The sequence below is a fragment of the Phallusia mammillata genome, chromosome 1 (genome assembly GCF_965637545.1).
Source record: "Phallusia mammillata chromosome 1, kaPhaMamm4.hap1.1, whole genome shotgun sequence".
NCBI classification, from domain to species: domain Eukaryota; kingdom Metazoa; phylum Chordata; class Ascidiacea; order Phlebobranchia; family Ascidiidae; genus Phallusia; species Phallusia mammillata.
In genome coordinates this window covers 21,610,084-21,680,938 of record NC_137252.1, presented here as the reverse complement: position 1 = coordinate 21,680,938, position 70,855 = coordinate 21,610,084, and the positions used below count along the sequence as shown (strand labels likewise).

General features: G+C 37.5%; 7 protein-coding genes, 1 non-coding gene and 1 pseudogene across 9 annotated transcripts in view; 4 read left to right on the top strand and 5 right to left on the bottom strand.

The window, feature by feature from the left end:
* Window positions 1–8,777, bottom strand: part of LOC145227003 (uncharacterized) — a 13,298-nt gene extending 4,521 nt beyond the window's left edge. Inside the window, exons 1-7 of one of the 2 annotated variants that reach the window (XM_080092330.1) lie at window positions 8,536–8,777; window positions 7,883–7,964; window positions 7,707–7,816; window positions 7,016–7,209; window positions 5,105–5,291; window positions 2,531–2,890; window positions 286–330 (exon numbers count right to left, since the gene is read on the bottom strand). In XM_080092330.1, coding sequence (XP_079948456.1) covers window positions 286–330; window positions 2,531–2,890; window positions 5,105–5,291; window positions 7,016–7,209; window positions 7,707–7,816; window positions 7,883–7,964; window positions 8,536–8,633 — 1,076 coding nt within the window. In that variant the 5' untranslated portion in view covers window positions 8,634–8,777. The remainder of the gene's footprint in view (window positions 1–285; window positions 331–2,530; window positions 2,891–5,104; window positions 5,292–7,015; window positions 7,210–7,706; window positions 7,817–7,882; window positions 7,965–8,535) is intronic. The other variant, XM_080092331.1, reaches the window with a different exon arrangement.
* Trnav-aac (transfer RNA valine (anticodon AAC)) lies at window positions 5,324–5,396 on the bottom strand. The gene has a single exon. It is a non-coding gene; the product is annotated as a tRNA-Val (tRNA).
* Window positions 8,778–12,771: 3,994 nt separating the features above from the next.
* LOC145209268 (uncharacterized) lies at window positions 12,772–13,718 on the top strand. The gene is made up of 2 exons (XM_080079536.1): window positions 12,772–13,020; window positions 13,211–13,718. The coding sequence occupies exons 1-2, from the start codon at window positions 12,810–12,812 to the stop codon at window positions 13,333–13,335; spliced, it is 336 nt and encodes a 111-aa protein (XP_079935662.1). The 5' UTR covers window positions 12,772–12,809; the 3' UTR covers window positions 13,336–13,718.
* Window positions 13,719–17,361: 3,643 nt separating this feature from the next.
* Window positions 17,362–21,004, top strand: LOC145229281 (growth/differentiation factor 8-like). The gene is made up of 3 exons (XM_080094593.1): window positions 17,362–17,997; window positions 18,747–19,120; window positions 19,284–21,004. The coding sequence occupies exons 1-3, from the start codon at window positions 17,376–17,378 to the stop codon at window positions 19,668–19,670; spliced, it is 1,383 nt and encodes a 460-aa protein (XP_079950719.1). The 5' UTR covers window positions 17,362–17,375; the 3' UTR covers window positions 19,671–21,004.
* A 6,430-nt stretch (window positions 21,005–27,434) lies between these two features.
* On the top strand, window positions 27,435–52,966 carry LOC145215766 (autophagy-related protein 9A-like). Its single transcript, XM_080084450.1, has 19 exons — window positions 27,435–27,624; window positions 27,921–28,029; window positions 28,176–28,334; window positions 28,511–28,652; window positions 30,461–30,576; window positions 30,771–30,948; window positions 31,366–31,577; window positions 32,159–32,269; window positions 32,427–32,577; window positions 33,163–33,297; window positions 34,457–34,636; window positions 40,256–40,399; window positions 42,176–42,274; window positions 46,992–47,103; window positions 49,289–49,411; window positions 51,116–51,240; window positions 51,496–51,897; window positions 51,966–52,034; window positions 52,147–52,966. The coding sequence occupies exons 1-19, from the start codon at window positions 27,519–27,521 to the stop codon at window positions 52,150–52,152; spliced, it is 2,679 nt and encodes an 892-aa protein (XP_079940576.1). The 5' UTR covers window positions 27,435–27,518; the 3' UTR covers window positions 52,153–52,966.
* Window positions 52,967–56,805: 3,839 nt separating this feature from the next.
* LOC145208935 (protein shisa-like-1a) lies at window positions 56,806–58,459 on the bottom strand. The gene is made up of 3 exons (XM_080079183.1): window positions 58,278–58,459; window positions 57,970–58,159; window positions 56,806–57,548 (listed from the first exon to the last, which is right to left on the bottom strand). The coding sequence occupies exons 1-3, from the start codon at window positions 58,339–58,341 to the stop codon at window positions 57,431–57,433; spliced, it is 372 nt and encodes a 123-aa protein (XP_079935309.1). The 5' UTR covers window positions 58,342–58,459; the 3' UTR covers window positions 56,806–57,430.
* Window positions 58,460–61,709: 3,250 nt separating this feature from the next.
* LOC145209063 (uncharacterized) lies at window positions 61,710–63,254 on the bottom strand. Its single transcript, XM_080079316.1, has 3 exons — window positions 63,202–63,254; window positions 62,414–62,515; window positions 61,710–62,313 (listed from the first exon to the last, which is right to left on the bottom strand). The coding sequence occupies exons 1-3, from the start codon at window positions 63,252–63,254 to the stop codon at window positions 61,710–61,712; spliced, it is 759 nt and encodes a 252-aa protein (XP_079935442.1).
* A 1,585-nt stretch (window positions 63,255–64,839) lies between these two features.
* LOC145209048 (uncharacterized) lies at window positions 64,840–66,126 on the bottom strand (annotated as a pseudogene).
* An 855-nt stretch (window positions 66,127–66,981) lies between these two features.
* Window positions 66,982–67,521, top strand: LOC145209038 (uncharacterized). The gene has a single exon (XM_080079288.1). It carries the CDS (start codon window positions 66,982–66,984, stop codon window positions 67,519–67,521), a length of 540 nt encoding a protein of 179 aa, XP_079935414.1.
* Window positions 67,522–70,855: the final 3,334 nt, after the last annotated feature.

The following is a 70,855-nucleotide window of genomic DNA, read 5'->3' as shown; positions in this document are numbered from 1 at the left end:
GTCTGTACACACAGCTTGTTTCAGCACCGCGACCGTGCAATAAAGAGCGCATATGGGACATTGCTTTCTTATATTGGTATTAGAATCCCAATCGATTTTTTAATAACCCCGCGGTTTTTGCTTTTTATCACTTGTTTTGCTTCTGCAACTTGGCATTATTATTTATGCCACTTACAAAGACTGTTTTTTCTAAAATGAATATCAGGTATTTTAAAAATCTTGCTTTTAGGAATAGATTTAATTTTACAACGACCTTATTATTGATAAAAATGTTTTTATAAATACCTTGGTGTTAAAGTTTGTTCCTTGTCGCAAGGCTGGAGAGTAATCCTGAAATTAATAAAAAGAGAATATCAATTATTCATTTTGGGTCCTCAAAACATAAATGCATGTTGATTCACAGGTAAATTAGGGCCTATCTAGGTTCGCTGATGATATCAATCCTTAACGAAAAGTCACATATATGTATAAAATGTGGTGGAAATAAATTTCTTGTTTTGAGGTAGGCTAATACGTTTGTTGCACTTCCTAATGAGAGTTTAAAAATAAATTGGCCACGCCCAAACGTTTTTTACATGGCTGTTTCCCAGCATGGAAGGAAAATTATCTAAAATTTATTAAAGCTGTAGAATAAAAATCGATCGTAGTTTCTTCTAGGGCCAAACATAGAAATACTGTCAACAGGTTTAGCACGTAGATGAGGGTTTTACGAACGGGTTGAGCTCAGATCGTTATCGACCAGCTACCTAATATTGATTTTGACAATTAATTGTTATCATAATTTATCTTTTAGGCTGAAAGTAGGCTGCATTATAATATATCCGACTTAGCGTCTGCTGAACATATGTGCCCTTGATCGGACAATAATTAGAAAAAGTGGGAAAAATTTAAATAATTTCGTCAAACAATAAAATAAATCTTCGTATGAACATCTCAGTACAAGTGTTTACTTACATATTTTTTAATAGTGATATTAATGGAAGCTTAAGCAAATAAACATGCACGTTGGTAGTAAGAGTTCACTGCTTCGTAAGCAGGGAATTAATTGTACCGCAAACAGAAAACGGCAAAATCAAGAGTACATAATTCACTGATCCGCTTTACTTTTTTGATCAATAAAATCTAGGTTTATGAACAAGCTTTGTGCCCGTGTCATATGCAGTTCAGGCATTTAGAAAGATTAGGCTAGCCTATATTCACCAATTAGTGCCATGAAATACTTTATTTTTTTCACTTTTTTCACATTCACTATCAAGTTTACTAAATTCGGTTGACAACCAGCATTTTTTTCATTTCCAGCGAAGCGGCGTTTTATTTGCACCTCGCCATGGGAATTGGCGATGGATAATTAACTTACACCGCACGTAATTGCGTATTGATGAGATTTAGACCGAATGTAGATTGCAAAGCACGCATTCTCACAAAGCTGACACTATACACTTAATTAAACCGTTCAAAATCGGCTATAGCAAGTTGACCGTATACAGCTCAATCTTAACCTCAGCTTCAGAAGGTATTTGGTATGCATTACATTTATTAAATGCTATAAAAAGCGAATATTTAGGCCATGGTGAATACCATTTTAATTGCTTGGACATAGAACAAAGGCAGTACCGAAGTTTCTGTAGTAACCAGTTGTGGCCGGACTGCAATGATTATCTGGCGTTAGCCTAAAACCCCCCAAAAGATTTTTTCCAAGGGGCTGTAAAACGGACAAAAGCATAACAGAAACCAATTAACTTTTTTAAGGTGCGTATGTTTTCTTCCTTGATGGGATTAAGCATAGCAAGTGCATAATATCTGGACAAAATCAGTTATTTTTCATTTGAAAGCGGCTCATACAACTTCTAAAATCACATGTCATATACAGAATCATGTATCATTTATCCACACAAACGAGGCGACGCATTTGCGGTGTCCGAAATTGTATAGTCGCGTCTACAATGACGTGAACCACAGCCTCGTGATCTCATGTAACCAATGACGTTTGAAAAACCACAGCAGTACATTTCTTGTTTCCGTTTGTTGAAATATCGGCATATGTTGTGTTGTTTGTGGACAAACACAGTCTGCGGAGCACAGTTGTTATGACATAATAAGCGTTAGTTTTAACTGATCTTACGTTTGTTGATTTTGTTTTATTTTCGATCGATTAAACTAACAATGTAGCCATCATGTTTTCAAATTTTTAAAAAAATTCTACACAATCGTAACCGCCACCTCGTATCGCCTACGCGTTGGTTACACTACATTTTGAAAAAATGTGTTTTACTTGATAAACTTGTCCGAGCTAAGTTAGAAAAGCTGCGTTGTAATGTAAAGTTAAATTCACTATAGTGTCAATTATGACTGCATTAAAAAAAAACGCTTTCAAATCGATTAGCAGTAAGTTCCCGATGTGTTAGGCCTAGGTTATCGAACATACGTCACAGCAGAGTTTGTTTTGGAATCTTTATTTTACGGTTGTGATTAAAAACAACTACAGGTTTCTATTCAACACAAAAAAATTATAAAGCCTAATTTATCCGACCTGTCATCCACGAAAACGTTGTCTACAAGCTGATCCAGTGAAGTGGGTGACGTAACAACACCCTGACGTCGAATCAAAGGCTTGCTGACGCCATCTTTGTCAATAGACACAACGTAATCATTTTTCAGCTCCTGTTCCTCCAAGATGACAACATCTACAACTCCTTCGTGTTTCAGAGCCTGATCCTCGGACTTAAAGCGACTTAAAGGCGAAGAAACCTTTCGCGCTGATTTAACTCGAGTACTGTAGCTCCCTCTAGTGACGGAACGCTGACATTTATTGTTTGGTGAAGGGTTGTTATTGTTAGTAGGTTCAGATTCGAAGTCTTTTTCGGCAAGTGATCTTCGCCTGCTCATTGCTCTGTGAAAAAGCGCCACATCTTGTAGGGGTGAACGGATAGTGTTTGTTGGTTTGTAGGAAAATGTCTGCCCAGGTGTGGATTCATCGTTCTTCACTGACATAACTAAATCATCAGTTTTATGTGTTCACAAGACTTGATACACAGGTATCTTTTAATTTGCGTTTGAGGTACAAAACGATTCTGGTAAGATATTTCCCGTTTTGCAAACGATTTTTTCTCCTATGACACTCTTCTTGAGTAGAATAAGTCCGGGTTACATACACGTTAAAGTAAAGCGACCCTTTATTTTTGAACAATCTACGACCCCTAAACATGCATTGTTTAAAAATCCAATAATTTTAAAATGGGCTTATCAAATCATTCGGCCACGAAGGTTTTTTTTAACTTCGCCATGGTTAACAGAATTTAGAACATGCTTTGAAAATGCACGCAGACAGACTTCGGTAACCATAAGACTTAATCTGTCTGCACTATAAACCACGATAAGGTTGGTTATTTTGCTGTCACTCTGTCAAATTGAACTCCAGTACATGTAAAGAAACATGTTGTTAGATGGCGCGCATTGAAAAAAATGCAGACACGGAACGTCACATACACATTATTCGATTTCGTTGCAATGAACGTGACAAAAACACTAAAATTGTATATACTTGTTGCATCTAACAAACACTAGCTAGTAACACGTTGTGACGTTTGTTTTCTGTTTACGCATATGCACAAAGTCATTTAGTTTGTCACTATACATCCACTGCACAAAACGCGCCCATTAAATTATTGTTTACTTCCTCAGTAACAGCATGCACGTATATTTTGTCATTCGTTAAACAACAGCTCCACTGTAAATGCAATATTGTGCGCGTGTGCATCAGAACTTTGAATAGAACGTTGAACGTCCGGGCATCGCTGTATCCGCAAGTACAGGCTTTGGAGGAAGCCAGTACAGGTAGTTTATTAGTTGTCTGATAAACTGCTGTCGTTTGTCAGCTGTCAACAGTCTGCACTCTACATAAACACGCAACATTATGCCTGGGTACAAAGCAAGGCATGGCGCACATAATAGCTTTGTGTGATCGCGGCGATTGCGATCTGACACATGAATGTTTCAACTTCAGGCACTGCACCATATATTAATTCAGTACATACTTACAACATATGCATACCAAGTCAGGTACGACACTACTCGTACCACACAAATAATGCGGCAATGGTTGAAATAACAATAAAAAAACGGATATCATATCTTATTAGCAAACTCCAGCCGCCTTTATTGTACATAGTACCTGGGCCTTAAACTTACAGCCGCCTAAATTTGCTAATGTAGAACTGAGTGCTTGTGTCTGCTACGTTTGCAAAGCGTCGTTTCAAAGTGACTTGGATTGAGTTTGTTTGTTTGTTTGTTGTGTCATTAGATAGCTGATTTCATCAATTATGCAGATAATGATGGGTCGCATAAGCGCTGATGCAAATAGCAGCATAATTTGTCGTTTAAACCCCAAGTTTGAGCTATTATAACAAACTACCTTAGGGAGCTGGTTACAAGCAATTAAAAACATATCTCTCCGCACGTTCCAAACAAAGCTAAGCAAGTTTACTGTACATAACTAATTCATGTAAAGCGGTTTGATAATAATCTTTCTACTGTTCTGCACTGAAACTTCAGTAAAGCAACTGACAAATAATAAATTTGTGATCTCTGCTGTCCAGATAAATTGCAATGTGAATAACGTTGGTCACATCCTTTAAGTGGAGTGTGTAACGCGCTTAAAGTTAACTGCGCTTGGGTAAAAAACTGATTTCGATGGCTTCAATAAAGCGTAACCTACAACTGACTGCGGCTTTATGATTTAGGAAATATAAATACGCGAGGTTGCTTGTGGTTTACAGATACTGTTTGAAATAAACGCCGTGTTTGCTATACTGGTCTTGCTTGACAACAGAATGGCGCATCAAATTCGTTCTGGAGGGCTGGGATGACATTTAGGTGTTTACCTAAGGGTCAAACGGGAAATCAACGGGTTACCGCAAAACACATAAAATAGGAGGATATGGCCTATAATATCTGGCTTTGCGGTATCTAACACCCAAATTGTGTGTTTCGTTTGCGTCTAATTGGTAACAAGGTCAGAGACACGCTAAATTAAACCGCTGGAAATACATTCGACAACCTCGAAAGATAAACTACATGAATTAAATTACTTATATTAGTTGCTTACTTGCACGGATGGTTTTTAGTCCAGGTGTCAAACATTGTTAAAGTAAGGTACAAAGTTGATTCGTCGTGACTTGGTTGTATGGAATTAATCACCTTGCACCAAGACCCAAAATTGTTTTTGCTGTGTTTTAGTCCGCTTCTCTCAATAAACTTGTATTCCTTTGCATGACCATTTTGGTTTTGAATCTCTGTGAATAAAAAAATACCTTTAAAAAAGTTATGTTTCCGCCCGGGCTCGAACCGGGGACCTTTCGCGTGTTAGGCGAACGTGATAACCACTACACTACGGAAACCACGGGGGCACGATCGCTAGAATTACTTGTAGTAGTTTGACGCATACCGTACTTGCTGTGCAACCGTGCACACCTATAATGTGCAACAGCCATCGGCCACCATCTCAAACACAATAAAATGCTATTTGCAACAAACTGCCAGACATATTGCAAACAAAGGTGCATAAGAAACGGACTTGCAATTATTTGCTTTACTAACAACAAAATTGACAGCGACGTAGAATAAAACGTATCATTGTTTTTGTCGAAACCAGGGGTGGGAAACCTGTTTGTTTATAAAGGCCACTAAACGGTTTATAGACACTCGTTTAGGCCGCATAGATCACTTCCCAGGCCAAGGAAAGCGGTGTTCAAACGTTTTGACTTACAGAATGCTCGTTTTGCTATTCCCCCGTAGACCTGTAGGACTTACGGTCCAACTCCAAGGTGAATAAAATTCCTCACTACAACATTCATGACTTATTTAACCTAGAACCTTGCTTGTTTTCAAATATCAATGATCTAAGAGCAGCTTGTGACATCGGAAATCGCTTTGTGTACCACTATGAGACCATTGACTCTTGTTTGTAAACCACTGCCTCATAACTAATCAAATAGTGATGTAGAAAAGTGGCATGGAACCCTCAAGGTGTTTTGTCAAACTTTGCGGAACCCCCATAAAATAATTTTAGCCAATGTAATAGACTACACCAAAGAAAAAACATGCATTTTTACTTAACACACCCCAGGCACACAATAAAAGTTGACTCCAATTAAACGATTCACTGAAACGCATTGCCATGTTATCTGCAACCGTCGTTTCTACATCTATCTCGCAATTTGGCAAGAGTGTATTAAGGCTGTGTTTATTACGTCACAATTGATCAATGGTGCAACCAAGGTTAACTAGATTGTACAGGCGTTGTTATGATTCATATTTGCACAACAAACCGCTGCAAACCCCTGAGTAACCCTTAAATATCACGGAACCCCTGTAAGGTTAGTACGAAACCCTAGGGTTCCGCGGAACCCCGGTTGAAGAGCCCTGATGTAGAATAAAGGTCAAAAATATGTTTCTGTATGTTTTTTAGCGCCTGGTGCAGTCTGTAATATCAACATCCTTAAAATGCATTTTGACATTAAAGGCCGCACTTAGTGGCCTAAAAGGCCGCATGTGGCCTTTAGGCCGCAGGTTCCCCACCCCTGGTCGAAGCGTTTTATTAATAAAATGAATACATTTTATTCTACATTGCTGGGAATTTTGTTCCTACCAAAGCTAATATATATTGCAAACAGTTCAAAGACAGCAGACATTTTAACCATCCCTATTATCAACATCAGTGTTAGTTACAGATGAAATTGTACATAAACCGTATGTTGTCCGTTGTACAGACACGTGAGGACAAACGGATCGTAAGCTTGACGCAGAAAATTACGTCAAAATCTTAAACACTTTAGAAAAAAAAAAACATTTAGGGAAAACATTTTTAAGTAAGATTTAAGCAAGATAAAAGTTATAAAGATCACAAAGCACATATTTCTGCTCTTTTTTAAATCTATATGTCATTGATACAGTATTATAGAATATTTTATTATTGTTTTAACTTTATAATCTACATGAAGAAAGTGGTCAAACTTACCTATAATGCCTTCATCAGATCTTGAAACTAAAATTTTGAGAAATTTTAGCGGTACCAAGCGGTGAAGTTCTAAGGAAACTCCAGTAGCCACAATTTCGCCGCCGCTAACTTCATAAACACGATTCATATGGCACATGAGCAACCAATTTCGTGTCAGCGCAATTGTCTGTATATCTTTGATGGAAAATTCATCTCTAAAATGATTTATAACTGCTACAGGGTGTAGTGTTTCAATAGTGATGTACCCAGTGGTGGGATTCAGCCGGTTCGCACCGGTTCTATAGAACCGTCTCACGAAATTTTATGAGATCAGCGAACCGGTTAGCATTACTGGCTACTGTCAATGGACTTTTTGTAACAGAACCGGCTGAAAAATATGACTTTTGTGATAGAACCGACTGACAAAAAAATCGAATCCCGCCACTGGATGTAATGTATTACTCGTATGTAAGCCGCCCTAGTTACGGATACTATTGTTTCGTAATACAACTTTCTGTTGTTACATTGTATAACCATTTGCCCATATCTTTTAGTAACGTTAATAACTGTACCCTGTACATGCATACAAATTTAGAACTCCAAATTAATTAAAATGTTGGAGTGAAGAAATAATATCGAAAAAAATTATAATGCATAGAACTTTGAAGCGTGCACTTTTTGAATTGAGGTAAAGAGCTTACCTGTTACTTACCTCGTTTCATCGACGTTTATTCTGTTAAGCTTGCCCAAGGGTGTGAAATCGCCTTCAACCAAAACCTTCCACTTTTTGAACAATGAGTGCTGCCCGTGAGCCAATAATGTCTAAATTACAATCTTATGGTATAAATGCGTTCCAATAAAATCTTTTTTGGCAATAAATGGCATTACCTGAACTTTGTTTCTTGCCAGTTGGCTATAACACATGGTTTTGGAGCTCTTGTTTGAACGCACTTGATACTCTTTGCGGTGCCTGCAGGTTTAAGTGCAAAAACACAATTAGCTTCATTAATGCGAACTAAACAGCTTTAGTCCACTTTTTCTAAATACGTTTTTCATGCATTCTATAGGCTAGTGGTACACAAGCTTTGCTATCTGCTGAGCTAAAAATAATTAGCAGCTGGTCGCCAAGATCAATTTGAGATGCAAAATAAATTTAAAGTTTCTGAACGGAAACTTTACTTTCAACCAATTTTAGACCCCGAAAAACTTGTTTTATCAATACTTGGTCGTCAGTAAATGTTAATGCCCAGGGGCGAGGATGCATAGATTTGTAACGAGGTTGCCAGTTGTGCACCACCGATAAGCTGCGATAAACACAATTGATACATGAATAAAAACAAAGGCGCTGCGGAAGTTTATTGTGTCAGCAACCAAAAATGACTCTATCTATCGGTACTAAAATCCAAATTAAATCTAAAAACTCGTTTAAAAGTTATTTTTATTTCGCAAAACTAAAAAAAAAAGTATTTAGTAATTATTGAACCCAACTTTTATCAGTCATTTTTAAATACACTAAAGGACAAGTAAATACATTGGCATACCAAGCGTTGTCATATCCACGATTTGTCCTTCCTTGAATTTCTACTCCACTACAGATTTGACAAAACGAGGAACCAGAAGATAAACAACCATCTCCCATTTTGCCTCGACTTCGTTTTAAAGTTAACGTTTGCCGATTTGTAGTTTAAGCGGTATCCTTCAGAACTTCCACATAAACAACAGCACCGGATACCTATATTTATAAAACCATTTGTTCAGACTCTTCAAGAAAGAAAAGAAACGCGAAATACTACGAAAACAACAAACACCTTTATGTATCTGACTTTGGAATCGGTCAAAATTGTAACAAAAGACTAAACTGAGTTTACCTCACTGTGTCGTCACAAATAAAGCCTATTTGAGAGACAAGCGGAATTATTTGAAAAAAGAACTTGATGGTAATGCTTGAAGCAAATCAGTTGTTCCTTCAGTTTTACCCGTTTTCCGCAGAAAAGATGCCGAAGTGCTTTCCGTGGTGCAAATGTATATCTCGCAAAGGAAAAAAGGTTAGATTAAGAAATATTTTCAAGACAAAAACTGCTGCCGATTAGCCTTTTTCGAGGTTGTTTTCATTTACAAAATAAAACTAGCTGCCATACGTATCTGTCGTGATATGAGACCAAGTTTTATTTAACAAAGGTTTTCAATTTCTTTTCCATGTTGCAAATTTAAAACCAAAATTTATGTTTTAGAAAGGAAAAGGTCTTGTTGATGACGACGGCATGTATAATGAGGGGGCAATTCCTTTGGTAAATAAACTACTTTTAAATTTGATTGGTTTTGTAATTAATTTCCTACTTCGTATTAGATTGGTGGCACATTGGAATCTAATGTGACGTCTCTTTTTGGAACCGTCCGCCGCGGAACACCTGAACCCGGTAAGAAACTCACAACAATAAATAGACTAGTTATTTTTAACCTGTTTGTCGCGGCACATTGGTACGGTGGCCCACAAGTGCAATTCAACAACTTTTTGGCTGACATTATTTTTTTTCAGTGCAAACATTTTTTTTTATGCAAACATTTTTTTTTTCAGTGCAAACATTTTATTTTCAGTGCAAACATTTTTTTTTTCGATGCAAACATTTTATTTGCAATACAAACATTTATTTTTCAGTGCAAACATTTATTTTTCGATGCAAACATTTATTTTTCGGTGCAAACATTTTGTTTTTCGATGCAAACATTTTTTTTGGTGCAAACATTTTTTTTTCAGTGCAAACATTTTTTTTTCAGTGCCAAAAAATTTTTAGGTTCCATTACAGGGTGTGTCAAAATTTTTTAAAATTGTGGAAACGTGATAAACCTGTACATTACACAGGCAATTGGTTGTAATCCCTGGCCACTAAACAATTCAGTACTTTCTATAGTTAATAAAAATTATAATAACAAGTATGTTGTGGATTTAAAGTTAAGATGGATTGTTTTTTTGCACTTATCCACATTTACATTCTGTCTGTAGCCTACTCTCTGCACACCATGCCAAAGACCAAAACGCTGGAGTTGTTTGTCTTAGCTGCACTGTAGGACATGTAAAATGTTGTGTTGTTTTACATTGAAGCTTGCTAATAGGCTTCATTGTCAAGCAATATACATCACACTTCCTATTATTGTTTAGTTTAAAATAAAGGTCCAATACTTCTACCCTTGTGTTAACTTCTTAAAAAAAATCAAATTGTCCGCCACATCGAACTATTTTGCTTTATAATGCCAAAGTGAAGTATTTTGCTATTTTGCTTCATATTGTCAAAATGAAGTAGGTAAACCGACACATATATTTAATTCAAGTCCCGAAAATTCAGATAAATTAAAATCGATTTTTTTTGTGCCCTATTAGAAAGTAGTCCTTTAGGAACCATTGCTGCATATGGCTTTATTGAGCCTTCTTCATCCCGGTTACGCCTGAAACTGTACTCCCGCTTCGCTCTCACAGCCAGCTTAGCCCGCCCCCAATCTGTCCATACTTAGCCCGTGTTAAATTTGTTAAGCCATTAGTTGACCTTGTTTAGCTCGCTAAGTCCAGACTTAACCAGCTTAGACTTAGCCCCTGTTCAATGAACTACGTCAGTGATTCTCAACCGGGGCCCTCTGGGCCACGCGTGTCGGTTCACTAGAAACATTCGCCAAGAGACATTAAGTAATTTTTTCCTTCGTGGCGTAACCCCTTTCTTTCGTAATGCACAAAATTAAGGATATGTTACAAATGTCTTGACTTTGGATTTATTACATATGGATGTTCATTCGTATTTTTAAATTAATCGACAAATTGTCACTCGGTCTTCGTGGCACATTGGGGCCACCAAGCACCATACCTACTTGATTTGATGTGATTTTAAACTTTAAAACAATAAACTTTAACGATTCTGGAACTAAAAAGTTGATTTGCCGTTACCTATTTTTTAGGATTCGACTTTTTACCTAATTTCATGGCCATAGCAATTTGTAAAACGTGAGCACTGTACTTGTTAAGGTACGCATGGCCCATGTCTTAATATTAATGCCGTTTGTCTGTTTTATATAAATTTATTACTACCCCTATAAATCCTGGACTTTAATTTAAGTAAGTTTTTTATCTGCGTTTTTTTTGTGTGCAGGCGTCACTGGGTCCTAAGGGGTTACTTATTGGGGGCACAGGTTCTTAAGGTTACTTGAAGGGGGGCACGATCTATGAAAGGTTGAGAACCACCGCACTAAGCCATCGCTTAGCACACTTGGCCCGGACAAGGTCTGATTACATCCTAAGCTCCGACTGTAGGCTGCACAATGCCTACCATGTCATTTTGCAATTTTTGACACGCCGTGTAAGTCCTAGGTGATGAAGCCACAAATGTTTGCTCAAAAAAAGTTTGCAACAAAAAAAAATGTTTGCACTGAAAAGTAAATGTTTATACTGAAAAATAAATGTTTGCATCGAAAAATAAATGTTTGCATCCAAAAAAAAATGTTTGCACTGAAATAAAAATGTTTGCACTGAAAAATAAATGTTTGCACTGAAAAATAAATGTTTGCACCGAAAAATAAATGTTTGCACTGAAATAAAAATGTTTGCACTGAAAAATAAATGTTTGCACCGAAAAATAAATGTTTGCACTGAAAAATAAATGTCAGCCAAAAAAATGTTGAATTGCACTTGTGGGCCACCGTACATTGGGGTGCCAATCAAATTAGCCTGCGATAATAAACCAAAAACTCAAAATTGCCACGAAGGTTTTTGTAACATAGAACATTTACCGGTATCTTAAAAATGTTTATTAATTGTTGACGGAATGAAATAAAACCATTCTGCTTTTGAGCCAACAAAAACTGAGATACATGTTTGTTCTTCAAATGTGATGGTAGACGGCTAAGGTTTTGAGCCAATATCTAGTTTTTTATTAATTAATAATTATTAATTTGTTCCAGTTCTTACACTCGGCGATTTCTACTGTCTGTCCGATGCCAGCACAGGTAGTACCTGTCCATCTACAACAGATTCAGAGGTGAATTCAGTAAACGTTGGAACGTTAGGTGTCCCGGAATTTCCACAAATTTCAAGGAAAGATGAAATTGATTTCGAAAAAGCGGCTACTTATCTGGTAGCATTAATAATACGAAACGCACTGCTCTTAACCACGACCGAAGTTTATGCGGAGCAGGGTGGTGTCTTTAATTCTGGTGGTAAAGAACTGACAAGCGAAGACTCATCAGGTACGCTGTTCATTTTCCAAGCGCTACCTAGTCTACATGTACCCATTATAATATCTTAGTGTTTTGAACTCTTTGCGCAGTTTAAAGATGTAATTGGCTATAAACATAAACGTCGAACACGGGTATGCTAGGCATAGGCATATCCGGAAAAACACCTCGGGTCGGCCATATACCCGACAATCTTACCAACGTTAGTCATGCATTATATGCTTTTAAAAACATATTCTGAATTTCAAACACAATTAATTTCAATCGCGCCTATTGTTTCACAACCTCTGAAACGTTCGCTCATTATATTCGTGGCTAAGAGCAATCTTGTTTATTGGCGTGTGTAGGCACACAATTTTAAAACATTAGGGGGGGCAAGACAAGTACCACATAGGGCTGAACACAAACTCAATAGATAGAAAAAGTAAAGTCAAGGCCTTCATTCCCCGCCAATTGGCGGATATGTTTGGGCCCTGAAAGAAAAAACGTGAAGGGAAAAATACTAAAGATCTTTTGACGTTTAGTTGATGTGACGTACCAGAAAAACATTGCCCCTATGACTGCAAATTAATTCAGATTCGTTTTAGTTGACAAAGAAACGATGTCCACAATAAGTGAACCAGATATTCCGGATGATGTCGCTGTTACTAACTTCGTGAGCAATTTGTTAAATGACGTCATAGAGAACATACAAAGCAAGTTGTTTGACAAAAAAGCGGTGGGGGAAAATTATATTCAATTGAAAACATCAACATTGCAAAGTGATACGAGCACATATACTGACGTCGACAGCGAAGCCACACAGAACACAAGTAAGTTTTTGTTTGTAGTATGTTTGCACTAAGAATATACATAATAAGTTGATAATTTGTTACCCCACAGGTGATTAAAACGATAACATGCGATTAAAGTCCTCTTTATCAGTTAATGTCTATGTTTGACCAGTGTAAAGTTTTTTCTTCTTCTCAAAACAAAACTTTCTATTTGTCATGTTTGCTGTAGACGATTCTGTAGAAGCGGTTGACATTCTCTCTCTGGAATGGGATGATAACGACATTTCAACTCCAATATTTCGTGCTCTGCACCATCCACCTCCCATTACGCTCGTATATAACCAGGATGGATGACGCGGTTGCACACTCAAGCTGTTTCATATTAGTGTGTAGAATTTTCATTTTTGTGTTGTTATGAGTCATACTTATGTAAATGGTCAGAACACATAAGGCCTTTGCCCGGCTAGTTGCCATAAACAAAGACATATAATACGACAATCAATTTTGTTACATTTTCCCAGGTTTACCTAAAAAGTGGTAATACTGATCTGTGTCAAATAAACAGTTTTCCCATAAAATCAAAAACTGTTTTATCTACTTACGGCCGCTAGGTGTCGTCACGGAACCAATTTTATGTGGAAAATAATTTACATACGTGCGGAATTTTAATTTGTTTGACCTGACCGCTTGTTCACCGCCATATTAGTTCTTTGTTTCGCACGGTTCGGATTTACCAGTTTGACTGTACATATAAAAACTAAACGAAAGTCAATCTGTTGTCTACTTTTTGAAATTTCTTAGTTTCGTTGTAGCGTTGGTTTCGGAGTATTAAAACAATACACAACTATATCGGTTTCAGGAGATGTAATGTTACACCAGACAAGATGCTATTGAAGTATGCAAAACTCAATACAGTCTATTTACAATGAGAACAATAGGGACAGCATTTATTGAATCGATGCCGTAATTTTTTATGGCAGCCAAATTGCAGCTGCGATAATATTTATTTTTTAGACATCACGTAGGTTTTGGTTGCATAATGTTTTATCACTTAGGGAAACTGCTTTTGCAAGGAAAGACGAAAGAGCAATAATGAGTTTTAGCGAGTACCAACACAGGGTAGGACTTGTATGCATATTTTTAAGCTTATAATTGAATGTGAAAGGCTTAAATAGCCTGACTGTTGTTGGCTGAAGTACCGTTGTTGTGCTGTTATTAAAAGTGTATATTTTTGGATCTTTTGTTTGTTTGTTGAATGGACCAATTTTCTTCTTGTAATGTTTAGTTAATGATTGGTGGACATTTGATAATTGTACAATGAAGTGTTTGGTTTGTCTTTCAAGGGCTGTGACGTTGGAAGCAAGCATTGCAGGGGTTTTCTTTTTATTGGCAATGTATTTGCGCAATGCGTTTAAGTACTGAAACGTGACTATAGGATGGATACAGGGTTCAATCTTTATAGTTTACGGGATCAAACTTTGGAATCAACTTTATTGACATTTTAAAGGTTGAAAGTTACTAAATAATTGTAGTTAAAATTTACAAGTTTCCAATGTGGCAAAAATTACTCTTATGCCAAAACTTAACAATTTTCATTAAAGAGCTTATGGTAACTTGCGAAGTCATATCTCAAGATCCCAATACCGCCCCGTAACACAACAAAGTCATTTGCACAAGATTTTAATTAATTTTGAACAGGTATTAAGATGTACATCGTTTTGTTTAATTTGCCATAATGACTCTCAAATTTAAGCAATATTTGCAAAAAAGTATTGCCTTATTAATTTTAAAAGCACAAACCTTGGTCCCTGGTCTCATTTGGCACACGGTGATGTACGAGTAAAGTGCGCCTAGAAATTCCTTGAAACAACTGGATTACGAAACAGCTTTACCTAAACATGGTTAACAACATTTTGCGGTTGTGTGCTCGATTTTGCGGGCACAATTTTTTTGGAGCGCGTGTCTTCGTGTTGGAGTGTTGCACGGCGCGGGCCCAAAACACGCCCGGTATGCACTTACCACACTCAGAAAGATTCGGGCACGTTTAGCGTTTGGGTTTTGACGTGTGGCGCCTTTCAGCGCAAAACAAATAGACCAAGGTGAACATTCGCTCATTCGAAACGTTCTTCACGGATAAACATGGGGGCAAGCTAAAAGTAAACGACTGCGCTTACAAAAAAGAAAACTGTGTGCGATTATTAGTCAGGGATTCAAAGCCCTTTTGAAAGGTTCGCTTGCTTACCTGTGTCAAAGACTTATATACATGTACTTCACAAAGCGTCTTACTGTCGGCGCTCTCCTCAACCTGTGAATATGGGGTCACGAAAACATTTTGCAACATCTCGAAATATTGAGAAATTGTTGTATTTTTGGCACTAAATCAGGTTACATTTTGTCCACAAATTGATAAAACTAGGCTCCTGAATGCATCAATTTACCTATGTTACAAAAAGCAATGCCACATATGACCTAATGCACCTATATCAGGGTGCAGGATGGAGGTTTGCCATGTCGAGCTGTCAGTCAAAACAATGTCGGTGCCGGGTTGGGCTGGCTCTAAATTTAGCTTGAAGTGGCCAAGTCAGCATAGTGAGTCCATGGCCTATTGATAAAAAGGCCGGTCAGGACCACACTGACGCCAACAGTTGTTTAAAATGTTCCGGTAATAATCCCCTCATTAGTCTTACCATAAATGGTGAAATGAAATAAATGCAGAAGTTGGTTTGTGCTTGCAGTTATCTAGTTACTTTGCTTGATTGCTACCATACAAGGCAAACAAAGAAAGTATAGCAAAAGAGTGAGTATTAATCATTCAAATATCGCTGTAAAGCCACACCTTGTGACAACATGCAATCGCAAATGTCAAAAATGGAAGGGTTGGGGCGTCTAAAAATATAAACTGTCCTCTTAAAACATGCTGTTACGCTAACTCATGATTGAATGGTAAAATTCTCAACGTCAGACAAACGCACTTCACGAATTTCTTGTGTCCAATGAAGGGACGAACAAACATGCTGACGTAAAACTTTGCGTTTTGTAAGGCAATGAATATTAGTCCTCAGAAAAAAACATGACTCACAAACTATGCATCTATATTCGTTTCTGCAAACAGCAAAAATTCCCTCGAAAATAGTTTGTCAAAACGATTATACTAAAGCTTTTCTGTAACCAGTTCCACCGATTTGCTGTGGTCATCGTTTCACGGCAGTCGGGTTTTCGTCTATCAGCATGTTACCCTGGATTTCGGTCAGCTGCAAACATGACATTGCTTGATTTTGCTCGCCACGAGTCAGCAGTTTGTGATGATATTTGATTTTGAATGTGTACAGAAAGCGATTGACGCACATTACGTTTCATCTGCAAAACGCGGCAAACACAGATCTTCCAAAGCGCTGACTGATGGTTAGAAAAGCAAATGTCTTAGAAGTAAGGTAAAGAAATTGCCACTTTCGCGAAACATTCAACGGAACAGATTTTTCATAAACGAAGTGCAGGTTAGCGGATTTTTTCAGAGTTTAAGGCTTTAACCCCAAAACTTGGAGTATCCGCTCTTAATGAGAAGATCACTCTCATAATAACTTGTTTAAGGGAGTAGCCCACATTTTTTTCACAAGCCTATCTTGTTTATTTCTTTTTCACCAAACGCACGTGAAAATTAGGTAATACATAGCAATATATATGGTAACTGTAGTCACCGGGGTGTGTATGTCTATTGATGCAAGTTATGAGAAACCGAAGATGGGAGAAGCAATAATCTTTAACATTCGATTATATTTGCTCACGGTTTTGTGTCAACAAACATCGATGTTAACGTCATGGCATTGATTGCTCAGTTCCCATGGTTACGCAATTTCTCGCGTTTAAGTAAGAACAGTGACAGAATGAAGATTAATTGTGCGTTACTGTTTTCCACATCCCGCGAAACAAGGTCGGTCAAATTAAAAGCCACACCTCAACGTGCCGAAACGAGTTGTGTCGCAAGGCCAGCGGCTCCGGCTGGAGCATAAAGGCACACGTCGGGAAAAACCGGGCAGTATAACCGAGCGACGGTCGCCTGCGGATCGTATACTCAGTGTTGATCAGTGTTTCAACCTGTCATGACATGTTTTGCATGGACAAAGTTCAGAATTTATACTTCGAGTTGGCTGCTCAGATTTCATCGCAGAGAGATTTTGTAAATGAGGCAAATGCGCCTGCGAAAAAAGTGACACATTTTCTCTCAAATTTTTGCGGCGCAGTGAAGAGAAAAAATGCGGCCGAAGTTAAGCCACTTTGACGCTTTTCTTAGTAGACTAGATCAAACCGGTCAGTCAACAACCTGACCAACAATGTTAGGTAAACTAGATTTTTCTAAATGCATTTTTTTGTTTTTAGCGTGCACCGAGACGCGGATCATGTTTAAATTATTTACTGTAAAAATGGTTTCGGAAAGATGGTGCCTTATGTTATGTATTTTTGTTTTGTTGCCACTGTGGGTAAACTGCGGACGAACCAGCATGATGACGAATAATATTTCGAAATTTGATCCAGAGGCAGGTAGAGACCTAAAAACCAGTGACGAAGATTTAGAACGCACAATATCTGATGGCCAGGAAAGCATTGCCGCTATCGACCAAAATACAATTGAGTCGCAACGCAGAAAGTTGCGGGATAATGCGACGGCAGAAACCGCGGAGGTAGCGCAAAGTCTTCGTGGCTCAGTAAACACTACAATGACGCTGCACAACGACGTGGTAGTCGAGCGCAGTCTTACTGCAGACGATGAAGCTCTTTGCGGACGGCATAAGGTTTGCACGATGGAGGAATCTACAGCCATTCGTATTGAGAAACTAAAAAGGACGATTTTAAGTAAACTAAACTTGGAAAGGCCCCCGAATGTGACCGTTTTGCCTCGTAATTCGCCACCTGTACTAGAAATGATGCACAAATATGGAATCCAACGGACCCCTCCTGAATCGGAAGTTTACATCGACGAAGAAATTGTCACAAAAGATGTCGTAGCCGTCGCCCGACCACGTAAGTTCAGATGATGTACCTTTTCAGATGATGGTTGCCTAACCTGTCGTAAATATCTCGTGGCCCGTCTCTACCCTACCAGTGATGTAGCCTGGGGCGCATATACACATATATCAGGCTAATTTGCGCTAGCTTGAAGTTAAGCCTTAAACTTAAAAAATATCATAAAAGCTGACGACCTACTTTCAACACCTAAAGTTTAGTTGGACACAAAAAAGCATGTGGTTTCAGATAAAAAGCTTTTGCACTAGAATAATTTAATCGGATTTTTAAAACTATGTGCTAAGCTGCAGTAGCTGTCCAGGATGGAGACAGGTAATCCTTCAACAAATCGATAAACAGTTACTGTAAAAAGGAAAATCGCGACTGACTTAAACATTTTCCTACGCCCTCTGGGCATTTCGCGCATACTTTTGGTTGCTGGAAGGTCCGCGAGTTCACACGTTTCGGCTAATATTCACTCCCGGGTTTCTTCCTATAAATTTTTTCCTGTATTAGCGTGATTTGTTGTTCATCAGTCATCCAGCACTGGCAAAAGTTTGTGATATGGTACATTTCCGACCTTTAGTGGTTTTGATTTTTGAAATGAGCCTACTCCATTGCCAATATTTTACAAGCGTATTTACATTACCTGTAAGCCTGTAAACCAATTATTGTATGATTGTAAGATTATCATTATGAAGCAATTCTCGTTAAGCCTTTCCAATAACGCAATCCCCTCAAAATGACGAATAGTTTTTTGATTGCAGCACCATTTCCGGGCGGCATGCAAGACCGAGGTTGCTACTTCCACATTTCAGAGGACACGGTGGGTTACGACGTCGATTCTGCTTTTCTGTGGATCTTTTTCCGCCAGGTTCGCCTTGGGGTCCCGAGCATCCTGGTCGATATTAGAAAATATCACGCCCCCAGTTTTCCTGGCAGGCCGCCAAGGACATCTTCCTACAAGATTGTTCGACTGCACCCAGAAGGAGTTATTACGCCGGGATGGAAACGTGTCAACGTCACCGACTTGGTCCGTGCCTGGGTACGCCAACCAGAAGTTAACTATGGAATCAAAATCCACGCCATTGGACATCCAGATGCCATTGTGCTCGAAGATGAAAGCAACACAACGTCGCATGTAAGTGACTATGTTGATATTCAAGTTTTTTGGTTTGTGTATATTGCTGTTGGTTACAAACAAAATGCATGAAATACTTACAGCAATCACTGCTGCCGTACAGATTTGTTACATTTTGCTGCCGTTTAAGTGGTGAAATTGACAAACAGTTTTATTTGTCCAGAAACCGTTTATCGACATGAAACTGACGATGCAGCCGCAACATCGAAGTAAACGTCATGCCATTCGACGCTGCAAAGCGAGCGAAACCAACGAACCGCGATGCTGCCTCTACGACTTGGAGGTCAACTTTGAAGCGATCGGATGGGATTGGATCATCTATCCGGTTACGTATAACGCCAGGCTTTGTTCGGGCGAATGCACAATGATGCAGGTCGAAAATTTACGGAGTAAAGTCCTGCACCACACTGACATTGCGCGGGGAAGAGTATCAAGCTGCTGTGTGCCAAAGAAGATGGCATCAATTAGCATGCTCTACCATGACTCTTCATCAAATATCGTTTTTAGTCGCGTGCCGGACATGGAAATAACTAGCTGCGATTGTCTGTAGCGCCTGTGAGTCGCCACACACATGGCATTTTGTACAAGCAGCAGTTGTACACTCCGACCAAGCCAGTCTTCAAATAAAGAACTCTCCACGGCTTTGTCAGTAGAACAGCGCGTTCCAAGGGCACGGGCAACGATGCAGTGCGGTGAACTAAAAGCGCTTTTCCCACGAGGTACACACGCGAATTATGTTCACAATTGAATGCGATAGAAGCTGGCAGCGGCCAGCACTGGTCTATTTCCATTGCACTTCGCGCTGCAAGGTGTTGTTTTCTTCCTTCAAACTTCCAAACGTATTTATTTTTCTAATTTGGAGTATTATGTATATACATACATTACACTTCTACACCAGTCCTGCTTCTATCCAGAACTTTTGGACATTAAGATGGGCAACGTCTTCATAAGCCTTTTATTGTAACGTGGTGCGACATGGTGTTGTGAACAACCGACCTTACGATATGTAAAATACATATTTGTCAATGAGACACTACCTGACACATTTACTTTGTGTCATCTGATTCAAAACGCAAAACATAAAAATTTACAGATAACATTACTACTTGTGACCATTGTTGTTGCATAGACATGCAGCTGTTTTTATTCATATAATTTTTTGTCAACGTTATCACGCAATTGCTTGGCAAAATATGGACATGTGATTCTATACTTCTTCCCCTTGCTCTCTTGCCTTTTCGATTGACTTATTTTCATGGTTCTTTTTTGTTTAATTTACGAAGTGTATTGTGCTTTGTAAAGAAAAATGCTTTGAAAGTATATATCAGGACATAATGCAACATTTGTTTTATTAATTCAGGACACAAAACGGTCAACGTAGCATGCAATTCAAACTCAATGTCAAAACTTTGAAAAAAATGACGTTACGTTGAGGTTCTAAAACGCTGTGATGATCATTGAGTATTGTTGCTTCCACTGTAGCTATGCAACCAGTTTATAGGCATTGGTTGATACTAAAGTAGATGGTGCTCAATGAACATATGACAACAGCATCCAAATTCACAATTTCATTAGTTTTTGTGTGCCAAAGTTTTGTGCCAAATGTGTTTGTGTTTAATAAGTATTCTAACTTATTATATGTTTTTGTATTGCAATACTTTCACCTTTACTGCTTCAAGCTAGTTTTGGATTCTATGATTGTCTTTCTGTACATTAAAAAAAGCTTGTTGCGCGATTGCTTAAGTTCTTGGGCTACGTATGACCTTTCGCTCTGGAAATATTGTGATTTATTGTTTTACTTTTTTTCGTTTTAGCTGTTTTAGGTATTTTTGGTGACTTTTTTTCCAACAAAGTTCATAAATGTGCTTATTTTAAACGTATTAAACCAACCAAGTATTGCCAATAGATTTGTTTGTTAATATTATAACATCAGTGCAAACACCAGCACTTAAAACAGCTTCTGCTGCTGTTCTACGTACCAAGCAAACATAGAGCCCAGCAACTATTTCAGCCTCTAGTGTTGATTTATTGCGATCGTGCACAACAACAGTGTTATATTTCAATTTGGACGATTTAAAACGAAAGTAAAGATAAAACCGACATGTTTTGTGTTCGAAAAATGCTGTTTGGCGTTTTAAAATCGCAATGGTGTTCGACTTCCTAGCGGGAAGTATTAGTTTATGAGGCAGACAACGCACAATTGGTAAAAATGGCGGCGGCGGCGGCTTTTACCAAAACCACACTTATTTGGTTCATTGATACCATGTCTTTCTATGAGGTTTTTCACTGAAATGCAACAGAGGCTGACATTCACAACAAATATGCATTCTTCTCGATGCCGGCACTCAGGCTATTGGGATTTGGCCATAACTACGTCAAATGACTTGCCGGTTTACCGGTGGTTTAAATTTCAGTGAAGAATTCTTTTAATGCAAACTCTTACAACTAGGGCGTTTTTCAACAAATCACGGCACTGGACAGGAAATATAGGTCAAATCGGCGGTCATGAGAAGAGACATTCGATAGGAAAGATAAGAGAAAAGTTGGCCTAACGATAGGAAATTCTACAACCGCTGAACTGTTTACTGACCTGTTACCAGGTGTTGAGGATTTAGCCTAGCATGTTGATATATTCAACGTCACCTGTTTTAAATAGGCCTCAATGTACCTGTTTTTTTGTGTTGCGATGACGTTTCTTGGCATATAGATGACGCAGATTTAGCATTAAAGAGCACATTTTTCACATTACTTCTGCTGATCATTCCCAACAAAAGTTAACTACCAAAGTTGTTCAGCTGGTGACATTTAAAGTTCTGCTTTATTAGGAGTTTTTAGAAACTATAAAATCCCCATACAATGTTGACGAATGAAACAACGTGCTTCGACAAACTTTAGGGCGTATCCCACCCTAAGATACAAAGGTTTAAATAGGCTACTTACAGCCTACTGAGTGAAGAGCAATTTCACACCAGATCTTTTTTAAAGTAAAAAGAAAGTCAAATCAGTGCATCCTGGTTTCAATAAATAAAAGCGCTATCATTCTTTGTTTTAAAATTGTGACCTGCAATTACTAGTACCTTGAAACTACTGTTATCTATAATAGAAAATACATTCTGCATCAATAGCGTATTTTTAGTCAAAGTACTTTTCAAAATTCTGATCGTCAGTGACAAGAACTCCAATGAAAAGTGTTTGACTTGTATTTATGCAACCTGTTTCGGTGTCTTTTGCATTTAAGGTAAACGATTAATTTAACATGATTGTGATACAATTTGTCCCTGTGAATTATCATGTTGTTTTTGGAAGCAAACAAAATGTCATTGACAACTTTTTTAATTTAAAAATACATACTTGTACTAAAAAGAATTTAAGGAGTCTTGAAGTATAACTAGTAATTATACTTCTAAAATAGTAAAAAAATGGCGGACATTGTGTTGCATAAGATTTAAACTTTGCAATCATTCAAATTAGGCTAATATATTTTTGAAAAAATAATGCCATATGCGTTTGAGTCAACCTGTCCTTTTCGATAGTTGTAAAAAAAATTTCACCCAACCTCGTTATTTATTAGTTTAACTATACAATAAACACAACAACGTCTGCAATGATAAGAACAAAGATACAGATTGATTTTGGAAAGCCCACGTTACCTACTTACTCAATCGGCTGTTGAAGTCGTTGTTAAATTAAAAGCAAACCACTAAAATTAGCGTTGACTTGGTTCTAGTCTATCTATTTCTTTTCTTTTCCAGGTGTCGCGTTTAAGTAGCACTATTATAGACCGATTTTTTCATTAACGTTGACTGTCGTATGAACTAACTAAATCGGTCCTCTTCTACCTCTCAGAAAATTATTTTTGTAAATACATTTTACATCGAATAAATAGTTATGGGTAGGAATTATCTCGTTTGCAATTTTTTACCGCATGAAATATTATGTATACTTCATATGACTATTTTTTCCTTTTAATTTACAAGAGAAACAAAGGATTTAAAAATGATAAAAAGTCACATCTTAAATAGCCTCTTTCCAATTTAAAAAGCTATAATACAACCTTTGCCGTGAGTTCAAGTCAATCTGGTTGGTCCGTCGTTCAAGGTCGGGCCTGAACCGCAAATTTCGAATTCCGCCATTTTGGTTTTACTGACAGCTAAGTGGCAGTCAACGGTTCCTTGTCCGGTTTTGTCACGTTTTACTTCAATCAATTTAAGAAAATGAAAGTGTCACTAAAGTACCCTTATGACCCAAAATGCGATTTTTGTGTACGCCAAACATGTGTCCGTTAGTGCAGAAACTAGAAACAGACATTTCCGCTTTACGCAGCAACAGTAAATATCGGCGTAGCTGCTGACCTGTGTTAAGTTGGTTAAAAAATGTTGTCACTTTAAACAAGCCATTGCTGTCTAACACAGGAAAAAAGTTTTATATGAGTTAAGTCGTGTTTCCGAGTATTAGGTTTGTTTTAGGTTTGCAAAAGCGCTTTGTTGAAAACCGGTGCGTTGCGACTCTTCGCACAGGGAGAACATTCTGATTAAGTGTCGCGACCAATGTTTAGGGTTCTTCAACCGCCAGGGGGGCGCAAAACTATCCTAACCTGGGTTTCGTGTGAACCTTGCGCCATTTTCAACAACTTGTGCAATCTGAATGCAGAAATCCACGCCCAATTGCCGTTTCCAACACGACCATGACTGTTACACTTATCCTATAAGCACGCGACTTACTATAGCCAACAATATAAGTGAGTAGTGGAAAATTTACATCGATTGTGTTTGCTATAGGAAGTAGTAAGACATTTTTTTATCTCTGATAACCAACTTACTCTGATAACCAACTTTATCTCTGATAACCAACTTAAAAACTTGTGAAGGGTGTCGGCAATTTCAGCGTACACAAAACACAAAACACAACGTTTAGTCACCGTAAAATTCGGAACTAAATGAGTCGTTGAAAACGGGCTCTGTGTCCGGCCGGTAAAATAAGTCACTGCTCGTTTGCAAGAAGCTGTGGTGTAGCAGGTGGGGGATTTTACAAAGTAAACACATTTGCCGTAGACATCAATATCAACAAGTATAATAATAAAAGCACCAGTAATTCAATTACCCAAAACCGCAAGCAAGCTTTTACAGGATTTGCTTTTAAAGGATTCATATAATCTAATTACTTGGATCGCGTACGTAGTTGCTCGGCGTAATTTTTCATTCTTGTTACCTAATAGCATGTTCTTTTGGCCGGGCATTGCAACCCTAAGTGTTACAGCAATTAACTGGAACGATTCGTCACGCCTTGCTGCGCGTTAAGTGCGTAGCGGTAGTTTGAGGTCAAATATTTAGGTCCAGCAAGTTAAACGTGCCGCTGTTTCCTGACCGTTTTAACAAACTGTCCAAAGAATTGGCGTTAATGAGCCGGTGGCTCAGTCAAGCCCTGTCCATCGTAGGCTAAACCGTTGACTGACCCTGTCGACAGCGCGCGTGCTTCGTTTTCTTATAACCCACAAGTAATTGGATGCTTTATGTTGGCAAACAACCGGACATTCCTCACCTGCAAACGTTGTGAACCCAAATTTAAAGAAGTAGAACTGAGAGCTGCAACTGTTTACTGCATCCTTGATTACGAGGGAGTTTTATTGTCTGCTGCAGATTTGAATCTGTTTAAATTACCAAATGTTTTTTTAGTAAATTGTGTAAAGTTCACTTTTCGTCCAATTTACGTTACCGGGTAAAGTCAAAATCTATTATAAAGGTGCGGTCTTCGAACAAACGTTTACACAGTTCTGTTATTTCTGATTGTGTTTCAACTTTTCAACATTTTTGTATCAGCTTGTAAATTTATGAAAGGAAAAACGTCCTCGGCCATCTGCTGGGTATATAAATATTTATACATGAGTAAAATAAATTTAGCGTAGTTTGAATATATTGATTGGTCAGACCTAAAGTTGAAAAAACATCTTTCTTTCATTTCTTGTTTTCGTTCAATACAATGGGGCCAGGGAATTAATATTTGTTTGGGTTTAAGCCGGCTTCGGACCTGACTTCACACTTTGCCTCATTTGAGTTGCAATTTTACCATTTTTCGGGCCTAAATAGGGCAGTGTTTAAAAAAATATGGGTCTTGTTATAAGGCTTGTAGGCTACTTCAGAATTTGAGTCGGGTCCTGGTCTAAATTGCGGGCCACCACACTGCTATCTTCGACTTCGTGATGTGTGCTTTTGTTAGCGGTACGCTAATATTTTTTTTAGCAAGCAACAAAAACTTAGAAGTTAAGAAAAATCGGCAGTTGCATGTGGAAATATTAATTACTAATGTAGATTAAACTAATAGTCAATTAAGTTCCACTAAAAGAAGGCATCACGTGCTGCGGTCAGGTTAACTAGAGTAGACGGTATCAAGCTACGTATACCTCGCCGCGCGCTATTGTTGGTTTCGATTAACGAAGTAAGCATCTTTAAACATGGCTTATAACCAGGCATTTTGCGACGAGAACCGCTTAAAGTTCGACACAATCAAATCGGATTACCTGAGACACTGAGATTTAGGTTTACGCAAAAATGTTTATCGAGGCAAAGTATACTTTACCGTGATTGTGTAGATTATTCACGCTTTGATGAAAAAAGGTTGTCCTCAGAAATTTTCGTTGAGTGGCAAAAACTTCAAAATCGTCCGCAAGAACGCTGAAAGTTGACTGATTTTTCAATAACCACTTAAATGCATTTACCAATAATTAGTAGGTTTAGATTTTTGTATGGTTTGTGATAAGGTCAGTGACACATTTTCTTTTTTCTCGTCTTTTGTAGGCTATTTGCCAATATTATTTTGTTTAGCCACGATCTGGAACATCAAAGGGGCGACAGTTGGTTGCGGTCAGTTAAAATAAACACCATTAAATTGTAAAATTCAGAATCTTGTCCAGCATTTTGAATGTTAGCAGATATTTAAATTTCGCTGAGGCTTTTTTGTTTGCTACTGAAATGTATTTTGGAACTTTGATGTAACATCGATGTTTCATATTAATACAGTAAAAAGGACTGAAAGTTTATGTTTTGTAGAATTTGTAAAAAAAAAATTCCCCATCGTATTTAAAAAAAAATGTTTTTATTTTATGGATGAGTAGTTTGATAACCTTCAGCGAATCAGCTGATTTTTCACGAACAATGAAGTCTCGGTTTGTTTTTGTTGTTTGTCATTAAGTTTATAGTGGGCGTTGTGTCATTAGTAACTTTTTGAAGTTTTATTATTAAAATTGGATATTTCTCAGTTGTGTATTTAATGCATTTGCTAGACTATTTCGTTGTAAATATAAAAAAACTTTCTATGCAATTATGCGTATAACGCAAATGCAACCAACCCGACATATAACACAAATGGAATATAAGTTCAGTGCAAGAATACTTTGTCTAAATCGTGTTGGTTTTGGATTTAACAGAAACAGCACTTTCGATCAGTTGATAAATGTGACAATTCAGGTGACAAAAACATGTCGTTTGTTGTGACAAATAAAAACAAACAAAGAGGTACAATTAAGTCAAATCCAAAGTTCAATAATATGCACAAAGATATTCTTAATTTTGTGGTAAATTAATATGCTTTTTGAGAGTAATGCGCACTATTGTTGGTGATGATTGTTTTTGTAAACATTACATTATTTTGCCATTTGGGTAGAAAGTCCATTATGGTGCAACTGATTTGAAAGCTTTAACATACATATATACATGAAGATATATGTGATCTTGTATTCAAACAGCACAGCTCTTAAAACTGCTGTTTATTTACTTCATGCATAAACAAACAATGATGAATGTTTGATTGGCATAAGGCTAAATGCAAATTGTAGATTGTGTGCTCGCAAAAATTCACTTCATTGCTCTGAAGAAGCCCTGTCATTCTGGTAGGTATAAGTCAGACAAATTAGTTCTTAAAAAGCTAGTATGTTGTCTAGCATCACTCCAGTTGAATGACAAATTTGTGAAATATGCAAACTGGTGGACAAAATATTTGTTCAGTATTTTGTGCAAATTATAGATTGTTGCTTTCTGTATGATGAAAAAATCTTTGGTGCAAAAATATTTAAGCATCAATATCTTGTGCATAACTTTTTGTTTTTATTTGTATGTCAGTAATAATGCACTGACATGGTACTATGAAATTTCCAAGGGGCAAAAAGAATGTCCAATAATTATGCAGAGTATGTTGCTTTAATGTGTATGTACAACCTTTCATATGTATAGTGTTTTACCAAGCTTTTAAATAAATATTTTTTAACTTGTGTTTGTAAGTTATGTTAATATTTATGCAGTAAATTAAAACAACACATTTTTATGTAAATATTTTATGTTTTCAAGCAAATAGTTCTACAGTGTTATGAAACTCGTTTGTATTTCACACAAATATTCTGCGGATAGAAATGACAGATTTTCATACAAGTTATTACAAGTTTGACTCGCCAAGTGATGAAGATCAACCTGCAAATGAGGATGCGTATCTGATGCATGTACCAGACAGAAATAAAGGTTTTGAACAATTTGATTCACTTTTCTTTCATATTAATTTATGCCAGAAAACTGTTTATAATTTGTAAACTTCTTACAAACTACTTACAATACGTGGCTTGACGGTAGTGGTGATTCAAATTTTTTGTCAGCTGGTTCTATCACAACTAATAATGCTAACCGGTTTGCTGATCTCATAAATTTTCGGAAGGCGGTTCTATAGAACAGGTGCGAACCGGCTGAATTCCACCACTGACTTGAAGTAATATATACCTACATTGATACAATTTCAAAAGCATGTAAACATTTTATTTCAGCCCAATGGCATCATATAGAGGACTTGGATGGATTTTTTGTTCGTGTTTACCAATATCATCAAAACCATGGTTTTTATTGTATTTTTTTGCAGCAGTGTTTTGAACTTGTGTGAGTATTTTTAATCGATTTTGGTATAATCTAACACTGCCTGTTTGTTGCATTTACCCCAAAGTAAATGGCAAAAAGGAACTCTTTTCTATAAAATAGTACAGCTGGTCATTTTTGAATAGCTATAATATATCCTTATTTTGCAGTCAATTTATCTTTGTGGTGGTTTTTGCCTCATTTCTGTTTGTTTGTGTTGACTATGATGTGTTATTTGCTAACAAAGTTCCACCTGGATTCAACCACAGCATTACAGATAAAGTAACCATGTCAGATGCAATACTTTCATCGCAAGTCTGTTCCATGCGGTATGTTTAAATTTCATAACTCCAATTCAAGAGCAACAACAAATTTGACTAAATTTCTGCATTCATCTTTACATGAATTCATAGTAGTTTGTGATGTTGTTACTTGCTAAACACCAGTTTTTACTTAGCATGAAAATATTATCTTTTAAAGCCTAAAGGAGTTGCCTTTTTTCCAGAATTTCCCAGCACGGCATGCTGATGTTTTTCATCGTCATCGCTGCTTTGTTTTGGACTTTACGAGCTGTTAAAGTTTTTTACAGTTTCTTCCAACTCTTGGAAATCAGACATTTTTACAGAATTGCTCTGCATATCAACGATGTATGACTTGTTATGGGTCCCCCTGAAGGGGACACATATTGTTTTTGTCCGTATTTTTTTTCTTCTTTTTTCTGTCCAACGCTGGTTTGTTATATGCGTTTGGTCAAGAAAGAGTGCTTCAAATTTGGACAGATGTTAGTTATTAATCCAAATTTGATCCTCCTGAAGTTTGACCCCGAATAATCCAGCGGTTCACCCACAGGCCCCCAAAACGTATTTTAAAAAAAACGGCTATACTTACTGAAGTACAGCATCTCTGAGTGATATGCTTTGTTGTTTGGTGCAATATAAGGTATTTCAAAGTATTTTGTATCTTTTTTTTTCGATTCACCCACTTTCACCCCTTAAACCCCAAAATATTCATTTCTGTCTAATGCTGGTTTGTTAAATGCGTTTGGTCAAGAAAGAGTGCTTTAAATTTATTCAAATTTGGACAGATGTTAGTTATTAATCCAAATTTGATCCTCTTGATGTTTGACCCCGAATAACCCAGCGGTTCACCCACAGGCCCCCAAAACGTATTTTTTTAAAAATGCTATACTTACTGAAGTACAGCATCTCTGAGTGATATGCTTTGTTGTTTGGTGTAATATAAGGTATTTCAAAGAATTTTGTATCTTTTTTTTCGATTCACCCCTTAAACCCCAAAATATTCATTTCTGTCTAACGCTGGTTTGTTAAATGCGTTTGGTCAAGAAAGAGTGCTCTAAATTTATTCAAATTTGGACAGATGTTAGTTATTAATCTAAATTTGATCCTCCTGAAGTTTGACCCCAAACGCCCCAGCGGTTCACCCACAGTCTCCAAAAAAATTTTAAATGGCTGTGCTGACTAAAGTGCATAATTTGAGAGTTTCATGCTTTGTTGGTTGGTGCAATGTAAGGTATTCTAAAGAATTTTGTAACTTTTTATTGGATTCACCCATTTTACCCCTAAACCCCCAAATAATAAGTTTTAGGCCAAAAATACAAGCCCTTATGTGCTGAAATGTTAAACAATTGTTTGCAGTAGGTTATTCGTTCAGTATTTAAAATTTTGCCTTAATCGGCCAAATAGTTACTTTTACAGCCCATAATATGTGTACACTGTCAGTCAGATAGGCGTCTCAACTCTCAAGGGAGTAATTCGCTTGTTTACGATTAAGGCGGGTGAATGCAGCGGGAGTGCTCAGCTTGACGTGCGGACGGACATTTTACGAGACAGTCGTGTTGGTGATTAGAAATCAGCTGTTTTTGCGCAGCATGCTAAGTCGTTTTATTACGTTATCACGCACATTTTCAGTTTTGGAAAATTGTGTTTAAAAACCGACCTTGAACGACAATATCAAGGTCAAAGATTAAATTAAAAGTATTTTTCCTGTTCTTATTTACTGTTTTTTTTTGTAATTATGTAACAATAATGATGCAAAAAGAATACGGACAAAACTTTTAAAGTTGGCTTATTGCTGAAGTTGGTTAAGTTTTTCCTTAAGAATCTAAAATTAACCAGGACGTTTGTTTACCGTAAATCCACACAAACGCGCGTGTGGGGACCCATTCGTTCTTGCTTGCAAAAACAATCATATGTGTAGATCAAATGATGTGTATAGTAAATTGGTAAATATCGTATAGAATATATAAAATGGAAGTATATCAGAAAGCCACCTTTCTAGTTTTTTAAAAGTTTTTGGCAACTACTGTACCACATTACTTGTTTTATCTGCAGCTCTTTCCTATTTTTAGTGTTAAAAATAGATAACTACTGATATAAAATGATATTGTGAGTTGTATCTTTTGTACCTAATTTTCAGTTTTTTTTTTCTTGTTCAGAATGATGTTGATAATATGACCTGGCATGATGTCCAACAACGCCTAATGTTAGTGCAAGAAGAGCAACAAATGTGTATTCATAAACAACAGCTTACTGAATTAGACATTTATAACCGGTAAGTGTTTAGCACTTCAAGCACATTGTTGTTTAGCATTGCAAAATTATTTACCCAAGCGGTTTATGCTTCAAAGAGCATATGCATCTTTATAAAATATCGTTTTGTAGGTGTAAGTGTATAATTAAACTTGCAGACCAATTGAATTGCTTTCACTTAGTGATTCCATCTGCAAACTATTTTACCATGTGCAGAATACTTCGCTTTAAAAACTACATGATAGCGATGATAAACAAAGGCCTTCTACCCCCAAAATTTACTTTTCCCATATTGGGGAATGTTCTCTTTCTGACCCAAGGGTTGAAGTACAACTTGGAATTAATCTTTTTCTGGAGCCCAAGGGCGATTTTTGCTAACAGCTACCATATAAGGGTGAGTGGAACAGGTTTGTTGGTTTTCACCTAATCTTCTTGGTTGAGATAACGACGCAACTGTTGACTCTGTGTGCAAACACCTGATGTACTGGGTTATCTACGTCATCCGTCACTATGTCACGTGATCAATCAATGTTTGGGCAAATACGTGACTAAGTGAAAGTTGCCTTCGTTTAAACAAAACCAGCACTATTATTAATCATATTTTTGCAAACCAATACAAATGGAAACCAAAGATACTTTGAATATTTGTCCAGGTTTACATACAGATATTGCATCCTTGAAATTGCGCGGATAAAACGTTTGGGGTTTTGCTAACAGGTTTAGGTTGGTTTTTAAAATTCCACCTGTACTTGATTTTTCGTTACAATGTAAACAGTGTCATATTTTATATTTACTGTTTTTACTCCTACAGGATGAATTCAAGCAAAAATCTAGACGAGAAGAACTTTCCCAACGAATCTCTTCCGACCTCTTGTGGTTAGGGGTGCTAAACCTCGTTCTGTCACCTATAATATTTCTCTGGCAAATCCTTTATTCCTTTTTGAGTTATGCTGAAGTTTTAAAACGCGAACCTGGAAGTTTTGGCGCAAGAAGATGGTCGATCTACGCACGTCTGTATCTCAGGTAACTTAGTTACATGACAGATGAGACTTCGGGCGAACTGTTACTACCTAATTGCTCAGTCATTGCTAAATCGCATTAATAGTTGTTCAAATGTTTACCTCTTTGCAGTCTTTGGTACCGTTATATCCTTGTTATTAGCTTTGTATGCATATTTCTGTGCTTTCGCACCCGGTATACATTAAAAGATCCAAATAGCTTCAGAACTTCAGAATTATAAACTGTCTTCGAGGTTTAAGCACTTAAAACAGTTTTATCAAGACGAGTCGAAATTAGCATGTGTATATTTTTGTGGTTTCAACCGGAAATATGATACATAAAATGCGTTTATTAGAACTGTCAGTCGAACCACAGTCTGACAGAATCGGTTTAATCAACTTGACTTACAAAAAACAGTGACCGAGGCTGTATTAAATACGCCCAATTTATGTTAACAGTTATTGTGAGAAATGTATACTACTGACCTACCTTTTTTTTTTAAATTACACCTGTTTTTGCAATTATTTTATGCTTCGTACTTGTGTGGAAAGGTTGTGTAAATCGGAATCTGGCATCATTCTAACAACACCATCGCTTACTTATAGGCATTTTAACGAGCTACCACATGAATTTCAAGCGAGGTTGAACCGAGGATACAAACCGGCGTCTGCTTATATGGACATTTTTACGTCTCCGATGTTGACAGTGTTTGCCAAGTACGTTTATTTTTTCTACAAGCAGAAATAGTTTGAACTTTTTGTCTTTCTGCAAAAACGTTTCTATGAACTCATACACGGTCAAAAATGACTATGCTATTAATACTCAATTGTATTGATTGTAAGTCATAAATTCTTGTGGATTTTTTTTCCTCAGAAACGTTGCTTTCTTCGTGGGTTCTCTTTTGGCCGTGCTCCTCACTCTCACCGTTTGGGATGAAGATGTTTTAAAAGTGGAACACGTTCTCACAGCAATAACTCTATTCACAATAGTAGTTACCATCTGCAAATCCTTTATACCAGATGAGGTGAACTATACTTTAACTTCGCCTGTACTTCTTGGTTGTGCACAATAGGCAATGTAGCATCTTAAACCACAAAAAGGCAAAAAATTAGATGTTACCCAAAGTTTGAAAACAAGCACTTCAAAAGCCATGATATTAAAATTGTTATTTAAAAAAATTGTTTTTGTCCGTTATGACGCAACAAGTTAAGTTTTAAACAGCGTGACAAATGTCATCGAAATCGACAAATCCAAGCTTAAAATTTGGTGTGTCGTATATATACACGGGCCTGAAACGAGCAACTTTACTGTGTTTCTGCTTTACTTTGTGAACCTTGACCACAAAAAGAATGCCCTTTCTTTTGCCGGCGGGTTTTTGCTTCAAATTTCACACCTTTTTCAAAAATCTATTCGTAACCATTTCTTTTTAACCAGCATTTTACGAGAAATTCTTTAGGTTTAAAGCGCTAAAACTTGACACAACGTCGACACAAACTTGATGACGTAAAGATTTTAACAAAATTAAAAAAATGCGCTTTGTGTAAAATGTTGGATTTTTGTAGGCGATTTGAGTGTTTGTTTTTTCTCAAAAAACAATCTATTTTTCCAGCACGCCGTGTCATGCCCTGAGCAACTCATGCGACAGATTATTGCTCAAGTTCATTACTCACCTGATGCGTGGCGAGGTCAAGCTCATACTCAGCAAGTTAGGGACGAATTTGCTCAACTCTTTCAGTTCAAAGCGGTGAGTTGGAAAAAAACAGTTCTTTTAGCTTCAGAACATGCTTAATTTGCATTTTTAGATTGTAGTGTAATTTAATACATGCTCTTAAAACTGTGTCGTGTTGATATAACTGTTGTAAAATGCTAATCACTCTTCCATTTTAGTCTCTCTACTCAAAACTTTGCAAACTTCACAGAAATTCCTTCAGTCACATTCGATGTTTAGACAAATTTACTCACCCTTGTTGGGGTTAAACCTTTGAACAAGGCTTACCCTTGTGTGTCGCAATAATGGCTGTAAACTACAAACAAACAAAGATTGACCTTTAGTTTGTGTTGATACGGACTTGCAAAGCGAGCGTTAATTTTACTTTGTTTTACGTGACAAAGGTTTGTTTTTGTTCAAGTTTGAAAGAACAGCCCCGAGCAATTGGCCCCGGGTTCTGCAAACACTTTTAGGGCAACGATTTTGGGTCCAAACTTTAGCGTGCAAAATAATTAAACTTTGCTTGAGACTGCCTATCCACTTGTTTACTGCGAAAGTTCGGCAGGGTTAGTGTAAGTAATCTCTTTACGGAGATTAAAACACAAACTGACGTGCAGGTGGCCCCAGTGCAAATGGAATGCCAGGTGATATTTAACTAGCACCTGCTTTCAAAAGTTTCGGTTTCAAAACATGCGGTCTCTCGCTGAAGTGCAAAATCTGTCGTGGTGTCGTGATTTGACCTTTATTTTCTGTTGCAACATGACGCTAAGACCTGAATTTGAAACCACCGTAGCTTAGTTTCAAACTGTCTCATGCTTGCGGGATTTCACAGTTGCGGTTTTCAACTCACGTCTCGATATCAAAAAGTAATTTTGGGAAGGTTTACATTACCTCCCAGGCTGACAAAATTTACGCATGTTTCGCATTCGTCCGAAGTTATCTGATAACTTACGTAGAGTTAAACCAAGCCTACTCACAACCCGTTGCCAAGCATTTATGGTTTTGTCACCAGGCCAAGCTTGAAACACATTTATCAATTCTCGCCTACAGCACTATACTGCCATTAGCGACATATTTTACTGCACATTAACGTTTGTGTGTTTTTAAAAACGTTTTGAGGGTGAGGAAAAAAGTTCCTTGTTTGGTTTTACTTTTACATTTATTTTCGTGACTTTTTTTAATTATACTATTTCAGTCGTACGTAATCGAAGAACTTCTTTCTCCCATTGTGACTCCTTTCATCCTGATCTTTTGGATGCGTAGGAGAAGCGGAGAAATCGTGGATTTTTTTCGTAACTTTACAGTCGACATAGCTGGGGTCGGCGATGTATGTTCCTTTGCACAACTGGACATAACCAAACACGGAGATCCGAAAGTAAGTCTGTGGTCTACTGGTCTCAAACTGTTTTTTATTCGTTCTTTAAAACCTAAAGATAAAATCACCCAGCTCGTTGTTTTGTGGCTAAATATTATGATGAAACTTGTAGCAACAGTACAATTAAGATCACAAAAACATTATGTCATTCGTCCTTAAGATTTTAGGAGACTGACAATGCTGCGAAATATATACCGTACATCTTCAGGGCGAATGTTCTATTTTGTGGGTAGACTAAGCACGGTTGTTAGCCATGATTCTCTTCATTGCTGTCGTAAATACGCCGAAAATGGCTGATTTATGTATAGTTGTTACCGCGTCGTCTTGAATGTGCAATTGTGTAATTAATGGAACAAAAGAGCAACATTTTCAGCTTAAGTGCTTAAATTGCTCGCCACCCACCCGATCTCCACCGCTGTATATGGTGACAAACGTTAAATTTTCTTTTTTTCTTTTTTCTGTCTAACGCTGGTTTGTGAGACGCGTTTGGTCAAGAAAGAGTGCTTTAAATTTATTCAAATTTTTTCAAATTTTTCAGAGATGTTAGTTAATAATCCAAATTTGATGCTCCTGAAGTTTGACCCCGAATGATCCAGCAGTTCACCCGCAGGCCCCCAAAACGTAATTTTTTTAAAACGGCTGTACTGACTAAAGTACAGCGTCTTGGAGTTTCATGCTTTGTTGTTTGGTGCAATGTAAGGTTTTTTAAAGAATTTTGTATCTTTTTTTGGATTCACCCATTTTTCACCCTTTAAACCCCGAAATAATCGGTTTTAGTTTTAGGCCAGAAATACAAGCCCTATGGTGCAGAAATATTTAAAAAAAATAACAATTGTTTAAGCAGGGTATTCGTTTAGTATTTAAAATTTTGCCAGTTACCTTTACAACCCATAATATATGTACGCTATCAGTCAGATATAAGTCCCAAGGGAGGAATTCACTGGTTTACGATTAAGGCGGCAGAGCGGGAGTGCTCAGCTTGACGTACGGACAGACGTTTGGGTGATTAGAAATCAGCTGTCTTTTTGTGCAGCAATGCTGTATCGTTTTTTTGAGTTATCACGCGCATTTTCAGTTTTGGCGAAGGTTTTACACCTAAGACGTAACTTAACTCGATAAACGTACTTTGGTTTCGTTTATGTCAGGCAAAACGTCGTTGATCAACATAAATATGAAAAAAATAAACTTAACTTTTTCCAACGCCGCGATAAATGGTCTTTAAATTCTCGTTGTTAGCTTGGGCGTCGCATAACCACGGGTCACTAAAGGTCAACTTGTAGGCATTACAACACAGTTAAGAATTTTTTGTCACAACGTATCTTCTTTATTTTTGACAAATCCATTCAAGAATCAGTACTTAAGTCATGTATAAATTGGGCTGAACGGTATTGTTGAACACTAAGGACTGCATGCTGTTAAAAACAGTATCAAAAGGTCATTAAACAGTCGTTTTTGCGAAACAAAGTTAAGTGAAAAACAAGTTGTTATGTATACCTTTGTAGCAAACGACTTTTCTTTATATAGTCTCTAATATAACAATTAAGGCTTTGTAGGAAAATATGTGTTTAAAAACTGAACTTAAACGACAATATCAAGGTCAAGTATATATGATGTTTTCTCCGCAATCCGCTTCCTTCAATCTGCGAATCACTGTAAATGGTAAGGAATTGGAAAAAGTAAAGTCACTAAAATATCTGGGTGTGATTTTTGATGAGAAAATGTCTTGGGCTGAACACATCCACTTCATCCGAAATAAAATTGCTTCAGCTGCAGGAGTTTTCTCCAAGCTAAGACATTATCTGCAATCATCAACGCTACGTTGTCTTTATTTTTCCTTGGTGCATCCACACCTCCTTTATGGATTACTCTCTTGGGGTTTTGCAAACAAAACCGACATACACCAACTGTCAGTTATGCAAAATAGAATTTTAAAAATCATGACCAACAGCCCTCTTCGAACCTCAATTAACAAGTTGTACAAAAAAACTAACATTCTCAAATTACATGACATGCACAACATGGAATTGGCAAAATTTGCGTTTCAGTTCGTACACAAAAGACTGCCTCCGGCTTTCGACAACTTTTTCACTTTCACTTCATTAATACATAAACATGCAACAAGAGGTGCCACAACACAAAAATTTTTCGTTCCCCAAGTTTCTTCAAGCCGAGCCCAAAATACACTCAGATACAAGTGCACCACAGTTTGGAATAAACTACCCAACAAATTAACTGACAAAAAAACTGGATTAAAAGCTTTCATGAAAAACAGCAAATCTTTAATACTGGAAACATATACATGAGTCATGACTGTCATTCTACAAATTCCCAAGATTAGCTGTTCATTTGGCATGCACCACACCACGTGGTGCATTATTTACATTCCACGGGGTGTTATGGTCTTGATTACTTACGCGACCCAATTACCGCTTCCTAATTATCCCTCCAGACAGGTGTGCGATTACTGCCTGAAGAAATGCAAACTGAACTACTGCTATTGTCGTATTTTCACATGTGTTCATGTTTATTATTTACTAGATGCATTTAAAACGGTTGTCACGCAGTGCTTACTTTATATTTTTTCTTCTTGTGTTTACAATTTGTACTAAAAATTCACCATCAAATAGATAGGGTCAGCTTTTAAAAAATAGCCAATTGTGGTTCCTGCTGCACCCTTTTTGTTTCCACCCTTATTTCACACGTTTACCTACATGTCATCTGACCTATGATTATGCTTGGGCGCTGAAACAAATAAACAATTGATTAAGCAAGAGATTAAATTGAAAGTATTTTCCCCGTTCTTTTTTCACCGATTTTTTGTAATTATATGACAATAATGATACAAAAAGAATACGGACAAAAACTTTTAAAGTTAAGTTAATGCTTTGTGAAAAGTTTTGTCCTTAAGAATCTAAAAATAACCGCAACATAGGTTTACCGTAAATCCGCATAAACACGCGTGTGGGGACCCATTCGTTTTTGCTTGCAAAAACAATCATACATGTAGATACAATTGTCTATAGCAGTGTTTCCCTACCTATGGGTCGCGACCCAAAGTATGGGTCGCCTGAACATTTTGTTGGGTCGCTTGTTTTAGTGACAATTAGAGCATCTACTTTTTGACGTCGCGGAGCGTTGTTTTTATTATTCCACGGGTTTTAAATTGTGGCCCAATAACAACTTCAACTTGTGGTGATAATGGTTAAAACTGTTTGTGACGTCATAAAGTGATGTGTTAGCTCACAGTTGAGCGTTGTCTGGCTAATATTGCTTCCATTCAGCTCCAAATGGAAATGTTTGGTCGTAAAAAACAAGTGTTTGCTCGTTATAAGGTTATTGATTTGCTAAACTGGCGTAGTAATTTTCAAAAAGCTTTCCTATAATTAACAGACAAAATACAATTAAAATAGCATGGCCATGGGTCGCGAGAAACCACTAAACAAAATTTTTGTATGTATTTGGGTCGCGTTATAAAAAGGTTGGGAACCACTGGTCTATAGTATAGTAAATTGGTAAATATCGTACAGAATATATAAAATTGAAGTATATCAGAAATCCACTTTTCTAGTTGCGTAGGCCTTCCATTGGGTATAATCCAGACCTGGTAAGGGGCCAGAACCTGATTTTGTTACATTCGATTTTTCCCCGAAAATTGCGAAAAGTGTGAAGTCGAATTAAGCCCCTTTAATTTAAAATTAATCAGTCCGTACACGAACCCAGCCCTTTACCATTAACTCTGAAGTATTAAGACTATACGTTTTTTCACAAGTCGAATATTCCGACCTCCAATTTTTATTTTAGCATATTTATTTTAGAATTTTAATAATTACAAAACAACGTTTGTGGGGCTCGGGTCACTAGAGTATACCTGCTGTCAGGTTTATGTTATTAAAGATCTACAAAGGAGACCTATTAAATATTTATGTTACTGAAGGCTTATAATATTACATTTGCAAGTAGCAAACACGACAACAGTGCAATGGACTTAGCTTATTTGGTCTGGATCATGGACTTTGTCTTCGGCTGGTTGATTGCAGTTCCTTAATCAGTAAAGAAATTACACACTTCCTCGAAAACACATAAAATTCCAGCATTTTTGAATTATATTTGCATCATCAAAGCTTTGCTTGTGCGCAACAATTTTCCAAGAACAATTAAAAATTGGCGCCGAATTTTAAATCGTTTGCGCAATTGTGGTTTCAACATTTTTCGAGTTCAAAAGCAGACTTTAATTACTACAGGATCGTATGCCTCATCTCTTTGAGCTATTACTTATTTTACTTTTTTTTCAAAGATGTAATTGAAGCTCACTTCAGTTGACTTATCCTTGTCGTTGTAAATTACTCCTCACTTTTAATCATTCAGATTTGTTGATTTGATTTTGCGCGTCCACAATTATTAGCGCGATTCCCGCATCCGGGTTTGAACTTGAACACATCGGATTGAAAAATCCTTTTTTCCATATATGTCAGGCTCAGTTTTCGTGCTACGGTTTGAAGTTTAATCTGTTTTCATGCTATAAAGCCGCATGGATGATTGCACGCATCTATAAGGCAGTCACAATGCAGTTCTGCGTAAATTCCTTTTAAGCATGCGAACATATCGACACGTTTATTGTGCGTTGTGCTTATTTTCGTTCTATCACACCGTATAAGCGTCTTATTGATAAACAGCATTGGGTATTATCGTTTCAACTTGCGGCTGACGAAGCAAGGCTCGAAGATAATGCGTTTCTTGCTAAGACCGAAGCTCGGTAATGGGAGAAATTTCCCATGCCCAAGGCGAGGATTTCGATTGTTTAATTGAGCACTTTTTTACTACGGCCCAGCTTCTGTAAACCTGCACGTCTGGTATGATAACAAATTTGTGATTCAAATTTTAAACAATGATATTCACTCTAGGTTGTACTTCTGCGTCATTACATTGGATTTCACCGGATTTGCATTGAATTAGTTATGACTGGTAACAGTGGAAATCTAACGAATATTTACTCAGTGACAAACTTACACGTAGTCTGTGGGCGAAATCGTTCACATGTGTTATCATGCTTCTACACTTCATATACTGCGTGTTGCTGTTTGTTGGGGATCTGATGGCCTCTTTGAAACAGTGTTTTTGCGAAGATAAAAATTCCCTATTTTAGTAATGTACTCAAAACGTCTTTAGTTTAGTAGAAGAGTCGTTTGTGAAAGAAAATAGCATTGTTCCACTGACATGTCCTTCACACTCATGGTTTGTTTCGTGAATTCTGTGTGGTAAAAAAATATAAGAATTCTTACAAACTATAGTTCATTCGCACACATATACATAGCAGCCTAAAATACCAACTACCATTGAAAACCATCGAAACAAATGTGTCAAGTATTTCATGCAATTGCGCAACATATTGATGAGTCATACATTTATAATACGTCCTCGGATGACTTTGTTACAACGCTGTCCGATTTTGTAAGTTTTTCGAAAACAATGATAAAAAACGTTTAATGTTGTTTTGAGTAGCATGGTATGAATATTACTCATTTATTGCATTTCTGATTTCAAGGAGCATCAATTTTAAAAACAAGGCCAGTGACAACTATTGTGGTTTTACATCCCTTGAAAATATTTTTCTATTAACAGTGGCATGAAAAGAAAATAACGGAACCGTCTCACTCCCAGCAGGCTGATGGTGGTAAAACCGAATTATCCCTGATGCATTTTGCTATTACCAACCCCAAGTGGGACGCACCAAAAAACGAAGATAACTTTCTGACTAGTTTGCGGGTAAGATTTTATTCTGTGATTTTGGAATGTTTGTGTATTTTGTTGCCAATGTTTATTATGCTTGCCTAGCCTGGTGCGTAGCCAGATCGGATCACTATCACAAATAAACACGTTGACGTCGACATGTGTGTTGGCGCAGTTCTTTTAGCTATATTGGCTAAAACATGCCACATGTAAGATATTACTCAAGAAAAATTTTTAATAAGCAGTTTTTCTCCGACTTACAATTTGTTAGTTTTCACAAACCCATGAGTCTGTATTTGTGGTTGCGGTAGAACTTTCCTTTGGTTTTGGTAGCGAACTTAGAAATGTTAGTAACTTTTTAGAAGATTTCGTTTTACTTTTTTTCATCTTCATACCTGCTAAGACTATCCAGTTTTATCTCAATTTATCGATGTTGCAAATCTCCAAAATTGACTACGTGAACGAATGACGTTTAAAATAGCGCGGTGATTTTTTTATTGAGTCGTGTCGAGGGAAAACAGCAAAATTTCTTCTCGGTGTGGATATATCGGTTTCTGATAATGAGTTAAAGTATAAAGTATGTTCTATTTTTGTTACACGTGATTTGGTTATCCAGATGTTATTAATGGTTCAGATACTTTACACTTAGTAATTTGGGCATATGAAACGAAGGCAAACTCTTGTTTACATCGAAGTTAAAAGCAAAACTATAATTCGGACTGTTTTTGATGCGTGCGTAGCGTGACATCATCCACTTAATACGATCGCCCCTAAGTGTTTTGACAACCTCGACATTCGTACAAACGAGAGTAAGTTTTAGCCATATTGACATTTGGCTTTTGTAACCGCACTATATCAAATGCTAGCAGGAGTGACGTAGAGAACAATATTGTCGATTGTTTAACGTAACATATAACGTAGAATGCGTTTGCTTTTGTCGATGTGTCTCATTCTTGACGTAGATACTTAACGGTGATACACAAAACCTATCTTTTCGGTTAGTTTATCACCTTTATTCTTTAAAAAACGTTTCTGCCTCAAGCCGATACCTGACGTCATTGCGTATTTGAAAGTCGCGTGTTTCCATCAACGTCATACTCTAAAGCCCCTCCTTCACCCATAATTTATCGCAATTTAAATTGGAATGTTTTTAAATGTAAAATTGCTGGATCGCATTTTAACGTCCTCGAAAATCGCTCTATGGCGCCAGTCGGAGTAAAATTGCGTTTTTTGTGCTGCACAATATTAGTATGTATGTTTTGTTACTACACTTGACATCTCTTGCAAAAATTTGAAAACATTATAATGTTTGCAAAACTGTGTGGACCGGAACGCAGAACCAAATCGGTGTCGAATATTCCCGAACTTAGCTTTACAAACCTTTTGTTTTGTTTTCTGAATTAAACGATGCAACATGCAGACTAGTGATAGGTTTGTCGCGCGATAACCACACCAATATAGATTTATCTACAAACGCCTTGCAGCCTTCGGAGAAAAAGGTGCGGTTTGTGCGAACGTGCAACGATTTTTCTTGTGGATTGAGTGCTGCGGTTTTCGACTCCAATGTTTGTCCGTACAACATGTAATTTCACGCGCGCTATTAATTGCAACAGATTTTCCTATAACCTGTCAATATGATGTCATGAGCACTTACACTTGATGACTTCTTGATTTAGGTTATTGCCTGTGGTTATGCAATTTAATTCCTAAACGCAGGACTATGGGGACTTTTTAGCGGTTTTGTTCACAGTTCTGGGAGCATCGTTTTATTCACGAACGCACACTTAAAAATATTTCTTTTTTTTTTTTCAGGCCCACGCACAGAAGGATGCTGCGTCATTGCAAACCGCCCAAGTCACCCAGAACCCTCTACTGGCGTCGTTAAATTCTCTTGGTTCTGTGGACATGTTGGTGAGTCAAATACCTAAATTCTAAATTCTGTGGAGTCATACACGTTAAACCGGTGTCTCAACAAAATCCAACGCGGAGCAGGATATTATACATGTCAATGTAATTTGTTTTAGTCTGAACCGAATGGCTAAAAGTGTAACAAAGCCTAATTCGAAGGATTGTGCGTCTGTCCTAACATGACGTAATGTTGTCGATGGATGAGTTGCAGATCGAATAAATGTCTAAAAAACGGTTATAAAATGTGTGACTTTTGTTTGATCGTTTTGCTTGCAACAAATTCGGTTCATTTTTCCGTTCCGAATCACTTAAAGATGTCATTACTCACCAATGTTTTCGGAAGCAATCAATATTTTAAAATATAGAAGTATTGTCTCGCTATTATCAACAATTCATCACTGTTGTATGTATTGGCCAAAATATGTCATTTCAGCTACAAGGATACGTGCAAAAGTTTACGCCACCAACCTCAACAGTGAAATGCCACTCTTCAAAATTTGCCACAAATGAAATTTTCGGTGCATGACTAATGTAAAAATAAATCCCCATCTCTATACCCCAAACAAATTCACTACATACTTTGTAATTTGACACGGCATGTCAAAACCGCTTCTTGTTTATGAGGTTACTGGATTCTTAGAATCTTTTGACGCCACTGTGTTCTTAATCCCTCTTCAAGAACTTGTGAAATATTCTGAATACGCGCTACCTAATAAGACTGACTCACTCAAGTCTCACTTACTTCACACAATCTCTTGACCCACAAATACCTCGACTTTACACGACGCATAAATGTAAATTTCCGCTCTATATTTAGAGCCAGAGGTTGCAACGATTTTCATTTGATTTTCCATAAAATTGGATAGTCATGTGTACATTTGTGACGAAAAAAGCAAAAATACCGAAAATGTTAAATTACACCCGGTTTGACAGCACAGGCACAGGGGTAAATTTGAAATATGTAAGCTGTTGTGTTTAATAGGACGGGGCCAAAATGTAATTGTGCATCCTCGTGCCAAATCATTTTCCGGCACATCAGTGCCTTTCTTCTTGCTGCTTATTTTCGCGATGACGTTCGAAATTGATCTTTTCGGTTTTGCAGCCGTTTCATGGTGGTGGTGGTGTAATGGTGGTATGATTCTGATGTAATATCGATACAAGCACTTACCTTCAGAATTTCGGAAGGGGAACTGACACACGTGACTTCAAGTTCCCAAGATTACCATAAAATGGTGTGATTAGGTTCGGATAAGCTGTGGTAATGTCCATAATTTCTTTAATTATCCATTCAATCACAAGTTGATTATCCACACCGTTGTTAAGGTCGGGCCTTGAATTGAGTGTACATACAATGGTGGGTTAGCGTTGATTGTTATGTTAAGTTTGGAATTATCTCATCGGCATCAGTATATAACCTGTAAAGCCACAATCTGCGTTTACCGCGATCGTTCGCGACGTGGCACAGACTAAACATTCGTGCGATGTTATTATCCAGTGTGCGACCCACCCTACAACCGATATGATTGGCCGCTGAAATGCACTTTGTGGAAACAACAATGCACCGTGTTTGCTTAAGGTTTAACTTAGTTTGTCAGTTACGTAACTTTTACTTTCTTGCCACCAAACTCGTAATTCACCTTGTACGCAGGAAAAGTTGTAAAATATGTGATAGTTAAGCTCAATTTTGAGATAAAAAAGGTGGTTTGGCTGTGATTCTGTTTGAAAGCACCTCTTAATGAAGCCATTAAAAATTAAGACCTTCACAATATCATCTCGTAAAAACGCGATGAAATTGAAAAATAACCGTATTGACCCTTTTTCGCATTACAGTAACAAACTACAATTATGTATTTTGACAAATAAGTTGTACAGGACGTGATATTGTTCTCAGCAGTAAATAACTTAGCGGTCAGGTGAAGGTATCTTTCCCATGCAAGGTATTAAGTTGCGTGTATGGTAATTTTTGATTTTGCCGAGATTACCTCAACGATAATCTTTTTGTAAACGTGAAAATGTTACGACCTGCACGTCAACTGCATCACCGCTGTGTTGCTCGTGAAGATCGGAATCGCAACTGGTGACGTCATCACCCTTCCGAACAAGAATACAGATTTCAAAAACAAAATGCTTGTATGCAGCAAGGTCGCTTCAGTGGGGCCTATAGGCTACATTCTCTAGGCAAAAGCGCCCACAATATTACTATCATCGTAAAAATATAATGTATAAAATATAGCGACTTTGTTTCATAGTATGTGAAGTTCGCTTGCAACCATAAACTATTTCTTGAATTTGTCCGGAACAAAAAGGGTATTGGACGACACGATTTTTCTCAGGTGGAACATGTTTATTTTCGACAACAAATACTTGCCCTAGATTGCTGACGAAATATGTTAACCTATATAGTACTTTACTTACGGCGAGACTAATCAGGAGACATCAGTCTTGCGCTGATAGGCCTACACTTATCTACTGCAATATTTACGGTAGTTTGTTTACCGCGCAAATCACAAAAAGTGAGTTCGTAATTCCACCCCGGTGTTTTATCTGCAAAATCGTATCAGGCAGCCGCCGAGAATTTTTAATTGTCCAATATATGAGGTTACCTGTTTATAACTTACGGTTTTCTTCGCGAAGTTCAATGTTTATGTAAATTTAATTACCGTATTTTACGGACCATAAAGCGCACCCGATGATAAGGCGCACTGTCAATAAATTGCTTTGATTAGTTTTTTGTTCATACATAAGGCGCACCGGACTATAGAACGCAACGTATTTTAAGGAGTATGGGTTACCGTATAAAGCTAAGTAAAGTCCCGTATAAAGCTCATAAAGCTCTGAATATCACAGTTGGTAGTTGCGTTTACCGTAGTTTTTGTGTAAGACGGTGGTTTATTTATATAATGATAGTATCGGTACTGGTTTTGAGTGTAGCCTAGGCAATTAAGCACTACTTGATCCATACATTAGGCGCACCGGCTTATAAGGCGCACGATCAATTTATGAGGAAAAAAAAGGATTTAGATTGCGCCTTATGGTCCGTAAAATACGGTAACACTATGTCGGATTGTTTTTTCATCGCGTTTGACGTTTATAACAACCAAATCAAATGTCACATGACGAAAGAATTTTTCTTCGATTTTGCTTTACAACTGAGGTATTCGAAACTGAAAACCGCGGTTTCGTAATCTGAACGCTTGTGCAAATTTCACATTCACAGCTGTTTCGTTCAAAAACATCTCAAAACGTTTGCTTTTCGCACTCCCGCTTATGCTTTAATGAACATACAATGTGTCAAATACCATCACATTTATTAATTGCAGTCCCATTTGAAGCATCTGTTGCCTTTCACCGACACCAACTGAAAGGTGCTACTTTACTTGGCCTTAAGTTTGAAACAGTTCAAAGCCGACCGTTTTATCTCCAACAAATTGCGTAACCCATCCCACGCAGACATATTAAATGTCAATGTTGTGAGAATCGTTTGTGGGTGCAGATATACGTGGTAACATAAAGCCTCTGCGCTCCACGCTAAACTTGTCATCTGTAAACGCCCATCCCTTACTGGTGTAGAAAGGCGGTGTCAGGATAGGCCCGTGTGGCTATTTTGGTTCCATTTACCGCGCCAGACATAATCAGAGCGACTTTCGCCACAGGGGGTTGGAAATGATATCATTCCCACATTCGGTGCTACTAAGCGAATACCGGAAATTTTACGTGAAGTGGCTATGTAAAAATCACATACATTTGCCCCAGGGCAGCCCATGCTCGAACGCGACCCACCAGTGACACCTTGTGATAAAGTCGGCACGTCAACTTAGCAAGATGTTATCAGTGCTTATGTTTGATTGAAGGCGTTGTAATCGATGCTGGCACTCCCGTTTTTACACAGTTTTCGACAGTTACGGTAATCACTGAAGGAAATCCGCCTCTTGGTCCCACATGCCTGGGCTAAGGGTCTTCATCTCGTTGGTATGTCAAGGGCATCACTAGTCGCGAACACTTCATCCCATTTCACTTTGACAACTTGCTTTGCGCAAGCGTGACTTCGAATTAGCCAAGGTGCATAGCTAGAAATGGCCGTTCTACGACTGAACTTCTTTTCAAAAAAATTGCTGCCAATTCCTTAGCACTGTCCTCTTTACTTGTAGTCTTGCACCTCACGCTAACGCTTCACGTTATCACTGTTTTGAGGCCTATTGAACTGAACTTATTTGCACCTATAGAATGAAATGCACAGAAGCATCATAACAACGAGTGGCACACCAGTTTTTAGATAAAAATATGTGGGCGAAAATTTCATCGAATTTAAAGGTCGAGGTTTTTGCGCATTAACATCAAAACAAGAGTGCGTTATTGAGAAAAAAACAACGATCGGTTGCTTTAAGAGTTACTCGGTGTGCATCGGAAAGTCCCTACCGACCACAGAAGTATCGATGGTTGGTGTAAAAATACAAGTCTGTTTTGCGTGGGATATCAGTATTTCCTTGTATTTTATCTGGTCCATTAAGTTCAATTACAGGTAGGAAACAGGCTAGCATACCATTTGTCCTAAATTTTGGGTTTTTAGATTACATTTTAGTCTGTTGGTCTTTATTTTCTCAGAATAAATAAACAGTCGTTTTTAGACACTTCCATGCTGTGTATGTTGAACGTTGGGAATTTGTTTCAATGTCTGTAGGCATTTTGTATTGTTAAAAAAATTTTTTTTTGTAAATTTCAGCCAAGCATTCTAAACCGGCCAAATGCCAGCGTGCTTGTCAGTGGATATGGAACAGCAGAGCCGACTCACGGTGGCAATTCATTATTGCGTCAACAATCCATGGCGCAAACAGGTAATAATCCCGGGGTTTTCTTTCGTCCCGTTTCGGTCGATTAAGTCACCAAACTGTAATACGGGCACTCGATTTTGCGTGATCACGTAACCGTAACCGTAACCGTGCCTGTGCAAAGCGGTATTGTCTGTTGACCTTCAATGTAAAAGGTGAACCTTGCGTGCAGTACGTGCGCACCAAACCCAGAATTCGTGCCGTATATATGCCTTCTGTATATATCGTACATAAATCACGGTAACTGTTTCGCAGATTATACTTTTGTTAATGAAATGTTTAGAATTGGTGGTAAGCGGTATTAACTGTAGCTTATTTGCTGATTGCGCTAGTGGCAGATTTCCATATAAAACGTGCCGGAATCCATTGGACGTATCGTAACTTGTTGTGTGAAAACATTGCTGCAATTTCATACGCCGCAGGAATTGACGCCTTTTGAGAAATGGCGCTTGATGTTAAACGCTCTCGTCTCTTCGCTGTATATTCGTTTGTTGTTGCATGATATATTCCACGCCTATAAACCTTGGTGCATCAAGATGCAAATAGTTAGACCATAAACAGCTAAAGTTGCCAGAAAATATCACAAACTACCGCATAGATTAGAATCAAATTTGTACAAAACTGATTAATCTTTGCGTATAGGCATTTACTGTTTCCGAAAAAGATAACGATCGCAATGCCACTGTATAAATCATTACTTGGAAGGCATATTACTGGTGCATTGAATGAGTAAATATTTTTTGTTCAGTTTTCCTTTCCCACCTACAACGCGAGTCAATTAGTGTTAGCTAAAACTGAAAAACTGAACAAAAATATTACAGCACATCCTGCGGAAAGTTACAAAACTAAAATACTTCTCCACGTCATCTGCCGCACCCATTTTTTTACCCATATGTACACTTTACAATCAACATTAGACGAAATAATTGCTTTTAAAGCAATACATTTTCACGACCTCATAGGAATCTACGCCTTCAATCGAATGGCGCCGATCCTAATGGTTAAACTAACGACATAATCGTTGACTAATTTTTTTTAACTCGACTAATTCCTGCCAATAATGCCTTCCGATGACGTGAGTGAGTGGGCGCGACACAATCGGACGAATAAAAAGCCGTCGAGGTCACCTTTACCTTTGCACCTTCTAATTATACCACAAATTGATGTCCCGACATGTGATTACTGAGGACAGTAGCTCGCGATGAGTCGAGGCCTTTTGGGCGTAGTAGCTTTCCTCATCCCGACACGCGATATGATTTGTTGTTGTATTTAAGCGCTTTAAACTTTTCTGCAAGTAACTATCTAAACAACGACCCAGATGCGGCAGTTTTACCAGGGAAGGCCATTGGCGTGTTAAGTTTTGGGTTTCCGCGTCTTTCAATCTGGGTGTTCCTTCTCATTATTTCTGAAGTTTAGCGCCAAATATAGCCACAACATACAGTTTATTTCAGTATAATCATTGGTTATTTTGGCTTTTTTCAATGTTTCCATTACAGTAGTGCTATAGATATCCCAGTTTCGGCATTGTGAAAATTACGAAAATAATTTATTTTGATTGAAAAAACACTAGTTTAGCTTTTTCTACAAGTGAATTATACAAAAAATCGTGAAATTATCATGAACAAAAAATGTTTGTGAATGCTGTTTTTTCAACTTTTTTTTCGTGAAACCAAGCCACGTCCAAGTTTTTCTGCCCAAGAGTTATAAGTCACGCTGCGAAAAATACGTACATTCTCGTCGCAGTTCGTCTAAACAACTCGACCTCTGACGCATCAACGCATCATGCGTCAAAGTCTTGGTGTCCTGGCATCTGTTGGTGTGATGAACTTATTGACCCGCGGTACCGCCAAATTTTTGTCTTGTTTTCCTATTGTTTCTGCGGTTGTTGTCACTTTGATACCGTTCAGACACTTCTAAGAAAAACATTTTCGCCGGAGCTCTAAAGCTTGTTACCAAACTCCAGTTAATCTTGCCACACAACCGCTGTGATAATGCACGTCCCGCGCCGATCGCTTAATCCCCTTGACTTCGCTATCCAACAGCACAGTTTTGACGTTTCTTTGGCGTAAATTTATGTTCCGAACACATAAGCACTCTTTCAACCTTGAAGTGACCTCGATTTTACGTGACTTTTGTGGTTTTCTAATCAATTAGCTTAGTTTTAATGGAAACTCCCAATTTCTTTTTTTAGGAATTTCGGCATCAGCCTCTCAACAGCGACATAAAGTGGCTGTTTATCGGGGGGCAAAATCCAGCGAAGGCCCAGTAGAGGGCAGTAACGAATACATGGTTTCTAGCATCTATTCCCAAAAGGGTAAGTTTTTTACTTTGTATGTCTGTTTGATTTTCAATTGCCGTCTGTAAAAATGTTTGAAACAATTTAATTTTATCTTTTCACTAAAAAAATGTGTTGCAACAATTTTGTGCAATGTGTTTGTATAAGTTATAAAATGTGATGTCTTTAATTAAAAAATTAATTGACAGATTTTTGAGATGTCGGAACAGAACAAAAAATAAATAACGTTTCCGCTATGTTAAACTGTTACGTCATTGAACTCAGCTCCAAATTTTCATTTCCGGCACACTTGAATTTAATTACAAACATTAGCTGCTTGCATGTGGGTCGGGTGACTACCGTGCGAATCTTTGGACACCTACTCAGGCAATATCGTGTCTAATTGACGCATTTTATGAAGAGCCTGCGGTTAGGCGCGTGTTTCATCATCGCACAAATCACCAACGAGTTTATTGAACACCTTCCGGAGATAATACAGCCCCAATTAAAATTGTCAATAGCTTCTCACACGGTTTATGGTCAAGTTAAGGCTGTGAACTTTGCAGCACCTCATATGGGTGGACGCTTCCACGCGTCGTGGCACTTCGACTCACAACTGACAGTCAGGCGCCGAGTAATGACCCCCCTCCCTGTTTTGCACTCAAACACGGCGACACGAGACCGTGGTGCATCAAACACATTACCCGCCTTGTATTAGTATACCTGAAGAAAGCGCATGCCCCGACTTCTAAAGCAGAACCACTTAGGTTGATCACATGATTTGAGTTGAAACCCCATAATTTAAGTGGCGTGTGGCAAGGTGCGCACAGAGTTTGCTGTGGGCGTAACTGTCCCAAACCATCCCGCGCAAATTTGTGAGGCGCCGTGCGGTGTGTGCCCAACACACAAGTTCAAAAACAGTTTGGCGGAAGAAGTCACTAGCGTCGGCGGAAAAGCGTTAATTTAATTTACACTTCTTTCATGGAAATAAGGCGCGTGGTGTCTGACGCCTACACGGATCGTGTCGCCACGAAAAGGAACTGCTATATGACAAACCTAAAACGGCAATGATGACCTATGCCACATTTGATGTTTGACGTTTTGTGCGTTCATTTTGCAACAGATTTAGTTTTACTTCCTAATGTTCAACTTTATAAATTGTGATCCCACTTTCAAAATGTATTCGAGTTGTGTTGACGATTGTCAAAAAAAATCCTGTGACAAGACAATGTAATCGCCCAAATACAAAGTTCATTCCAACAGATTAACTCATTAAGCATCGTGTATTAAAATGAGTTGTCCTTAATTTGTGAACATCCATTTATTACAATACCTTCTTCCGCGTGGCAACACAGCAATTACGGTTTGTGTCGGACGTCATAGGTTTCGATAATCACTGTGTTATAATGTACCTCAATGTGAACCATTTTGCATACAGGTACCAGTCCCAAAGTGAAACAGTGTTTTTCTACAATTATAGAAGGCTTAATGACCTATTACAACCTTGTCGGTTTTCCTGTGCAATAACTATCACTTTAATTCATTTAACTATACAGTAGCTGGTTAAATTCTGCTAGTTAACGGACGTGCTGTTTTTTAATGGCGTCTTATTATACGTCTGATGCCGAGTCATTGTCTGTTTGTGCATCTTTTCGGAAGAATATAATGTAAAATAGTCTCCAGTACCCTACCTTTAATTTGCATCCACGATGTCCTACACAACTGATGTTTTTCTATTCATAGACCTGCACCAACAGCAGATAACTGGCGAGAAAATTGTGCGACCATTTGCATATTCCACAGCATCCGAGCAGATAAGAGACATGTCCTCTATTGAAATGAGTCTTAGTGCTCTTTATATGCATGAGGTAAATTACCACTTAGTTTTTTGCCACACACTGATAAATTTCCCTTTAATCGTTAACAAGCGTGTAAATTTGTAGGGTTTAGGGGCAACTGTGTAATGGTGTCAAAATAGACACCGAATATAAAACTTATCGTTTTAACTTGCTAAGAAACGCTTGGAACATTATCTGTACGTTGGCCCCTGAAACGTGATTTGGATTGTCAAGCATTTGTTTCAAAGTAAACATTATGTGGAATTAAAAAAATCTCATATCTAGCTTCACCACCAACGAATGAACGAACGTCACTCGCGTATGATGTGGGAAACTATACCTGACGACCCCGATGACGAAGATGACCCAGCAAAAAAACAACATGACTTGCACTCTAGCGTCATCCGGCGTCCCGACTTTCCCATCACACACCAAGGCTATGACGCCACCTCCACCCTCACCCGAATGAATATATTTGGTGAAAACTTTTCCCAGGCGACAGACGCGGACGTTGTTGTACCAAATGACACACTACAAACAGAGAATCAACCTGCACCGTCCACCCAGCCTTTTCTGAGCAGTCAGGCACCAACAGACCACAATAGACGAGGGGGGTTGGAAAGATTATCCTCGTCTGATAGCGACGCCTCCCCTCCCCAGTTTCACTTAATCGAACATCCCGAGGAGGCAAGTTTTGGTAACAGCTGTCGAATTGGACATCAGACCAATTGATTGGTTGATTTATTTATTATTAGATTGAAGAAACCGCATATGAATTACGAAGACCTCACGATTCAACGCAAGATGTTTATCGACCTCCAGAGGTACATTCAATAACATTTTTTACGTTTGATTTGTTATGGAGTACTATGGAGGTAAAGTTTAATATCTACTCTGTTTTGGAAAGTAATATTTCTTCTGACTTATATTTTGCAGGTTTGAAGATGAGCCATGGAAATTACTTCATATATCCAGATACTATAGTATAATTTTGTTTGTTGTTGGCCAATAACCAATGACGTATATATCCATGCTAAGTTATAACTGATTTGTCAGAAGAAGTTCAACAGATTGTGTATCTTGTTGGTAACAAAATGATAATTGTTTGTCACAAAATGACTTGCCACTATTAAAACTAAATTATTGCTACCTGCAAATATTATAATTTAAAAAGTTACTTTAGGTTTTTGTTTCATTTCCAAAGACTTTATAACCATTAATTTGAATTTGAACAATAAACTTGTTTCTTATGACATCGATTGTGAATTAACGTTTTGTTTTTTCCACTGTAGCTCAACACAAATTATAAGGTATATAAAGCCAAAAAAAACAATACACCAAAAAAACATTTGGTCGTAAATTCTAAATACTGATATCAATCTTTTCCGTGTGTCATATAGTGATTTTATTTCAAAATAACTGAAGGATGTGGTACAGAGTTGTGACAAAAAATTAGTGTTATTTGGTCGTCGTTTTGGCGTTTGCATTGCATGCTTTCTGCTTTTCGTAAAATGTAATTGGTCAATTAGAACCTACTGAAAGCATTCTTATTCGCTTTCAGGAAGTGAAGTTGTTCTTCAGAATGGTAAACGTGGTATGACGTCAGTGTTTCGTTTTAACCCTTCAATTGTTCCCACGATTTGAACATTACCTAATACAAATGTGCTTATTGAGCAGAAAACTGTCCCATTACTCCATATTTATTAGGATTGCTTGAAGTTTCTTTGTTCAATAAATATTTTTTGATATATCGTGATTTGGTGTGATTACATTCCCTTGTAATGTCACTAAAAGATATGAAGTTCATGCTAGTTTGTAATATTTGGACAATGTTAAAAATCTATAGGCCTATTAAACCAGTAAAAAATTTTACCTGCATTTTTATGCAGATATCAGCGGGATTTGAAGCTCTGGACTACGCCAATACCCCGTTAGATTAATTCCACGGCTAATGTAGCCTGTAAATACCCATCGTGAATTCACAATCTAGTCATTTTTTGGCAACTTATTTAGGCCTAATATTCTTTTTATCATTCAGTCATTCACAGATGAAACAATTGTACCAAATTTTGTAGGTCTGTTGCAGAAACTTCTGCACCAAAAGGGTATTGTAGGTCCTAGCCGACTAGCGCAAAGTGTTACGGTAAACGCGCATTGTTAGATCTAATCAATAGTAATAAAAGATGCTTTTTTCTGCTCTTCAATTGTTCTTTTTAAACTAAAACGAGCAATTTTGTTTCCGTTACAGTGCGCTTTCGAGCGAGCGGGCCAACGAACGGTTTAATCCAATGTAAATACACCCAAGCAGTTATACCAAGCATCAGATTGTAAGCGGGCCCAAATTTTAAGCCCGAACCCGAATGTACAAGCCCCAAACCTGCCCCCGACTTTTTTGTGGTCCGAATTAGGCCTGAAAGGTTATTTACCGAACAAACCAATTTGGAAACTAAAAGGTCTTAACATATAAGTCTGTGGGATGTTAGGACACTTAATTGAGTGTCAAACACTACACAAGCCTCCAATCCAAGGATTTCAGGAAAAACATTCCGGAATTGGGATGAGAAAAAGGGCTTCAATTCCAAGATTTTGGAACGGCACAAATAAAGTTTCTTTTCCTACACACTATAAAACTGAGAGTAAGATTTATGTTGAGTAAACGCAGAGCTTACAATTTCCACAAGACAAAATATTTTGAACACAATTAAGTAATTATATGTACTTTGGGTAGCGAAACTTATAATATGAGTCGCGCCGTAAAGTTTTTGTTAATTTAATTTTTTCGTAGCGCATTTCGTTTGACTAAAGTAAGTTAATATCTGGAATAACATTTAGTGTTTGGTACAGGATCTATCCCGCAAGTAGTAGGCATCTTTATTGTCGACGATCACTGATTATACATAAAATTATATGTAATTAAGAATAATTGACGAAGCAACAGTGCTTCCTAATCAAAATCAGTCAACAAAGTTGTTTAGCGATATATATTTCACCCCAAAAGGGCATCTTCAGTCGTTCTGTGAAACAACGGGTGTAAAAGTAAAACAAACCAAGCAATGAACTAAATCAAATCTGGAATAAATGACTTTTCTACCAACTGTAAGCATTTCTCTGCGCTCTTCGGCTGTTTAAGTCTGTGAACTAGATGCAGCTTCAATTATAGTGGTAAATTGTAAAAAAAAGTTATAATCGTTAGTGACTGAATTCTAGTGATGGGACGGGTACCCGGTATTGGGTATCGATGGTATAGAACGGTTTCAATGGCATCGATAATCGAAATATTCTGTCTCAGTTTTCGATACCAACGTGCGAATACCGAAGTTCAATACAGGCAACTCTATGCCAATATTTGCTTCGGACAGCACAAAATCGGGAAAAAGTTCCGCCAGGTTACGTTTATTTGTTTCGCTATCGTGTAGAGATCACATTTTTCTGCATGGGGCAGGAACTTGACCGAATGGTCTGGCGCGCCTGACCCATGTACAGACATAAAAAACCCTGATCGGGATTCGTCCCCGGAAGGTTCCTGGGTTCAAACCCCGTGAAAAAAAAAACATTTTTCTGCATGTGTGTGTGCACGCCTATACCCCGGCCATGGCAGATATATAAGCCAGTGATATGCAACTAAGTACAACACTGTACTTAAGTACTCGGTATCGAAGGTATATACATGTGGTAGTCGTACTCGCTATCGGTACTCGCTTCAAAACCTGCCAGGTTTTAACCTGGTATCGTCCCATCACTACTGAATTCCATTGGCAGGCATCTTATATTGTGCATAGTCGTAGTTTACAACGCCAAAATCGGATTTTTTTATCCAACTCCGGCTTGTAAAGTGCAACTAGTACATCTTTTCACTTTAAGTATTGTTTTTTTTACTTGCCTTTAAAAGAATATTTTCAATTTTGTCCAAGTAATTTTACCCTTCAACGGGCGCCTTAAAGCAGTGTTTCATGCCACCGGACCAAACTACAAAAACGTGGCCAAAATACCGAAACAAAAATGTTCAAAATACCGGAACGGAACGAATTTCCGTTCTGTAGCCTACATTTAACATAAAAGACTTAAAATTTTGCTTCCTCGCACCATATTAACAGATTAATTTCCTTCGAATGAAGAGAGTTGTAGCGGTCACGTGCTTTCAAACCATCATTTTAGTACTTTGGTTGAGCTAAGCATTAAGTAATGGAAAATTTTAACTTTGTAACCATGACTTTTCGTTCCATGGAATTTATATGCTGCTTTTGCGACATATGGTATCGAGCGGTGTAACTTTACTGTTCCATGTGTTCTCATGATTCAGTAACTATTGGAAGCACATATTCAGTGTCGTTGTTACATGTTCCCGTATTCCTGATATGTTCCAACAGCCTGACCATAAGACAGGCTGTTGCGTGAACCAGGTGTTTCGAAATAGTTGTGCAATCCATTGCAGTGCTGCATATCTTTGCAAGCGTTTAACTTAAAACAAACTAATAACTGATGTGAGTAAAAGAAGGTACTGTTCTGGAATGATCGCATGAAAAACGAGTATCAGTTTAAAAGCCAATGTTTATCGTTGATATTTTTTTCTTTTTCCATCGTATCCTTTCCTTGAGATAAATGAGACTTGATGTGTGTTGCGTAACCAAAATAAAAGACAAGAACTAAATTGCTCTTTTGTGGATCATGTCGGCTCTATGCAGCAAGCGTTAAGAATCGTAATAATGAACTTACTCGCTACTGCAGACCGATACGAGCCACAAGAAGCAGAAGAAATAACGAGCTTTCAAGTAAACAATAACACAGCACGCGCGCACACTAGCCCCCGCAGAGTCAATTATTTGTACTCCAAAATAGAACCACCGCCTCTCGGAATAGTATTCATACATTTATTATTGAATAATCTCGTACTTTTTGTTACCCAGTATTTAGAATTTTACTAAACAATGTTGGAGGTCCTTCCAATGATATTCCCGAAAACAGGATTTTTATGAACTGAGTTGTGCAACTGTTTCTGTGTTTTTGTGGTATGTTGTAGCCCCACACTAATCCTTCCTTTGCAATTAGTACCTAATGATTTTTCATAGCTTCATCCTTATTTCTAAGATTTGTCCTTATTTTTAAGGGCAATGTCTTAGAAAAGTTCATTGTCCTTATTTCTAAGAAATGTCCTTATTTTTGACTTGAGTCCTTATTTTGCCTTATTTTTACTAGTTCTACTATTTTTACTAGTAGAACAATTACTAGTAAAATCCCTGCTACAGATAAAAGTAGACCTAGATCTGAGCTGTTGTGAGATGCACCTAGTATTTTCTACGAACAAGGAGTTGCTATTGTTTATGGCCAAAATATTGCATATGATATGTCATGGCTTGTATAAGTACAAAGATTTGTTTTAAAAATGTTTGTTTCGTTTTGTATAAAAAAATAATTTGTCGATTGTCCTTCTTTTCGGCTTCAAGTCGATGGCAACCCTGGCTATAACACTAAAAATAGTTGATAACTGCTGCCCCAAAAAGCAGTGTGAAGTATTAACTTAAGACTTCTTTAATTTAAAGTCCATCTAAGAAAACCCCCCCAAAAAATCAAAGAGTTTTGTTAAGATTTGTTGCAATGGAAAATTAAAAAAAGTTTATTATGATAAAAAAAAATTATGTTGGTTGGGTTAACACATAGCATTCACAGTAAACAAGATATTGTACACATTAAATGAAGCAACAATGTAAGGCACCAGTAGTATTTGGTCTTACATGTTTGTTTAAATGTAGTGCATAAATTATTCATTCAGTGTCAATAGGGTAGATACAACAGAACACAATACTATACAGTGTATCTGCTACTAGTTTATGAGAAATAAAAGTGTTTTCAATTTTAAAGGTTATTGCTTTTAAATTTGCATATCCAATGACCTAACAAATGGTACACTAAAAGAAAAGTACAATAAGGAATCAAACCATTTAAATGTTTAATAGTGGACAAATCAATAAATCTATTGTCAATATCTAGAGCACCTAAATAAATTAAACTCATCAGTCTTTTAATCAATACTTATACTGATTAAAATCGAACATTGGTTGGCTAACATTAGGGAAAGGTAAAACATAAGATCTTACAGCACTTAACTACATCGACCTACATTGTATTATTATCGGTGCAGTAACATAAATAAGTTTTCCATATGCAACAACTGAAGAAAATAAAAGTGCGAAAGTATGTTCCACTAAAAAAGTTGGGCAGTCATTTAACACCAGTGTTTTTTTTTGTTTAGGAGGAAAAAATGTGACAAAAAGTCAACGCAAAGAAGGATAACAAGAATCCCGCCATATATTGACACGGCAACCAGGGCAACAGTTCCTTGCCTGCAATGTAAGTTAAAATCACAGACATGTTGTTTGTGCAAAACTAGGGTTGTCAACTTAACACTTATGAAGAGTTGGTTTGATTATAATGGTAGGGTAATAAAAAACTGTTAGGCTACTGCAACAAAACATGGAAATAAAATTTGTTCTTTTATAACATTTAAATCTAATTTGGACTTCCTGAACCAAAAACGCGTGTTACAAAGTACAATTTAATCCAATTTAAAAAAGTTATTTGGGGGCATAAACAGTACCATAAAACAATGTAACATTCTCATGTGGATGTCATATAAATGCTTTACAGTACATTTCAAATTTAATGTTCATTGAACTTTTAAAATTCGAGTTAAATCCATTAACAACCAAACTATTTGATGCAAAACACACACAAAAATATATTGTTAATTGGAGAACTGCTTACCTTGGTAATGCTGGATGAACAACTTTATTTATATTATAAACAGAAAGTGTTTGATTATCACAACATGTCGTTTGTGAGGAAATATTACAACAAAAGACATCTTTGTCTGGGTCAGAGAGTCGGGGACAAGCAAATGCCCTTTGGACAAAATTTTCTGTTGTGTAGCTTTCACATATCTCACCGTGACACACTAAAAACACAAAAATGTTTTCCCTTGAAAAAAAGGTTAGAAAAAATAACAAATTACAATGTTTTATGATTACATTTTTTATTATTATTACTTAGTACAAAATGATAAAAAATCAAACCTTGTGAGACTAGCATGAATACTCCAAACCACTCCCAAAAAACTTCCCATGTTTTTGAAGACATTATACTACTGCATCAAACAAGATTGTGATTTATACTTTTCAGCAACATTTTCACTACTTCGTTCTTCTGAAAAACCTTGGTGTGTAACTGTAAACAAACACCACAATAAACTCACAACAGAATAGAATACAGAAACGTTTGTTACCTACCGGTAGATTGCGTAAAGAGCGCAGGTATTTAAATTACAAGTGAGACTGGGTTAGGGTCAGGAACTAAACTTAACGTGAAGGCCTAAGTTTTAAGATTTATTTTATTTTTATTATAAAACCTTAACCTAATTGCCCTAACTAGTGATGCACCGAACCCGCCTAAAAAGGTTCGGGCCGAAACCGAATATTCGGCCACGAGGCCGAATAATTTCGGCCGAATCAGGCCGAACCTAAAATCCCCGTTTATATGAATGTTGCCAAGTGAACCTTGTGTCGTGGATGCGAGTGGAGTGAATTATGATAAATCAAAATCACTTTCACTATGCGGAAGTTTTACTAAACTTGTAATATTTTGTAGACATTGTGGCTCGTTATATATACACAACAATTAGTTAATTTATTACGTTTCGTATAGGCCAGGGGTTCCCAACCTTTTTACGATCCCGTACCACCTGGACGCTCTGCACTGCCACGCGTACCACCATAGAGCACTAATGTGCTCTATGCTGGTACCACTTCTTGCAGAACAACTAATTTGTTTGAATCATATTTCATTCAACGCTATCTTAAGCACCAAAACAGTAGATAACTTATATCTATCAAGAGAAATCATTTGACATAATTAACGCCCACTGTGCCGCAGCGTTGTTCGGCTTTTCATAGCAAGTAGCAACTATGCTTTTTGTTGAGAATTGACATGACCTGTATTTTGAAGATCGTAATGATACGAAACAACAGGAATAGTTACGTAACAATGACAATAGGCCTGGGGACTGTTTTTTTGTAAACAAAACCAGACAAACAAAATATAAAGTTGCAAATTGAGGTTTTTGTGAACAAAACAGAAGCTACTCGCGTACCACCTGAAAACCCTTCGCGTACCACTAGTGGTACGCGTACCACCGGTTGGGAACCCCTGGTATAGGCGAAAATGATAGTTTAGGCATTAATTCAATGCAATCAAAAAGTTCGGTTTCGGCCGAATTTTCGAAAAAAGTTCGGGCCGAAACCGAAACATCAAAAAACAGCGTATTCGGCCGAAATGTTTCGGCCAACCGAAACTTCGGTGCATCACTAGCCCTAACCTTAATGTGTAACCCCCATATTTAAAAGCAGAATTCTGTGAACATGCTAACGGTTAGAGCTTTTGGGTTGGGGTTGAGGCTAAGCTATGTCATGTCCTCTCTTGATAAGAAAATGACAATTGAAATAAAGAGTGAATTGAAACGATTTTTATTCACCTAAATAAATAGAAAACAAGTACATTTTAAAGATACACCAGTACGTTACGGACTCCAAACTGTCGAAATAATCTTTGTGTTGTGTAAATAACAGGAAAAGTAATATACAGGCTTTTAACACAAATTAATGAACTCAATATTACCCTCTCTAAATATGGAAACAGGCATAGGCGCCGAGTTTTACAAAAATGCAAGGTGGCGAACGTAAAATATTAAGTCACTTTATGTGACGTCACTAATGAGTGCAATCACAAGACAAACTCAAAGCCCAACAAACTTCCAACAGAATGCAACGTTTGTCTTAATTTAGAAGACGACGATATGTTTGAAATAATATTTAGTTTTGTCATTTGGTTTTGCAACGTTTAAAAAATGTGTCGTAAAGTTGTTGCTGCTTTATATCCGGAGATAACCATTTATTACAACACATTCGCAGACAAATGACCACATTCACTGACAGACAATTGTGTGTCTGACGTCATAAACAAGGCACTAACCTAATCACGTTGCAGTTTTAAGCCACGTTTTGTGGTTATTTCTCTAGTACGGTGGTTCCCAACCGGGGTGCCGCGGCACCCTGGGGTGCCAATTACAATCCTTAAGGGTGCCGCGAGATATTAACATTGCATTACTGCGGCCCATTCTTTATTTTAACTTTAACCCGTGCGGAATTTATTTATTTTTAGCCGAGTATCAGTTATAAATGTTAAGCACTCATTTATTTCCTTTAACACTAGACGGCGTTTCGCTTGGTTCATCATGATAAAATTGTTGGAAACTTTTGCATGGGAATACGATACATAGCCAATCGATCGATACATAGCTAATAGCACGATACACACCTAATCGAGAAAAGGCTAAGTTATAAACCCTTTAACTGCGGCGGGCCCATAAATAGGCTCGAAGACATGGTCAATTGTAAATCGCGATAGAATACAAACTGGTACGAATTTTGTTTGCCGACTAAGGTGCGTTTGAAAGCATTTGTACAAATTGCTGCTATGTGTGAGTGGATTTTTCGTATTAACGAACATAAAAAAAAAACGAGAACGTCAACTTATAGTCGAGGAAGAAATGCGCGTGTCTGTATCGAATGTGCCCCCAAATATTAAAGGACTTTGTGCAAGAAGCCAAGCCCAAATTTGCACTGACTTTTAAACAGATACATTTATTTACGAGCGCTATACTGTGCAACTCATTCTGTGTTATTTCATACAATTATTTGAAATACAGAAAACTCATAAAATTGATCCAATTTTGCCAAGGTGCCGCAAATATTTATCTCTTTGATAGGGTACCGCAAGGTCAAAAAGGTTGGGAACCACTGCTCTAGTACGATTGTTTAAAAGCAAAATTGTTGCTAATTTTCTTCAGATTTGACGACTTTTCGTACGATATAGCTACAAACAAACCAAAATATCGAGCGGGCACAATAAGAAATAAGAGGCAAAGGAAGGCACAACGATAACAAAAACAGAAGAAACAACAAAAACAAAATACAAAAAAGCGACATACGAGGCAACCAATAAACTGACTATCTGACTTTAGACAGTATCATGTGCTGAATGTTGATAGTAGCGCCGGTTAATTTTAGCAATTTGGCTTCAGCGTGGTCCAGCAGGGCGGCATCAGGACTCTCAGCAAACGTTACTTGGAAACATTCAGCCAGGTCCATTTTTTTTAATACGCGATGGCGTGCTTGAAGGCGTAATGCTGGCTAACTGACGCATTGTCACTGTGTTGATTAAAGCTGTCTAATTGGAATGAATTCCAGATCGTACGATGGCCCGTCCAACGCGTACAGAATTTATTTTTGGTTCGGCCGACATTTTGGCTGCTGTACTAATAACGATTACCGACTGATTCTGTATCTTTGGAAACCTGTTTCCATATATAGAGTTGTACTTGAACAAAAACAGTGATCGTAACTCAGGGACGACATCTAGCGATAAATACATACATCACAACTTCCCTTCGTTTAAATTGAACTTAACTGGCGTCTCGAAGGGTAAGGATTCACAATAACATTCAATGGACGTAAATGAACACGATTACGCCGATACAAAACACCATCACTAGTTTTTACGAGATAAGAGCGATGAGACAATTGTTTTTCTATAGTTCCTTGTTGATCCCATAGTTTGTTTTGGGTATTGTATAGTTTTACAGGAGCGTTGACTTGTAATTGCAGCATGTTTCTTGTTCCCCTGTCATAATACTTCTTTTGTTCTTTTCTTTCTTTTCCATGCGGACGGCAAGTTGAATTTTTTAACGTTTCGATATCCAGGGGCATCGTGTGTCTGATTTGCCGACCCATGAGAAGCTGTGCTGGTGACTTCCCGCAAAGAAGAGGAGCACTCCTAAATATTAACAAACTTTTGTTAAAATCCTGGACACTAGCGTGAGCTTTTTTAAGTAGTTGCTTCGTTGTCTGGACACTACTCTCAGCCAGGCCGTTAGATCGTGGATAATGTGAACTCGAGGTTAAATGAACAAAACCCCATTCCTCGGGGAATTTTGCAAACTCCTCACTAGAAAACTGAGGAGAGTTATCACTGATAACAGTTTCGGGAAATCCAAACCTGGAAAAAATTGTTTTCAAACCACTTATAACAGAAGCCGCAGAAGTTGTATAGTCAACGGGGTTACTTATGGATATCCGGAGTAGTAGTCCACTGTTACCATAAACAGTTTTCGGTTCCAATAGAACAGGTCAGTTGCCACTTTCTGAAGGGATAAGAAGGAGCTTGGTGAGGTTCTAACGGTTGGCGTTGTTGCTGTGACCTGAATGTTGCACAAATGGCACAGGAAGAAACCAAACCAGATATATCGTTAGATAACCCAGGCCAATATATACTTTCCCGAGCTCGTCCTTTGCATTTTACTTCACCCAAATGGCCTTCATGCACACGTTCTAAAAAATAACTGCGCATAGACATGGGAACAACTATTCGAGATCCACGAAACAAAATACCGTCAACAACAGAAAGTTCATTTTTAACATCCCAAATAGGGTTTTGCTAAAACAGGACAAGCACGCTTATATAAAGGCCAACCATTATTTACAAGATGCATTACACTTTGCAACTGTTCGTTACAAGTGGTTTCACTTTGTAACTTTTGTTTAACTAGTGGCATACAAACAATAGCGGACACAATTAGATCAACATATTCACTTACACTATGACAAGAAGCGATTGAACGGACACACTGTTTTCAACACATCTTGATAACAAATCAGCTGTGTGCATGAATTTACCCGGGGTAGACTCTGCGCAGTGAAGTGAAATCTTTGCAACCGGATCATTAGACGTTGAATGCGCAACGGATAGTTATTTAAATCCTTGAGAAACAATGCTATAAGAGGTTTGTGATCAGTTTCTACCACAAATTTCTGACCATAAACATACTGATAAAATCTTTCACAGGCAAAAGTGATAGCAAGCAATTCCTTTTCAATTTGTGCATACCTTGTTTCAGCGGTTGTTAAAGCTCTTGCTGCATATGCCACTGGCTGCCACATGTTACCATGTTGTTGCAAAATTACAGCTCCAAGTCATGTTTTGATGCGTCTGCTGAAATTTTGATCGATTTCTTTGGGTCGAAAAAACGAAGTACTGGGGCAATTGTAACGAGCCGTTTTAAATTCCTCCATTCCATTTCGTGTGCTTGTGTCCACTCCCAGTTGCTCCGTTTATGCAATAACAAACGCAAAGAAGATGTTTTAGTAGACAAGTCGGAAATGAAACGACCTAGGTACGTGACCATTCCCAAAAATTTTAGCAAGTCACCCTTAGACTGTGGACGCTTCAGTTGCTCTATTGCATGAACTTTATTTGGATCAGGTTGAACACCTGAAGCACTGACAACTTCACCAAGAAAAGTAATATTGTCCGCCCCGAACACACATTTTTCCTTATTGAGTTTCAGATTATTGCGTTTCAAAACCGTTAACACATTTTTGAGCCTCATGTCATGTTCTTGCTTAGTTGAACCCCAAACCACAATATCGTCCATAGACGTTACAACGCCGTTCATGGGTTCAAACATCATGTACACCAACTTGTGAAACACTTCTGGCGCGGAACAAATGCCGAACGGCATGCGCAAAAATCTATAACGTCCAAACGGAGTGTTAAACGTACAAAGCCTAGAACTACCAGTCAAACTTCGATACTATGCCACCCTTTGGGACCGAGAGAAAGTGGCATAGTAGCGGAGTGGCATAATAGCGAGGGTTGTTTTTAAACATAGCCTTGTGACGTAACAATGTACCGTAATGCCACGTTGTGTTGTACGAATATAATTTATTACAGTATACAGTATAATTTATTACAGTATACAGTAGAATTTATTCCATAATACGGATAGATCGTGCCTAGAACAAACAAGATCTGTTAGTTTTGCCGTGACACAAGCACACAACGGCGTTTACATAACTCGCTGCAAAGCCATGAAACCTCTTAACGTAACCACGTTTGTTTATTCAACGATGTGTTTTTCGTGTTTTCTCTGTTTTATCATGAGCTCAAACCGAAAGTTGTCAGAAGGCCCAATTTTTCAATCCATAACCAGACCGTTAATACAGTAATACTGTACTCTCATGTGTCATAGTATCAAGGGTAAGGGGTGGCATAGTAAATATATTTTCTATTGAATTTAGTTGGTGACGATCAAAAATGGTATAGTAGCGAGGGTGGCATAATAGCAAGGTCGCATAGTATCGAAGTTTGACTGTATGTATCTTCATCCAATTTTACTTGCCAAAAACCAGACAAAGCGTCGAATTTAGAAAATACTTTAGCATTTGAAAATTGACTAATGATTTCTTCTCTAGTCGGAAGACAGAAATGCTCACGCAAAATTGCTTTATTTAAATCTCGCGGATCTAAGCAAACTCTTAGTTTTCCGTTTTTCTTTTCTACTGTTACAAGAGAGTTCACCCACTTAATTGGTTCTTCTATTCTTTTGATTATTTGCATGCTTTCCATTTTTTGTAGCTCCTGTTGTAGTTTGTTCTTGAGTGCAAATGGATTTTTTCTGCTGGGACGGACTAGGGGACAAACTCTGCTATCGGTCTTTATTCGGTGACAACCTGGAACACAACCCTATCCTTGAAATAAATCTGAAATACTGGACAGCAAATTTTGTTCGTCACTGACAATCGGTTCAAGTCTATTTATTAGGCCAAGAGTTACTGCTCCATTTAATCCTATAATAGGCAATGCATTAATCTCCACAACAACAAATGGTAGAGTAAATGACTGCTCCCTGTACTGAAGTGTTAAACTAACGGTCCCACAAACTGGAATATGGTGGCCAGTATAGGAGATCAATCGAATATTGGTAGAAGAAACACAAGGACGTCCCTGAAGTTTTTGAAAATCATTTCGTGACAAAATATTCACTTGGGCTCCCGTATCTATCTTAAAAAGAAGTGTACATGAAAGCACAATGATGTCAACAAGCCAATCTTTTGGTGGACTGGTAGTACTTACAGATTGCATGTTGTACGTCTGAATGGTATCTGCATGTTGCGCTTGCGGGTGATTAGTTGCACTGCAACATCGAGCGAAGTGGTTTCTTCCACCACACTTCAAGCATCGCCTTCCCCAGGCAGGACACGCTCTGACGTCATGTCGCAACGCACAAAATCTGCAAACTCGGGGCGCTGGTAATTGATTACCACGTGGTTGGCGTTGAACAGCATCTAAGCTAAAACTTGTAGAATTTGCTGATCGAAACATTGTCATTTGTGACCTTACTGTTTCATTTGTTATGCACATTTTAATAGCTTTTTCAAGGGATAATTCTTCTTCCCGTAGCAAACTTTGACGAAGTTGATCACACTTAATACAAATAATAATTTTGTCTCGGATTAGTGAGTCGCAAAGATCACCGAAATCACAGCTTTTAGACAGTTTTTTTTTAAATCGGCTATAAAAACATCTATTCTTTCACCATAATTTTGATTTCTAGAGAAAAACCTGTATCGTTCGCTGGTGATGTTCTTCCTCGGACAACAGTAGCTTTCGAATGCATTGATCACAGTTTTAAAGTGCATTTCTTGTCCTTCTTCAAATTTAAATGTTGAGTAGATGGTTTGACCTTGCTCTCCCAACACGTCGAGCAACATTGATGTTTTAACTTTTGAAGCCTTTCCGTCATAACCAACAGCTGTCAAATATAGCCTAAATCCCCTAATAAACTTAACCCAGTTTTGTGACACATTGCCACTCCATGGCATAGCTTCCGGCAGTGAGAACGAACCTTCCATTTTATTTAAAACCACACTTCTGACACCATGTCGTGAACGCACACACCTTTAAGCGGTTACCTGTATTGAATGGCCGTTTAAGACGCAGTATACGGTTATATACGAAATGTGACGTCATAACTCAGGGACGACATTTAGCGATAAATACATAGGCTACATCACAACAACTAATAACGCTGACTCGGGAAGTCACAACTCTCGAATATCTCGCGAATTGACAGTTTTTGCTGTACGAACACAAAAACATTTGATAGCTCCGTAGCCGTCAGGGAATCGTCGAAAATGCTTTTCGGCCATGCAACTCTGGGGTTCATCTCGTCCACGGACCAAGTCAGGTCACCAGCAAGCCCAAAGTTTGACTGCATTTCTGTCGCATATGCTATATCAGGGGTGGGGAACCTGCGGCCCGCTTCCCTTTTTAATGTGGCCCGCGTCACAATTTTGTTAAAGTATACAAAATAGGATCTAAAGAATAAAATTTTGATGTACAGATGTTTCCTTGAATGACTTCGACATTATCGGTGATTTATATTCAATATCTTCACTTAACAACGTCGTAGGTCCACTTTAAGCTACTGTCAATAAGATCTGATTCTATTTGAATAAGATCTGGTGCGAGCCGAAAAATAAGTAGTTGGGAGCCGCATGCCTCTATTTGAATAAGGTGTATTGAATAAGCCTACAAGTAGAAAGTAAATAAGATTTGTGAATCTGTTAAATGTCTCCAACTACACCGAAGAAAAATGCCAGCACTTGCAATGTTTCAGCCAAAATGGATATACTTATTTCCCAAATCAATCAAAATAAAGATGAAATGGCTGCCAAACTAAATTCTGTCTTAGCTGAGCTGCACACCATAAAAAAAAGCCAAACATTTTTGTCAAATAAATATGATTTCATTGAAAAAAAACTACTCAGCACAGAACAAGAATTAAAAACCATTAAAAAGGAAAATGTACAACTGAAAGAGGAAATGAAACAACTCAAAGAAGATGTGGAGGCATGCAAAAATGAAGTAAATACATTGGAGCAATATAGCAGACGTGAATGTTTGGAGATAAAAGGTATCCCTCAAACCAGCAATGAAAGCACTGATGAAATTGTTGTAGCAGTTGCTAAACGTCTTGGTGTCACAGTTAAAAAAGAAAACATAAGCACCTCCCACAGACTTGGTTCATTGCAAAATCAACAGCACAACAAACACTCCACACCAATAATCGTTAAGTTTACAAGCAGAAAAATTAGAGATGAAGTCTACAATAATCGGTCTAAATTGTTCAAAACAAGGGTTTCTGAAGAAAATTCACACCAGTCACCAATATATATCAATGAAAGTCTTACAAAAGCAAACAAAAAAATGTTTTATCAATGTCTCCAATTCAAACGACAGAATAACTATAAGTTCATTTGGACAAGAAACGGCACCATTCTGTTAAAGAAGGATGAAACATCTTCCACAATTGCTATCCATAATCAAGAAGATATGAAGAAAAACAGCATTCCAGAATCATAACTGTTGAAGCAATCCAATTAACTGGCAATCCAATATGTATGTATTCTTTTTTGTTTTTTGAACTTCCCATTGTTTTGATTTGTATGCACCTGGTAAAATACCCCTTATTGTCATTTCAACATTTGCATAATACATCACACATCAATTTCGAACAAGATACCCCAATACATTCATGACCAATATCAAAGAATCAAATTATTTGGATATAGAAGAGTTTAAAACACTGATACAAACCACTACTTCTAATGATTTAATATTACTTCAATTCAATGTCAGAAGTCTTACATGCAACTTGCACATTATGGAAGAATTTCTGCATACAATTAATTTTGAGCCTCATATCATTGCAATCACAGAAACTAAGTTACATGCAAACACAACAAGCAACATTTCACTTAGTGGTTATACCTTTTTGCATGCTGATTCACCAACAAATGCAGGGGGTGTTGGAATATACATCAAAACATCTTTGCAGTACCAGGTCACAACTCAATACCAATTTTCCATGACAAAATGTGAAAACCTTTGGATTGAGTTGGAGCTACACCACAAAAAAACTGTGGTTGTTGGGGTCATCTACAGACACCCTGGTCCTGGCATCACATTCTTTTCAACACACTTTGAAAAGTGCTTGTTTGACCTGAATAAAAGAAATGTTACATATTACATTCTTGGAGATTTTAACATCAACAGTCTGGCTTCAACATCCACAATAACACAGTACAAGTTAATGACAACAAGTTTAAATGCACACATGCTAATTACAATTCCATCACACACTGCCCCGTCAAATGCAATGTCAGCTATCGATCACATATACACAAATAATATAAATGATACAATTATACCAGGTCTCATAACTTTTGACATTTCTGATCATCTGCCATCATTTGCCATTGTAAAAAAGACTAGTCCAATGCATTTGCAGCAGCTACAACCGAGGAGGGACTACAGGCATCTTAATATTGACAACTACCTGTATGATGTGCACAGTATTGCAGAGACTATTCAAACAAATCAATCCATACACACAAAATTTGAAAATTTGATAACCGCATTCCAGCATTTAATTAACCAGCATGTACCCATCACTAGTTCTGTTGGAAGATCTAAAAAACAAAGAAAACCATGGTTTACTAAAGGAATCCTTATATCAATTAGAAAGAAAAACAAACTGTACAAACAATGCGTTACTATTGGTAAAACAAGTGACAAATACAAACAGTATGCAAAAAGGTTAAAAAATGCTATCAGAGCCGCCAAGCAAAATTATTACAAAAACTTATTTGATACAAACTCAAATAATTCGAAAAAGACTTGGCAACTCATAAACAAAATTATTTCGGACAGGCACTCAGCACACCCCCAAACATCTCAAATAATCCATCTAAGTAGAACACTCACCAACCCACAGCAAATAGCTAACACTTTTAATTTACATTTTTCCAGTATAGGTAAAAACATGGCTTTAAAAATTGTACCAACAACAGTTCTACCCAAATCTTATCTTCACAATCCCATTTCAAACTCATTTCAGTTTCATGAAATATACACAACAGAAGTGTACAATACCATCCTCAACCTCAACGAAAGTAAATCGACAGGGCCATATGATATTCCAATTTGTCTAATTAAGCTTGCAGCTCCTGCTCTTTCACCAATTCTTTGCACACTATTTAATGAAGCTGTTCAGATTGGTTCATTTCCTAATTCTTTAAAAATTGCCAAAGTTATTCCACTTTTCAAAACAGGTTGTGCCAAACAATTGGGAAATTATCGCCCAATCTCCTTACTTCCGATCTTTTCTAAAATATTTGAGAAACTCATTTACAAGCGAATGGCAAGCTTTTTGGAAAAATATCATATATTAACAAAACATCAAAATGGATTTAGACCTTTACATTCCACAAACTTAACAATTGCTGAAATTCACGACAACTTAGTTGCTGCAAAGGATAAAAAACTTCACACTTGTGCTATATTTCTAGACTTAGCTAAAGCGTTTGACACAGTTAATCATGACATACTCCTCCAGAAGCTTGAACATTATGGGTTTCGGGGACACATAAATAACTTTTTTAGAAGTTATTTACATCAAAGACAACAAAGCACTTTTTTCTCAGGAAACCAGTCAACATTTTGCTATATGACATGTGGCGTACCGCAAGGTTCAGTGCTCGGCCCACTTCTTTTCCTAATTTACATTAATGATCTTCCATCTGCATCCGAATTTGAAACGCGCTTGTTTGCCGATGACACCTGCCTCTGGATATCCGCTTACAAAAGTTCAACACTTCAAATGTCCGTCAATACAGAGCTGACAAAGGTTGACAAATGGATGAGAGCAAATCAATTGTCCCTTAATTACACCAAAACCAAATATATGTTGTTTTCTCCACACTCTGCTTCCTTAGATCTGCAAATCACTGTCAATGGTAACGAATTGCAAAAAGCAACGTCACTAAATTATCTGGGTGTGATTTTTGATGAAAGAATGTCTTGGGCTGATCATGTCCACTTCGTCAGAAATAAAATTGCTTCAGCTGCAGGGGTTCTCTCTAAATTAAGACATTATGTACGTTCATCAACGCTCCGTTGTGTTTATTTCTCCTTGGTGCATCCACACCTTTTATATGGGTTACTTTCCTGGGGATTTGCAAATAAAACAACCATGCATCAGCTGTCCGTGATGCAAAATAGAATCTTAAAAATAATAACCAATAGCCCTCTTCGGACCCCAACCAATAAGCTATACACAAAAACAAATATTTTAAAATTATATGACATGCACAAAATTGAATTGGCCAAATTTGCATTTCAGTTTATACACAAAAGATTACCTTCAGCTTTTGACAATTTCTTCACTTTTACATCATCAGTACATGAACATGGAACAAGAGGTGCGACAACACAAAAATTATTTGTTCCGCAAATTCTTTCCAGTCGAGCCCAAAATACACTTCGCTACAAGTGCACAACAGTGTGGAATAAACTCCCAAGTAAAATAACCAGCAAAAAAACCGGTCTAAAAAGTTTCATGAATAACAGCAAATCCTTCATTCTGGCCAGCTACACATGAACATCACAGTACCATGAATCTCCATGATTTGATGTGCAATTGGCATGCACCACACCCCGTGGTGGACTATTTACATTCCAAGGGGTGTTTTGGTCTAGATTGATCACCGAAAATACAATTAACTAATTATGCCGCCAGACAGGCATGCAATTACTGCCCACAGAAAAGCAAACATCGCTGTTATTATTGCCCTACGCCTGTTTGTTTTCCACGTTGACTTATCTTCACAACGTTTCATGTCAATATTTTATTTAT

Bases quoted from the DNA above. Each gene is read 5' to 3' on its own strand.
- LOC145209268 (XM_080079536.1), top strand. From the start codon at position 12,810: ATGTCCACAATAAGTGAACCAGATATTCCGGATGATGTCGCTGTTACT. The intron at 13,021-13,210 runs GTAAGTTTTTGT...TGTTTGCTGTAG, and splicing joins CGAAGCCACACAGAACACAA to ACGATTCTGTAGAAGCGGTT.
- LOC145229281 (XM_080094593.1), top strand. From the start codon at position 17,376: ATGTTTAAATTATTTACTGTAAAAATGGTTTCGGAAAGATGGTGCCTT. The intron at 17,998-18,746 runs GTAAGTTCAGAT...TTTTGATTGCAG, and splicing joins CGTAGCCGTCGCCCGACCAC to CACCATTTCCGGGCGGCATG. The intron at 19,121-19,283 runs GTAAGTGACTAT...TTATTTGTCCAG, and splicing joins AAAGCAACACAACGTCGCAT to AAACCGTTTATCGACATGAA.
- LOC145215766 (XM_080084450.1), top strand. From the start codon at position 27,519: ATGACAGATTTTCATACAAGTTATTACAAGTTTGACTCGCCAAGTGAT. The intron at 47,104-49,288 runs GTAATAATCCCG...TTCTTTTTTTAG, and splicing joins ACAATCCATGGCGCAAACAG to GAATTTCGGCATCAGCCTCT. The intron at 51,241-51,495 runs GTAAATTACCAC...TCTCATATCTAG, and splicing joins GTGCTCTTTATATGCATGAG to CTTCACCACCAACGAATGAA.
- LOC145208935 (XM_080079183.1), bottom strand. From the start codon at position 58,341: ATGTCTTCAAAAACATGGGAAGTTTTTTGGGAGTGGTTTGGAGTATTC. The intron at 58,160-58,277 runs GTTTGATTTTTT...TTGTGTTTTTAG, and splicing joins ATTCATGCTAGTCTCACAAG to TGTGTCACGGTGAGATATGT. The intron at 57,549-57,969 runs GTAAGCAGTTCT...CTTACATTGCAG, and splicing joins GTTCATCCAGCATTACCAAG to GCAAGGAACTGTTGCCCTGG.
- LOC145209063 (XM_080079316.1), bottom strand. From the start codon at position 63,254: ATGTGGCAGCCAGTGGCATATGCAGCAAGAGCTTTAACAACCGCTGAA. The intron at 62,516-63,201 runs GTATGCACAAAT...TGCAACATTCAG, and splicing joins TTAACAACCGCTGAAACAAG to GTCACAGCAACAACGCCAAC. The intron at 62,314-62,413 runs GTAACAGTGGAC...AATTTTTTCCAG, and splicing joins GGAACCGAAAACTGTTTATG to GTTTGGATTTCCCGAAACTG.
- LOC145209038 (XM_080079288.1), top strand. From the start codon at position 66,982: ATGAAACAACTCAAAGAAGATGTGGAGGCATGCAAAAATGAAGTAAAT.